The sequence below is a fragment of the Crinia signifera genome, chromosome 4 (genome assembly GCF_055691185.1).
Source record: "Crinia signifera chromosome 4, ASM5569118v1, whole genome shotgun sequence".
In the NCBI taxonomy this organism is placed as follows: Eukaryota; Metazoa; Chordata; class Amphibia; order Anura; family Myobatrachidae; genus Crinia; species Crinia signifera.
In genome coordinates, this window is record NC_139220.1 from 122,891,656 (window position 1) to 122,963,744 (window position 72,089).

Consider the following 72,089-nt stretch of genomic DNA (forward strand, 5'->3'; position numbering starts at 1 on the left):
GTATCACTGTCTCCTATTGTAAAGCGCAACACCTTGATAAAGTCCCCAGGACAGGGAAGAAACGCGTCGGTGGTGGAGCCCGCACCCGTGTCCATTTCAGCAGAGAGAGAGGGGGATTCCAGGCTATCGAAGGAACAGCATTGCGTACAGGAGGAGAGAGGAATACCGGTATCCAGAGCTCCTCACAGACTTTATTGCACGCTTGTTTGAACTGTATGTCTGCAGTTCCTCCGCTTCTGGTAATTACCCCCCTTCTTAGAATTGATGCTGGAAGAAGTTTTATTGGATTGGATTGTTTTTAACTGGTTGTCTCATTGTGTAATAAATAATTTGTGTCAGGTTACACTATGAAGTTATTTGTTTATATTCCCCACATGTGGAGTATATGCTGAACAAAGGCTTTCAGCAGAAGAAGCATAACAGAGAGCGCTGGATAAGTGTTTATGATTCCATTATTTTTGTTTGTATCCATGTTTCTACTTTAAATAATTGTATTCATTTAAACAATCTGCATACATCTGGCTTACAGTTAGTGCTTTTCCTTATAACATTATTATGTGTTCCACAGAATAATCAGGGCCTTTTTTGTACTCTTTTTCCACCTTAAGTTTACAATCGTTATCCTACTGTTTCATGGAACTGCTCCTCCTGCTTTTAAGTGCCGCTAGGTCATGGGTCCTCAAACTGCAGCCCTCCAGATGTTGTGAAACTACAAATCCCAGCAGGCCTTGCCACAGTTTTAACACTCCCTTATAGCAAAACTGTGGCAAGGCATGCTGGGATTTGTAGTTTCACAACATCTAGAGGGCCGCAGTTTGAGGACCCATGCGCTAGGTAATGAGTGCCCGAGTGAACAATTCAATTGTTGCTCTAATCAGTCATGCTCAAGTCTGCTATTGTAAGGGGTGTCTGCATTCATTCATATCATATCAGCATATCGTTGTCACAAAATACTCGATATTCATAATTTGCTATATAAAGAGGTTTGCAACAGAACAGTTTATGATCCCCACAACTGTTCAAAACTCAAAATCACGTGGGTGCATGCACTTACATCAAGTGCATGCATGCCTGGTGTTCTTCAGGAAACATTTTGTCAACACAAACAGAGCTGAGGAACTTTGTTGCAACTGTTATTTTTGTAAATATTTGTATGACCAATGTGTTATGAATAATGGCTGCCAGGAAGGATCTTCACTTTGAGAAAAGCAGGCTTTAGTTTACGAAAAAATCGCTCAGCAAGAGAAAATTTCCCTTGGTGCAAACACAAACTGGTGGAGAGGCAGTCTCATGTAAAAGAACATGATAGTTTACTGGGAGTCCCCCAATGGGATTACTATTAAACAGATCAGCAAAGTTTTCACTGGAACATCATGTTAATATGGCATGCACATTAGTTAGTAATACCAGTTTATTTTGTTTGTGAAACCTAGGAGAAGTTTGACATTGCTATCCAGTATATCATTGTGCGTTATAGCCACGCACATGGTCTTGATTACCTGGCCACTGTAAGCAATTAGATTCATAGGAGGAAATTTACTAAGATAGGAGTTTTACTTCACATGGGATGTTGCTATGGTCAACCAATTAAAATCTACTTCTTATTTATTTGGCATCTTATTGGTATCTTATTGTTTGCCCATAGCAACATCCCATCTGAAATACTGTAGAACTCCCATTTTAGCACATTTTCCTACAATGGGCGAGATGTATCAAATGGAAAATGCGGTAAAACCCCGGTTTTACCACATTTTCCGATGTATCAAAAATGATACTGCAGTGTAGGGTATCGCCACCTTTGGGTGGCGATACCCTATAGAAGCCTATGGGCTTCTTTTCGCCGACGCAAACCCGCCGCCTCGCCGACCCCCCCTCTCGCTTACCTTCCTGAAGGGTCCTCCTGGACTCTGGAAGGTAAACCCCTCCTCCCCCTAGTGACACAGCCGGACGTCCTTCTGGCTGCAGGGGGAGGAGGAGGCGCTGGGGACAGCTTGCTTAGCTGTCCCCGGCGTGAGGGATGCAGGAGCCGGCTGGGAGGTGACGGAGACCCCCCGCACACCACATTCCAGGTATCGCGGGTCACCGCATCGCGATGCCAGCCGCATATGTTAGTACATATGCGGCGGCATCGCGGTGGGGGGGCGCGAAGGGCGGCGATGTATTTTAATACATCCCGCCCAGCGTGAGGGCAACCAATAGGTGTTTTGGAGTTTTTATACAGGAGGAGTTCAAATGCCATGATGTTATACTTGACACCAGTGTCACCTTTTTTATTATTTTGCTGACATTATTTGTCTTCTTATCTATTATAGGAGTCAGTATTTTGCCCTTTTTTGCTATGAATCAATACTCTTCCCATAGGAACCCATGCCTGGGTGGGCTTCTTGCAGTGTTGCCAGAGGTCAGTACATCAATATGTTATTGCACTACTCATACAACATATGTATAGCAGACTGCAGTGTTAATTCCTTATAGTATAGTAGTAAGTAACATCATAGGTTCCACAAAAAATCCTGTCCTTGGTGACCTCACTTGCTATTGTATCATAATCACATTTCTTTGCTAGTACAGGTATAACATCGATTTTATGGCACCTGATGGCCCAGAACCTCTTTCAGTTTGACATATCAGGTGACTGGGAAACTTAGGGTATGGGAGGGTTTAGAGGTTATGGGATGGGGAGGGAGCGATGCTTTGGGAGGGGGAGAAGCAATGCAGGCAGGGTGACATATTTGGACACATCAGCTGCCTGGGAAACTTAGGGTATGGGAGGGTTTAGAAGCTGTGAGAGGTGGAGGGAGCCATTCTGCGGGTGGGGGGCAGTGGACCCTAACGAGACATGCCAAAACCAACATCGTGTGTGATCGCCCATGATCTGGACATGCTCATGTGACCACAAATATATTAGAGTTAGTAATAGATGGGAAAGGTTCCAAACAGCCCAACAGATCCGCACTGCGCTCATGACAACATGAGAGAAGAGCATCAGTCACTACAGTCAAAGCTGCAGGATTAGAGGGGTATGTAGCAGTCCGTAAACCATTGCTAATGACCATTAACAAAAAGAACAGACTACTATGGGCTAAAGCGCACAAGGACTGGTCACCTGAGCAATGTAAGAAGGTTCTTTTCACAGATAAGTCGAAGTTTGAGCTATTTGGGTCAAAGAGGCACAAATTTGTCCATCACATACCAGGCAAGCGTATGCTCCCAGCATGCATTGAGCCTACAGTGAAGCATGCTGGTCTGAGACTGTTTTGGAAATTTGGTGAAAATAGAAGGAATCATGGACTCAAAGCATTGTCATAGCATCTTACAGCGTCACGCCAATCCCTCTGACATGCGCCTTATCAGCCTTGAGCTCACCCTACAGCAATATAATGATCCCAAACATACCTAACATCTACAAAAATTATGTGAGTCCAAAGAATGCCAAAATGTTATCAAGAACATGGTTTGGTGACCCCAGAGTCCAGACTGAAACCCAAATGAACTGTTGTGGGGTCACCATGACAGACACATTCAAGAACTGGAAGTTATGAGTTAAAACCATCTGTGGGAGGTACGCAAAATGTGAGTAAGTCATCTATCCATTGTTTGAAAAAAACTGTCAATGATTTTGAATGTGATTACTCCACTACAATAAATATATAACAAAATAAATTCATTGCATGCATCTTTCATTGAAAAAAAAATCACAAATATGATGGTGTATTGAAATGAATGGCCGGTAATGTAGTTTCTATCATTGACATCATATCACAGGTTTAGGTTGCCGTCTCATTTGAGTACTGTAGATTAGTTGGAGAAGCTGACACAGATGCTGCTGGTGTGTTGCCAGCAGTGGTCTCAAGTGATATGTGTTCTAATAAAACATAGTGTAACTGAGACAGAAGCAACAATTGAAATTACATTGCTTGACAGACCCATCTGAGCCCTGTAATGTCACGGTTATTTGTATTGAATGTGATTCTCGTTGCTCAAGGGCATTTGCAATGTTTGCATTTGTTTGAAAGATTTCCTGTACTAAGCCCCTTTACTTTGGGCATTCATTTGCTAATTTTATGCATCCATGAAGTACGTGTTGATGTATTGTTGTGGTGAGTTCCAAGAAATGTATTGTGTGTTCTGGTTAAATGACATTTACCAAGTGCAGTAGGTGAAAACAAGGTAACATACTGTATATTTTTTTCTGTGGCAGATGTACAGTAGGCAAATAATTAGATGAGTAGATTCAGCACAGCAATGACTGGTGGTAAACTGAAGCAGGGAATAAAGGGGTATGTAGGATACGCACAATGGCAAACAATACAGATTGGCAACGCTCTGCAGCATGGTACAATGCAATCCAGAATATTATCCATAACAGACTCACAAGGGTTCATTTACTTAGATTGGCATTCTATTGAAGATGAGATGTTGCCCATAACGATCAATCAGAATTTACTTCTTATTTATTTTAGCACCTTCAAGAGGATAATTGATATAATCTGAGTTACTATGGGCAACGTCCCATCTTTAATAGAACTCCCATATTAGTAAATGTACCCAGAGTGTGTAAACCTGTCTGCATGATTCCAGCAGGATACATTGGGCCTGAGACAGAGATGTTTTTGCATAGCAGCTGCATATTTGGGCACATTTGCTGTGAAAACAATGTTAAGGGATGTGGGGGAAATCTGAAGGAAAAATACACCTCCTGCCATCATCTGACTCAGATCCGATGTTTGCATTTGAAGATGCAGGTTCGAATCAGCCATCTGAGTAACCCTATACTCATTCTGCACATGCATAGAATGGTTAAGTCCCACAAATGTTGGCAATGTCAATAAACCATCTCTGAATCAGCCCATTATTTGTACAGTATATGCCTTATACATTTTTCTTTTGTAAACTGTTTCCATTGTGTTCCTCCAATAGTTCCTCCAATAGTTCCTCTCACATTGATTGCTGACAAAGGATGGCAAATTTCATTTTATTAAACTTACAAGTATTATTTAATGCTACCTTACTCAGTACCAAATTTAGAAATACTGTAACTGGAAAGTCATCTAGCAGACTTAAGGCCAGATGTATCAAGATTCAAAAAAATTATAAAGTGCAGAGTGATAAACAACCAGCCAATCAGCTCCCACCTGTCATTTTTCAAACCCAGCCTGCAACATGGTAGTAAGGAGCTGATTGGCTGGCTGTTTATCACTCTCCTTTTTATCACTTTTTGAAGCTTGATACATCTGGCCCTTAGGGCTAAATTTACTACAGTATGTGTCAGATTATGGGTCAGATGTACCAAGCTTCTGAAAGAGATAAAGTGAAGAGTGGAAGACTACTAGCCAATCAGCTTCAAACTGTCAAACACAGTCTGTAGCATGGCATTAGGAGCTGATTGGCTGGTAGTTTATCACTTTTCGCTTTATCAATTTGTTAAGCTTAGTTCATCTGGTTGGCCCATATGTGTTGATTTTGTAAGCCACTAAACTTAGTAAGACCAAAACCAATGCAAAACCACATAGAAAGCACACTGTTAATCAGAATAGAATATAATAGAAAGTCAAAGCGCCATCGATATTTTAGAACTGGATTTATGAAGCAGCCATTTCAAAAACCACTATAAAAGTGCCGCCAAACCCGCTTTCTAAAATAGATTAGGCACAGACAGGTTTTTTTCTGAAACAGTAGGTAATTGAATTTATTTTGACAGGCAATATTGACAGGAATGTCATTTAATAAAGGATTATGCTGTCTATAAAAGGGGAAAAGTAAGTGCTACAATCTTGTTAAGGTGCCCATACACGGTGCGATGAACTCTGTGCTTTTAGTACCAGATTGCATAGCATCTAGTACAAAAAGAATACAATGTGCTACAGCACCGTAATATTTGTACTATATATGATGCAATCCAGTACTAAAAGCATGGGCTGCACAGACTTTCTGTGCTGTGCAATGTGCTGTGTACGGGAGCGCGCATCTCATCGCATTGCTGTCACACTGTGTATGGGCACCTTTAGGCACCCACATATCAGAGAGAAGATGCCACATACAGTAGCTTTGTTCAGATGCACAAATTATGCATAATGAATCATCTTTTATTAATGCTGGGTAGCTTCTACCACTAGAGCAATGACACCCAATGCTTTCATGTGATTTAACTCTGCTATCACTTATAGAAACACAAACTGGTGGAGAGGCAGTCTCATCTAAAAGAACATGATAGTTTACTGGGAGTCCCCCAATGGGATCACTATTAAACAGATCAGCAAAGATTTTATCACTGGAACATCATGTTAATATATGGCATGCACATTAGTTAGTAATACCAGTTTATTTTGTTTGTGAAACCTAGGAATATTTTGACATTACTATCCACTATATCATTGTGCGTCATAGATTACCTGGCCACTGTAAGCAATTAGATTCATAGGAAATTTACTAAGATAGGAGTTCAACCAATTAAAATCTTCTTATTTATTTGGCATCTTCTAGAAGATAATAGATATCTATTTGTTAAGTATCTTATTGTCACCTTTTTTATTATTTTGCTGACATCATTTGTCTTATCTATTATAGGAGTCAATATTTTGCCCTTTTTTGCTCTGAAGCAATACTCTTCCCATAGGAACCCATGCCTGGGTGGGCTTCTTGCAGTGTTGCCAGAGGTCAGTACATCAAATTGTCTAAACCTTATTACAATGTTATTGCACTACTCATACAACATACTGTATGTACATAGCAGAGTGCAGTGTTAATTCCTTATAGCATAAGTAACATCATAAGTTCCACAAACAATCCTGTCCTTGGTGACCTCATTCGCTATTGTATTATAATCACATTTCTTTGTTAGTACAGGTATAACATTGATTTTCTGGCCCCTGATGGTCCGGAACCTCTTTTAATCAGACATATCAGGTGAATGGGAAACTTAGGGTATGGGAGGGTTTAGAGGCTAAGGGATGGGGAGGGAGCCATGCTTTGGGTGAGTGAGCAGCAATGCAGGCAGGGTGACATATCCGGACACACATCATCTGCCTGGGAAAATTAGGGTATGGGAGGGTTTAGAGACTAAGGGAGGGGGAGGGAGCCATGCTGCAGGTGGGGGATCCACATTGCAGGCAGGAAGCCATACTTCAGGGGGACAGGGGACACATCTGGATACATCAGGTGTCTGGGGAACTTAGGGTATGGGATAGTTTAGAGGCTACAGGAGGGGAAGGGAGCAATGGGGGAATCGCACTGCAGGTGGGGAGCCACACTGCAGGGGAAATGGGACGCTGCGGTCTGACAGATGATCTGGGGGTGAAGACGTGCTGCGGGAGGTGAGACTGGTGCGTAGGAGGGAAAATGAACCATGGGGAGAACCAGGTGTGGACCCCCTGCACTCCAGGGGACACAACTGATAATTCGGCACAGCAAGTTATCCGGCACAGTGCTGGAACCCAGGGTGCCAGATTATCAGTGTTCTACCTATATTATCAATTTTGCAACATATTACAGAGGGGATCTGCACACTAGTATTAAAAAGCATGTCTTTCTATTTTTTTCACTGGTAACCATATCTGAAACTGTTATATTATTGTCTCTGAATCCTCTTTATCCTCCCCATCTAAATATAAATATCTAAATATGTGGTTGCTTTGTCTCAGTTGCAGGTATGTTGAGCAAGGTATGTGCCTTTACCTTTGTTTGACTTTTCTAAAAGTCCTGCACAGCATTATATGCACTAATTCTTCTTGAACTTGAACCATGTGTTCAAGATTGTCTCATAGGACATTATTCTGGTCCATTCACAAGGCCATGTGCGTTCGATGTTTAAGCTTTGCGCATTTCTGCACATCTGCTGCGTATGACGACAGTGAACACATTGTTCACTGGGTGCACGCACACATCCCTGTGAACAGAGGGTGAGGGGTGGCGGTTCGGGCCATTAGCATATGGGAACACCAAGCATTTCATGGGCATTCCCATGAGAATGCTGGGCATTCTCATGGTAATGGGCCGATGATGTGGGTGTGGGGGCGGCAGCTGATATCACTGGATGTCAGCTGCCCATCCACTTTCCTCTGAATGTGCGTTAAACATGAATCGATGGTCAGCGGCCATCGAATGATGTGCCGGTGTAAGGCTTCTTAGCACCCTAGGCAAAACTTCAACCTACTGCCCCCCCCCCCCCCACATTGCCACAAATAACCACTTTCCAACCGCTCATGGCATACTTGCCTAACATTCTAGAATGGCAGGGTGGTTCCCAAAATTCAGGTGGTATTCCCAGCCGCCTGGGATGGTGGGCAACCTCTGTTACTGTGATCATAGCTTTCTCATGCACCCTAGATAAGCTCCTTTACCTGAAACCTGTGACAGCTGCCCCTTTAATACTAATTCAGGTGCTGTGTTTGGGATTGTCTCACCTTTAAAAGCCATAAGGTACATGGCAGTTGAGCATTAACCCAGGAAAATAACACATGTTCATTTTAGCTATGATGTGTAAGCAGGTACCAGGTTCCCATGAAAACCAGTTGTTAGTGTAGGACTTGCAGTGAAATGGGGTCCCTTGGCGATGGGCTGCAAGCTTAAATGCATTGATCAATTCATGAACTAAAACCCCATTATTTATTGAATTGATTATTTGAATATTAAGGTGAGTTAGTTTGTTGTAGTGAGTGCTGGGCCCTCTGTGTTTGTATTTACTAGAGTGTGTGGTCACAGGCCACTGCACCCCATCCTGGGTAGTGGGTGCTGTTTGCACCTCATTCTTAGGAATGGTGAGTGTGTTGGTACTTCTGTATATATTTATATATATATGTACTCTGACGAAGGATTATTAAATCCGAAACTAGTAAGCACCAAAGCTGTGTGTGGTGTCAGCTCTTTGACTCTTTCGTACCAAGTCCCCACCGAGTGCCGCCAGCACCATCTCCTACACTGTATCTTCTTCCTTCGGAAGGCACCGGGGCCATTACTTTCATTGGAGTGCCGGATCTCCCTGTCTCTCTCTCTCTATATATATATATATATATATATATATGGAACAGACTCTTGTTTCGCACCACTTATTTAGTGATAACTGTGTTTGGGCTGCCGGACTTACAAGGACCCCTGTTGGATGGGGACAAGGAGAATGTGGATAGCAGTTGTAAGTTGGCACCCCTTATTTAGACCTTTAGTGATTGGGTCTTTATAGCCTTTTGACAGATTTCAGAACAATAAAAGTAAAGTCCAAAGTTCATACAAATTTATTTAAAATGTCTCTTGTTCCACATAACAGTGGTGATTGTTTCAGACCATAACAAGTTCAGTGGTATAATTCAAAACAGCAAATAAACGACCCCAACGTGTTTCGTCCCAACATAGGACTTCATCAGGGGTTCGCTATAAACATAAAAGATACATATATTCTTTTTTTTTTATTATACATAACAATTCATGCATTTATTACTTTAATAATAACATACTAAACAACTAAACATTAGTCTAATAATTTCTTTAAAAGTAAAGTCCTTTTACTATGTTATTATTAACCCCTTCCCGACATTTGACGTACATTTACGTCATGGTCGGGAAGTACTTCCCGACACATGGCGTAAATGTACGTCATGGCATTTAACTGTCACCGCGTCTATAGACGCGGTGACAGTTTCAACATGTCTGCTGTCCCTGACAGCAGACATGTCCGTGCATGCCCAGGGGGGGCTGCGATGCCGCCCCCCCGTCGGCGATCGCTGTGATTGGCTGTTCAGTGTGAACAGCCAATTACAGCGTTTTCCTGTGTCACCGGCGAATAACGTTCGCCGGTGACACGGGATCAGAGGTGATTGGTGCTGTAAAGTACAGCACCAATCACCGCGGGGTGTGAGGGTGACACTGGTGTCACCCCACCGCACCCCGCCCGCCCCCAAAGGCCGTGATTGGTTCGTCGGACCGACGGACCAATCACAGCCAAGGAGGGGGATTTAAACTAACGGTGACTGCACTGCAGACGCCATTCCGGTCTGGAATAGCGTGCAGTGCGGTCACCGTACCTCCCTGCCGCCATACTGACCAGAACCTTGCTCCATAGCTTGCTCCATACTTACCTGATCGCTGCTTCATCACTGCTTCCTGGATCCTGTTACTACTTGTGCCTTCCTGTGAAATTGTGCTGCTGCAGTGTACTAGCTAGATAGATAGAGAGATAGAGAGATAGATAGAGAGATAGAGAGATAGAGAGATAGAGAGATAGAGAGAGATAGAGAGAGATAGAGAGAGATAGAGAGAGATAGAGAGAGAGATAGTGTCAGAGAGTGCTGATCGCTGCTTCATCACTGCTTCCTGGATCCTGTTGCTACTTGTGCCTTCCTGTGAAATTGTGCTGCTGCAGTGTACTAGCTAGATAGAGAGATAGATAGAGAGATAGAGAGAGATAGAGAGAGAGAGATAGATAGAGAGGCCTAGTGACAGTGCTATATTTTGTGCTGCTGCAGTGTGATAGTTATAGAGAGATAGAGAGAGATAGAGAGAGATAGTGTCAGAGAGTGCTATATTTTGTGCTGCTGCAGTGTGATATAGTTATAGATAGAGAGAGATAGAGAGAGAGAGATAGATAGAGAGGCCTAGTGACAGAGTGCTATATTTTGTGCTGCTGCAGTGTGATAGTTATAGAGAGATAGAGAGAGAGAGATAGAGAGAGATAGTGACAGATTGTGCTATATATTTTTGATATAACTGACTGCTGCCCCCTCCTTTTGTGCTGATCAGTATAAATTAACTGATCAGCAACTTTTTGGGGGCGCAGGTTTTTTTTTATATATAGATATACCTGTCAGTGCTGCTGCTGCAGTGTCATAGAGTGATAGATAGTGAGAGATAGAGAGATAGAGAGAGATAGTGACAGAGAGTGATAGAGAGTGCTAAATTTTTTGTCTGCTGCCCCCGCCTTTTGTGCTGATCACTATATCTGAGGTGATCAGCAACTTTTTTGGGGGTACAGAGGTTTTTTTTTTTTTTATATATACCTGTCAGTTGCACCAAAGGTTGTGCACCTGCTGCACCTCACTGGTAATCAGTGTCGCATCACTGATCACCTTTTTTTTTTTTGTGTGTGTGCTGTGGGGTCTTTTTTTAATTTTTTTTTTACACACACTGTGATTTTGTGGGTGTCCTGTGGCCGCTGTGCGCTGATCAGTGACGTACATCACTGATCATCTTTTTCGGTACAGGGTTGATCTATATTTTTTTTTTTTGATCAAATTCCTGTTGCCTTTGAGCGCTGTTCAGTGACAGACGTTACTGACCAACATCTGTGCTCAATTTTTGGCGCAGGACCTTTTTTTTTTTTTAACCCCTTAAATTTTTTATTTTTAACCCCTTCATTTTTTTTTTTTTTATTGGTATAAAGTATTTTTTTTTTTTCTGCACCACATACACACTACACACTACATACCCCCCGGATTGAAATAAAGTTTGTACCCCCCCCTACACTATACACGTGTTGAAACATTTCACTACCAGTAACACAAAAATAAAAATGGCATCCCAAATGTCCTCCCAAATGTCCTCCCAAATGTCCTCCCAGTCATCCAGGAGAATGTATTCAGCGGAGGAGGCATATGCCCTGCTTGCTTCTGACTCTGACACAGCCAGTGATGCAAGCGGGGAATTTGAAGGATTCGCCTTAAGCTCCTCTTCCTCCTCTGGTGATGAGGGACCCCCTCAAAGACGCCCCCGTAGAGCAGCTGAGACCCCCCCCCCAATAATTGATCTCGTATGGACCCCACCACCAGACAATTTTGAGCCCCAGGTTCCTGAGTTTTTGGCCATGCCAGGAATCCAATTTGATTCCACAGGTCTCAGAGAAATTGACTTTTTCAAATTATTTTTCTCTGATGATTTTATAAATTTAATGGTGGACCAAACTAATTTATATGCCCAGCAGTTTATTGCTCAAAACCCCACGTCATCATTTGCTAGGTGGACCCCTGTAGATGCAGTAGAGATGATGACGTTTTGGGGTCTGGTGTTTCATATGGGCATAGTAAAAAAGCCAGAAATTAGGCAATATTGGAGTACAGATGTTCTGTACAGTACTCCATTTTACCGTATGGCCATGCCCCGGACTCGATTTGAGACAATTCTTAAATTTATACATTACACCGATAATGCACAGTGCCCACCCAGAGATGATCCCACCTTTGACCGGCTATTCAAAGTCAGGCCGGTCATTGATCATTTCAGTGCCAAATTTGAAGAGGTGTACATCCCTGAAAAATTTATTTGTATCGACGAGTCCCTTATACATTTTAAAGGAAGGGTTAAATTCCGCCAGTACCTTCCCAGTAAGAGGGCAAGGTATGGCATAAAAATGTACAAACTGTGTGAAAGCACCTCAGGGTACACCCACAGGTTTAGGGTTTATGAAGGGAAGGATTCAAGAATTGAACCGCCAGAATGCCCCCCCTCCCTCGTAGGTGTTAGTGGGAAAATTGTCTGGGATTTAGTGCACCCCTTCCTGGATAAAGGTTATCACCTCTATGTGGATAACTTTTACACCAGCATCCCCCTGTTTAAGGCCCTTGGTTCAAGAGGTACAGCAGCTTGCGGTACTGTGCGCAAGAACCAAAGAGGCCTCCCAAAAACGCACATTGCCCAAGTAATGAGAAGGGGTGAAAGCAGGGGAATATGCACCGAAAATATGTTGTTGGTCAAATATAAGGACAAGAGGGATGTCCTTATACTGACAACAATTCACGGAGACAGTACCACCTCCGTCCCTGTACGAGGTACCAGTACCCACACCTCCAAACCTAATTGTATCCTGGATTACAATAGGTACATGGGCGGAGTGGATCTTTCAGATCAGGTACTGAAGCCGTACAGTGCCCTGCGGAAAACAAAAATCTGGTACAAGAAGGTGGCCGTGTATATCATCCAGATGGCACTGTATAACGCTTACGTGCTATTCCGTTCTACCGGCCAGAGGGGGACATTTATGCACTTTCAAGAGGAAGTCATAAAGGGCCTAATATTTGGGAACCAGCAGGCAGAGGGCCCCAGTACTTCTAGTACTGGCCCCCGTATTGTACCAGGGCAGCATTTTCCTGATGAAATCCCCTCCACTGGAAAAAAGGGCAGGACACAAAAAAGGTGCAAAGTTTGCTATAAAAAGGGAATAAGAAAGCAAACTATTTTCCAGTGTGACACTTGCCCCGACAAACCCGGCCTATGTATAAAGGAGTGTTTTAAAATATACCACACATCTATGGAATATTAGGTTCATAATTTCACCGTGCTTCGGGGGTCTTGCTAATGCCACATAGCACCCACCATTCATTCCACCAGAATCTGAGCCGCAAAATCCAAAAATCACTCCTTCCCTTCTGAGTCCTGCCATGCACCCAACTGGTATTTTTTGGTCACATGTGAGGCATTGCCGTACTCGGGAGAAATTGGGGCACATATTTTGGGGTGCTTTGTCTCCTTCATTCCTTGTGAAAATGAAAAATTTTGAGCCAGAACTGCATTTTTGTGTAAAAAAATGTAATTTTTCATGTTCACTGCCCACTTGTATCAAAATTGGTGAAACCCCTGGGGGTTTGAAATGTACACTATACCCCTAGATGAATTCCCTGAGGGGTGTAGTTTGCAAAATGGGGTCACTTGTGGGCGGGTTCCACTGTATTGGTGCTTTGGGGGTCTTGCTAATGCGACATAGCACCCACCATCATTCCACCAGAATTTGTGCTGCAAAATCCAAATATCACTCCTTCCCTTCTGAGTCCTGCCACTTTTTGGTCACACATGAGGCATTGCCGTACTCGGGAGAAATTGGGGCACAGATTTTGGGGTGCTTTGTCTCCTTCATTCCTTCTGAAAATGAAAAATTTTGAGCCAGAACTGCATTTTTGTGTAAAAAAATGTAATTTTTCATTTTCACTGCCCACTTGTATCAAAATTGGTGAAACCCCTGGGGGTTTTAAATGTACACTATACCCCTAGATGAATTCCCTGAGGGGTGTAGTTTGCAAAATGGGGTGACTTGTGGGGGGGTTCCACTGTATTGGTGCAACATAGCACCCACCATTCATTCCACCAGAATATGTGCTGCAAAATCCAAAAATCACTCCTTCCCTTCTGAGTCCTGCCATGCACCCAACTGGTATTTTTTGGTCACATGTGAGGCATTGCCGTACTCGGGAGAAATTGGGGCACAGATTTTGGGGTGCTTTTTCTCCTTCATACCTTCTGAAAATGAAAAATTTTGAGCCAGAACTGCATTTTTGTGTAAAAAATGTAATTTTTCTTTTTCACTGCCCACTTGTATCAAAATTGGTGAAACCCCTGGGGGTTTGAAATGTACACTATACCCCTAGATGAATTCCCTGAGGGGTGTAGTTTGCAAAATGGGGTCACTTGTGGGGGGGTTCCACTGTATTGGTGCTTGGGGGGTCTTGCTAATGCGACATAGCACCCACCAAAATTCCACCAGAATCTGAGCTGCAAAATCCAAAAATCACTCCTTCCCTTTTGAGTCCTGCCATGCACCCAACTGGTATTTTTTGGTCACATGTGAGGCATTGCCGTACTCGGGAGAAATTGGGGCACAGATTTTGGGGTGCTTTTTCTCCTTCATACCTTCTGAAAATGAAAAATTTTGAGCCAGAACTGCATTTTTGTGTAAAAAATGTAATTTTTCATGTTCACTGCCCACTTGTATCAAAATTGGTGAAACCCCTGGGGGTTTGAAATGTACACTATACCCCTAGATGAATTCCCTGAGGGGTGTAGTTTTCAAAATGGGGTGACTTGTGGGGGGGTTCCACTGTATTGGTGCTTGGGGGGTCTTGCTAATGCGACATAGCACCCACCAAAATTCCACCAGAATCTGAGCCGCAAAATCCAAAAATCACTCCTTCCGTTCTGAGTCCTGCCATGCACCCAACTGGTATTTTTTGGTCACATGTGAGGCATTGCCGTACTCGGGAGAAATTGGGGCACATATTTTGGGGTGCTTTTTCTCCTTCATACCTTCTGAAAATGAAAAATTTTGAGCCAGAACTGCATTTTTGTGTAAAAAAATGTAATTTTTCATTTTCACTGCCCACTTGTATCAAAATTGGTGAAACCCCTGGGGGTTTGAAATGTACACTATACCCCTAGATGAATTCCCTGAGGGGTGTAGTTTTCAAAATGGGGTGACTTGTGGGGGGGTTCCACTGTATTGGTGCTTGGGGGGTCTTGCTAATGCGACATAGCACCCACCAAAATTCCACCAGAATCTGAGCTGCAAAATCCAAAAATCACTCCTTCCCTTTTGAGTCCTGCCATGCACCCAACTGGTATTTTTTGGTCACATGTGAGGCATTGCCGTACTCGGGAGAAATTGGGGCACAGATTTTGGGGTGCTTTTTCTCCTTCATACCTTCTGAAAATGAAAAATTTTGAGCCAGAACTGCATTTTTGTGTAAAAAATGTAATTTTTCATGTTCACTGCCCACTTGTATCAAAATTGGTGAAACCCCTGGGGGTTTGAAATGTACACTATACCCCTAGATGAATTCCCTGAGGGGTGTAGTTTTCAAAATGGGGTGACTTGTGGGGGGGTTCCACTGTATTGGTGCTTGGGGGGTCTTGCTAATGCGACATAGCACCCACCAAAATTCCACCAGAATCTGAGCCGCAAAATCCAAAAATCACTCCTTCCGTTCTGAGTCCTGCCATGCACCCAACTGGTATTTTTTGGTCACATGTGAGGCATTGCCGTACTCGGGAGAAATTGGGGCACATATTTTGGGGTGCTTTTTCTCCTTCATACCTTCTGAAAATGAAAAATTTTGAGCCAGAACTGCATTTTTGTGTAAAAAAATGTAATTTTTCATTTTCACTGCCCACTTGTATCAAAATTGGTGAAACCCCTGGGGGTTTGAAATGTACACTATACCCCTAGATGAATTCCCTGAGGGGTGTAGTTTTCAAAATGGGGTGACTTGTGGGGGGGTTCCACTGTATTGGTGCTTGGGGGGTCTTGCTAATGCGACATAGCACCCACCAAAATTCCACCAGAATCTGAGCCGCAAAATCCAAAAATCACTCCTTCCGTTCTGAGTCCTGCCATGCACCCAACTGGTATTTTTTGGTCACATGTGAGGCATTGCCGTACTCGGGAGAAATTGGGGCACATATTTTGGGGTGCTTTTTCTCCTTCATACCTTCTGAAAATGAAAAATTTTGAGCCAGAACTGCATTTTTGTGTAAAAAAATGTAATTTTTCATTTTCACTGCCCACTTGTATCAAAATTAGTGAAACCCCTGGGGGTTTGAAATGTACACTATACCCCTAGATGAATTCCCTGAGGGGTGTACTTTGCAAAATGGGGTGACTTGTGGGGGGGTTCCACTGTATTGGTGCAACATAGCACCCACCATTCATTCCACCAGAATCTGTGCTGCAAAATCCAAAAATCACTCCTTCCCTTCTGAGTCCTGCCATGCACCCAACTGGTATTTTTTGGTCACATGTGAGGCATTGCTGTACTCGGGAGAAATTGGGGCACAGATTTTGGGGTGCTTTTTCTCCTTCATACCTTCTGAAAATGAAAAATTTTGAGCCAGAACTGCATTTTTGTGTAAAAAAATGTAATTTTTCATTTTCACTGCCCACTTGTATCAAAATTGGTGAAACCCCTGGGGGTTTGAAATGTACACTATACCCCTAGATGAATTCCCTGAGGGGTGTAGTTTTCAAAATGGGGTGACTTGTGGGGGGGTTCCACTGTATTGGTGCTTGGGGGGTCTTGCTAATGCGACATAGCACCCACCAAAATTCCACCAGAATCTGAGCTGCAAAATCCAAAAATCACTCCTTCCCTTCTGAGTCCTGCCATGCACCCAACTGGTATTTTTTGGTCACATGTGAGGCATTGCCGTACTCGGGAGAAATTGGGGCACAGATTTTGGGGTGCTTTGTCTCCTTCATACCTTCTGAAAATGACAAATTTGGAGCCAGAACTGCATTTTTGTGTAAAAAAAATAATTTTTCATTTTCACTGCCCAGTTGTACCACAATTGGTGAAACCCCTGGGGGTTTGAAATGTACACTATACCCCTAGATGAATTCCCTGAGGGGTGTAGTTTGCAAAATGGGGTCACTTGTGGGGGGGTTCCTAACTTTTAGCATCTTATGGTGCCTTGAAACCTACATGGTGCCTAAAAAATAATCTCATAAAAAGGAGGCTCCAAAATCAAGTAGGTGCTCCTTCTATTATGAAGCCTGTGGTTTGGTCACCGTGCACACTAGGGCCACATATAGGATATTTATGAAAACAAAAGAATTGGGGGAATCAATTTTTAGTCACATTTCTCTAGTAAAATGTACTGTGTTCCTTATAAAAATGTATTAAAATTGCAAATCTGCAAAAAAAAAGAAATTTTGAAATTTCACCTACACTTTGTTTTAATTCCTGTGAAACACCTAAAGGGTTAACAAACTTCCAAAATGCTGTTTTGAATACTGTGAGGGGTGCAGTTTTTGAAATGGCATCATTTATGGGGGTGTCTCACATACAAGTCCCTCAAAGTTACATCAGAACTGAACTGGTCCCTAAAAAAATCAGTGTTTGAAATTTTCTTGAAAATTTGAGAATTTGCTATTCATATTGTAAGCCTCCTAGTGTCCCAAAAAATTAAAAGGAAGTTGAAATAATGATGTCAACATAAAGTAGACATATGGCCTATGTTAGTTATTCACTATTTTGAGTGGTAAGATTATTTGTCTCACAAGCAGAAAATTTAACATTTTGCAAATCGCTAAATTTTCCATTTTTTCACGATATTTTGGTATTTTTCACAAAAAAACACAGACTGTATCGACCCAAATTTACCACTAATTTGAAGTACAATGTGTCACGAGAAAACAATCTCAAAATCACTGGGATAAGTAAAAGCAAAAAAAAGTTATACCCACTTAAGTGAGACATGTCAGATTTGAAAAAAAGGGCTCTGTCAGGAACGCAAAAACTGGCTCTGTCAGGAAGGGGTTAAAGTAATAAATGTATGAATTGTTATGTATAATTTTAAAAAAAGAATATATGTATCTTTTATGTTTATAGCGAACCCCTGATGAAGTCCCATGTAGGAACGAAACGCGTTGGGTACGTTTATTTGCTGTTGTGAATTATACCACTGAACTTTTTATGGTCTGAAACAATCACCACTGTTATGTGGAACAAGAGACATTTTAAATACATTTGTATGAACTTTGGACTTTACTTTTATTGTTCTGAAATCTGTCAAAAGGCTATATAGACCCAATCACTAAAGGTCTTAATAAGGGGCGCCAACTTACAACTGCTATCCATATATATATATATATATATATATATATATATATATATATATATATATCAATGACCTTGTGCCATCACAACCTGACTTCTGACACTATGGCCCTTATTCCGGTTCACTCACAAAGGCAAATTCCTTCTCAAGTCGACAAAACCAGGTACACTTCAGGGGGTGCAGATGTATCTTGTGCAGAGAGAATTAGATTTGGGTGCGGTTTTACTTCGAAGTGAGAACTATATTGCAGTGTAAAAATAAAGCAGTCAGTATTTTCCCTGCACAGAAATAAAATAACTCACCTAAATCTAAATCTCTCCCTGTCCCGGTAACAGCATATATATTATTCCTATTGATATTTTCAATAGTTTTTTTTTCACCTTAGTAGTTATTAGGGATGTGCACCGGCCACTTTTCATGTTTTGGGTTTTCAGTTTTGAGTTCTGATTACCTTCAGGTTTTGGGTTTTGCCAAAACACCCCCTAAAAGTTTTGGGTTTTGGGTTCTGATTTTTTTTTCTTTAAAGCATAAAAACGGCAAAAAGCGCAAATAATGAATGGTGATGCAAGATGGAATTGTCATTGGGCCCTTCCACCCACCCATAGGTTGCGGAAACAGAACATGCACACTTTAACAAACCAAACATTTCAGCGACAGGGCCTACAAAACTGTGGCTGAAAAGATTGGTTTGTTTGGGCCCCCACACCAAAAAAAAACCAATTCATATCTCCCTGTATAAACTGGCTCTACAGAGACAAGATGTCATCGTCACTTGTCATCCTCCTCCTCTGATTCCTCACCCCTTCAGTGTGTACTTCCTCATTCTCACAGATTATCAATTCATCCCCGCTGGACTCCACAATCACAGGTCCTGTTATAATCTCTGGAGGCAATTCCTGGTCTTCATTGAATAATTGATAATTAATTTTTATAAAAATCATCTTCTCCACATTTTGCGGAAGCAACCTCCATCGCCGCTCACTGACCAGGTTCCCCGCTGCACTAAAAACTCTTTTGGAGTACACACTGGAGTTGGGACAACTCGGGTAATATAGAGCCCGTTTGTACAGGGCCTTCTAAACTGCTTTTTTTTGTCCTGCCAGTACACTTAATGATTGTTTGACATGTCTACTTAGATGCTGTCACCAAAGTAATCCTCCACCATTTTTTCAATGGTAAAAGCATCCAATGCAGCAACAGTAGACATGTCAGCAATTGTTGGCAGGTACTTTAGTCTGGACCAGATGTCCAAACTCCCTCCTGGCTGCCCTGCATCCCCGCCAGCGGGTTGTGTGGGAAATCGCAGCTGTTTTCTCTCAGGCACAGGTGTGGGAGAAAATGAAGGAGGAGCTGTGGCCGTGTCACAGTCCCCTTCAGACGACAATCTCCTGACCAGCAGGTCTTTGCACCTTTGTAGACTTGGCACGTGCTGGAAATTGCCCATGTGTAATGCCCGCACAATGTTACTGGTGTTGTCCGACACCACAAATCCCCAGGAGAGTCTAAGGGGGGTAAGCCACTGGGAGATGATTTCCCTCAGTTTCTCTAAGAGGATTTCAGTGTTGTTCCTCTTCCTGAATCTGGTGATACACAGAGTATCCTGCCTATGTACGGCGCTGCAGACACTTTGCGGCGCCTTATAAATAAACGTACTACTATTACTACTACTTGGAAGGAGCTGGCGTGCAGGAGATTCTTCTTCTGCTGCAGAAGGCGATGCATCTACCCAGTGGGCTGTCACAGTCATATAGTCCTTAGTTTTCCCTGATACACATGTCTGTAGTTAAGTGGACAGTGGGTACATCTGCATTTTTCAGGGCACTGAGGACACTTTTTCCGATGTCCCTGTACATCCCGGGTATCGCCTGCCTAGTGAAGTGGAATCTAGATGGGATTTGGTACCGGGGACACAATACCTCCATCAACCGTTTAAATCCCACTCCACAGATGGCGGACACTGGACGCACATCTAACACCAACATAGCTGTCAAGGCTGCAGTTGTCAACTTTGCCATAAGATGACTGCTGTCGTATTTCGTCCTCATGGCAAATGACTGTTGAATGGTCAATTGCTTAGTGAAAGACGTAGCGGTCTTACGACTTCCCTCTGGGATGATGACCGACTCCCAGCAGCAGCCACAGCAGCAGCGGCAGTAGTAGGCGTAGTGCTGCAGGATCCTCCAGAGGAATCCCGGATAGAAGAGGAGTCAGTCATGCTGGTGACATGGCCTGCATGACTCCCCCCAATCCAGATCAAGGAGGAAATTGACGAGGAGGGAGTTGGTGGTGTGCTTTTCAGGTGCTTGGCTCCAACAGGAGGACTAAGGGATTTAGGACTGCTAGCCACAGTTCCTTAACTAAACACTGATTTATGAACTGAGTCTTCAGGTGACGTATAAGGGAGGATGTCCCTAGGTAGGCAAGATCCTTACCCCTGCTTATTGGAGCTTTACATAAGCTACATATGGCAATACATTTGTTGTCCTGATTCAGATAAAAAAAACTCTAGACCGTAGAGGTGGATTTATTGGTCCTCTGCTCAGGCATGACGATGGCCTTTTTCATCCCATGGACAACAACTGTTCCCCCCCCCCCCCCCCCCAGGAGATATAATTTTTATACGGCAGTATATGCATCAGCAGAGAGATATTATTTATATACGGCAGTAGATGCACCAGCAGAGAGAGATTATTTATATGGCAGTATGTGAGCCAGCAGAGAGATATTATATAATATACGTCAGTATATGCACCAGCAGAGAGAGATAATTTTTATATGGCAGTATATGCACCAGCAGAGAGATATTATTTTTATATGGCAGTATATGCACCAGCAGAGAGATATTATTTTTATACGGCAGTATATGCACCAGCAGAGAGATATTATTTATAGGGCAGTATATGCACCAGCAGAGAGATATTATTTTATACGGCAGTATATGCACCAGAAGAGAGATATTATTTATACGGCAGTATATGCACCAGAAGAGAGATATTATTTTTATACAGCATTATATGCACCAGCAGAGAGATATTATTTACCGGTATACGGCAGTATGTGCACCAGCAGAGAGATATTATTTTTATACAGCAGTATATGCACCAGCAGAGAGATATTATATATATACTGCAGTATATGCACCAGCAGAGAGATATTCTTTATACAACAGTATATGCACCAGCAGATAGATATTATTTTTATATGGCAGTATATGCACCAGCAGTGAGATATTATTTATATGGCAGTAGATGCACCAGTACACTGGTATTAATATTTATATGTCAGTACAGTAGATGCACCAGCAGAGAATATGTTTGCTAGTTATATAAGGCTATAAATACACCAGCAGGGAGGTATTATACAGCAGATGCACCAGCAGGGAGGTATTATACAGCAGATGCACAAGAAGACTGGCATACTGTACAAGTGGTTAATAAGTTTAACAACAATGCACACTGCACAGTCATATACTATTACTGAAGTGGCCAGGTACTTGCTGGGCGTGCAGCCACTGGCAGTGCAGAGCACACACCAGAGAGCAGAGTAGACAGTGGCACTAGTAGGCACTGGCAGTCGCCCCAGCAGCAAAAAAAAAAGACAGCTCCCTAACCTAACTAACCTAACAAAGCTCTGCACAGTAAGCAAACTCCTATCCCTAACCCTCCTAACTCACGAGTGACGAATGGCGCCGGATTCTCTCGGTTATATAGAGGTCTGGATCTCGCTAGAATCCTGCACCAGGCAATGACGCGCCCGGATCCGAGTTAGGTGGGAAGCTCCGCGGCCTCTTGGATCCGTGCTCGGATTAGTGACGTTCGTGTGGGCTCGGATCTGGGAAATCCGATCCCGCACATCTCTAGCAGTTATGCAGTAACATAAGCACACTTAGGAGGTGAATTTACTAAGATGGGGATTCTATTTCATATGTGATGTTGCTATGGACAACCAATCAGAACGTACTTCTTTATTTATTTAGCACCTTCCACAAGAAAAAAGATATCTGATTGGTTGCCCATAGAAACATCCAATGTGGAATAGAACTCCCATCTTAGTAAATTCCCCCCTTAATGTCTATACTTTCTGGAATTAAGCTTCCCTATAGCACGGTCTTCTGAATCTGTTACTATCTTTGATGGTACAAATCATGATGTGCAACCTTTTAGATCCACTGGATCACTACCATCAAAATCCAGAAAATGTGTTGGAACACTTTAATACCTTAATCTCTTCATAGTATTTCTATGATGTTCTAATAGTGTTCCCACATATAGCAGGCCACAATATAAGGTCGGGTCACAATATAAAAATCAATGTAAAAAAAAATCTCCACAAGTCACCAACTTGAAATGTTAGCTATGAATCTATTAGTAGTGCATATACTCTATGTTTTTGTTACATCTATAAAATCCATTGATCTTTGGAAGGAGTCATGTTGGTGTGTATTAATGCTAGAGAAACCATTCAGTTGGCCTAGAGCAATATAGATTTTAAATTGGTATTCTTCTTACAAAGACATTTGAAATTTTCTTTCAGAAAATAACTTTTTTGTTTAAGAATCAATCATTGTTTTGTGAATGATTCCCTTACTTTCTAGAGATTTTGATCTAAACTTAGATAGAAATACAGTATAACCTCTTATGGTCTGAATTTAATCTTTGAAAATGAATGTATACTATGGTAAGAAGTATTGAACCTATATGTATCCTCTATGGAACCTATATGTATCCTCAACTGGATATTCAGGATAAGCCATATTGATAACTGTCATAAATGTTTTAAAAGCAAACAATATAAAATATAGCAAGGTAAAAAATATAGGGTACTTGTTTCCTAGCACGGCGCCACCGATTTTAATTGTATGAAATTGGGTCGCAAAAATCAGGTCGATCGCATCGCATGCAACCAAATCGCATGCGATGCGATCGACACGACCGACCCGATTTTTACATTGGACCCAATGTCCCCCCATTGTTAACTCCACGCCACGATCAACATCAACCCGAAGCGCGGCGAGCACAGCGAGCCCCGCGAGGAGATGCGCATTACTTCAGACGTATTACGCATCCGCTCACCACACTATATAAAATCAACTCCACGCCAACGTGGATAGTGTGGGTATGAAATGGTCGGAGGACGCATTCTGCCGCCCCTCGCGGGCTCGCTGCCCTCGCCATGCTTCGGGTTGACGTTGATCGTGGTGTGACGTTAACAATGGGGGGGCATTTGACATAATTCACCATCAGGGTGGGTTTACAATTAAAAATCGGGTCTGGGGGCCATTTAACATTGGGTCCAATGTAAAATCGGGTCTCAGGGACCCTTTTTTATGTAAAATCGGGTCGGTCGCATCGCATGCCATTATAATGGCATGCAATGCGACCGATTTTCAAAGTGCATTAAAAACATGTTTAAATCCCAAAAATCGGGTAGGTCGGGTCCCATTGCATACCTTAAGTTAAGGTATGCGATGGGACCCAACGGGCACCGTGCTAGGAAACAAGTACCAAATATAGTAATGAGCAAAAATACAATAAAGGTGTAAAATAATTAAAGGGAGAAAAGAGAAAAAATAAAAAATGTAGCTAAGGGGGTGGGGAGTAGGAGTCCTAAATGTAAGTAGCAGTAGTTCATTATACCATAGCACAAAAGTGTGATGACAAAAAGTAGGCTGAGTAGTAAGTAGACTGAGTAGTAAAGGAAGAAGCATCAACATCTCCACATAACAGTCAACATAAATATGGGGTCATACATGTATTTTTACAAAGCTGAGCTATGAAATAATTGGCAGAAATAATGATATACTTTATCATCAAATACTGAACGACAGAAGCCATGCCAGCTATAAGGACGCACCCTGAAACATACTTATGATATTTTATGTTGTAAACAACATTACATACTTTGCGCTACATATTTAGAACACATGTTTACATATCATATATTAAGGCAGAGGGGGGCATGATGCATGTGAGAGTATAGTGAATTATTTATTACTACAACATTTACACTTACTATATTTAAAGGGGGTGGGTTAGGAAAGAAGCCCAAGGAAACAGGCACAAGTTCTCACAGAGAACACTGACCCTGACCGATTGCTGGGCAGCACCTCGCTGTGCAGTGCTGTGTGCTGAGCGATCTAGCATCTCTCAGAATGCTCATCTACCCATATTGCTAGCTATGTGTTTAGGCCCATAACTCCTATATTGTGAATCACCTAACATTAGTTTAAAAAATATGTTATGTTAAAGTAAATTGCATGAAGTACACAAACAAACAAAATAACATAACTACTGTATAACCTTGCTTCCTTAAAACTGACTATGAGCAAGCTTAAAAATACATTTTCTAGGTTCTAATAGGCCACCTATGTCTTATTTGACCAGTCTGATCAATAGGGGGATGATCACTTTTTTGTGTTTTGTTTAAGTGGGTTACTGCCTTGGAATTTTGCAGATATTCCCTCTTACATGCAGCAATATCAAAATCACTGGCATCTTTCTAAATTTAGATGCTAATATACCTCAATACTTTTCTCAGAAAAATGTATTATATATTTTATGAGAATGGCACCTGGTCATAAAAGGCCTGTGATTCCATTTTTCTTTTGTCTGAGTGGCGCCTCTTCAATGAGTGCATGCTAAAATTGCCAACACACCGCATATCTTGTACCTTTATGGAGACATAAGGGCAGATTTCTTAAGCTCGGTGAAGTGATAAAGTGTCAGGTTTTTATCACTGGCCAGTCAGCTCCTAACTGTGAAGTTACAGGCTTGGTTTGAAAAATGGCAGGAAAGAGCTGATTGGTCGGTGATAAATTTATCACTTCACCAAGCTTCATATATCTACCCCATAGTACATAAATACCGTATATACTCGAGTATAAGCCGACCCGAATATAAGCCGAGGCACCTAATTTTACAACAAAAAACTGGAAAAACTTATTGATTCAAGTGGGACCATCACTCGAGTATAAGCCGAGGGGGGCTTTTTCAGCATAAAAACTGTTCTGAAAAAGTAGGCTTATACTCGAGTATATATGGGTAACTCTCAAGCTGAAGGTTGTAGTGAGTAGCCATCCAGGTTCTTCAGCCCCCTGAACTTACTAGATAGTTTACTAAACATTTTGTAATGTACTGTATAAAGCTAAGATGTACTGTAGGAAGCAATTATGCAGAGGATGGCATTGAAGCAGTCATGGAGGAATCTGAATCTACCCAACCTAGGGTAATTAGGTGTATGCGGAGGGGGGATGTGATTCAGAATGAGCTGATAAGGCCGAATTTCACAGGTATTTGGATGTGTTAAATTAAATAAATGTTAATGGTTCCCTTTAAAAACATTCAACGTTCAAGTACAAACATTTTAATTTTTACTGTCCCCAATGTTTAGGGGATTAAGGGCCATCCCCTGAGAAGTTCAGCCATACCTTTTGGATTCTTTCATGCATACATGCTGATAAGTATAGTGTGAAAATGTTTAAAATTTACCATTGTCAATGTATTTTACTTTTTTAGCCATTAAAATTAATATGCAATTTTAAAAGCAAAAATTGTATGTAGAGCAATTAAATTAACACACAATCCAGGTGACAGTAGCCAAACAAGGGTACTTGTGTATTTTGGCCGCGCCCATCGCATCGCATACCATAACGCAAACGATGGTATGCGATGCGACGCGATATCGTACGATAGTGCACGATGGCATACAATTTTGAAATTGTATGCCATTGTACATGGCATACGATGCCATACGATGCGATGTGATGCGATTAAACATTGTATAAGCACCCTAATGGGTGCTTATACAATGATAAGCACCCAAATAAGTGCTTACAATGTTAAATGCACCGCCACGCCACCCCCCCACTATAAACGTGAACCCGAAGCGTGGCAAGCGGCGGCGGTACGCGTCCTACGACCTTTTCATACCCCCACTATCCACGTCGGCGTGGAGTTGAGAATAGAATAGTGTGGCGAGCGCAGCGAGCCACGGAGCCCGAAGCGTGGCGAGCGCAGCGGATACCTGTGAAGCCCGCGAAGGGACGCGGATACCTGTGAAGGTATCCGCGTCCCCTCGTGGGGCTCGCTGCGCTCGCCACGCTTCGGGCTCGGTGGCTCGCTGCGCTCGCCACACTATTCTATTCTCAGCTCCACGCCGACGTGGATAGTGGGGGTATGAAAAGGTCGTAGGACGCGTACCGCCGCCCCGCGCGGGCTCGCTGCGCTCGCCACGCTTCGGGTTCACGTTTATAGTGGGGGGTGGCGTGGGGGTGCATTTAACATTGTAAGCACCCATTAGGGTGCTCAAAAGCACCCTTTAGGGTGCTTATACGATTTTTGATCGTATAGGGGGTCAAAATCGCGTTGCATCGCGTCGCATCGTATGCCATCAGGTGCATGGCATACGATGCAAGGCGATCCGTTCATCGTACGACGGACATCGGGGGCGCCGCCAAAATACACAAGTACCCAAACAAGTTTTACTCAGGAAAACATGTACACATATACATGTGAATAACTCGCACTTGGAGTGCGTCCAGTGTTCCCTCTAAGCTGTGCGCGCGTGCGCGCGCACACAACTAGACGAGCATGCGCACAGACATTACAACAGAGCGCACAAAGCAGCAGTGGTCCCTTTTTGCAGTTGTGGACTCAATTAATGTGTGTTTCACCCATTAACTACATTGTGTGCTGTGTTTTAAATGTTTAAATGTTTAATATCATTTTGAAGTAAAGTTAACACAAATGCTGAACGTCATTTTCCAGTTATATATAAGCGACGCACAAAAATTTAAATTTCCTTCCAGAGTTGCACAGCTAAAATCTTTTGCCGCACACAGCCTTCAGAAAATTAGAGGGAACATTGAGTGCGTCCTGTGGTAGAGTCTGCATTTTCCATATCCTCCTCACCTTCCTTCTCCTCCTCATCTGTGGGCTCCTCATCCTGGCCAGCATCACCCTCCTTCTCCTGCTAGTCTACCTCAGACATGACTGCATCCTACTGCTCCTCCTCACGATGTGTGGCAAACAGGTCATCTTGGGTGCTGGTATAGCTGGTTGCAGCAACAGCCTTCTCCTGCTGATCCTGGTGTGGGTGCGCCTCCTGCCTCCTCCCTAGCAATGCCCTCCCTTATTGCTTGGGTCTCTGGGTCTTTTGCATCTTACTCTCCTGTCCATCCTGCTCTCCTAACTACCTTTCAAAGGCCAAAATGGTGCCAGACCCCTTTATATAGGGTGTGTGATGCCTATTCTAGGGGACTTAGGTGGGCCAATAGGTGTTTGTTTTGTTTGGTTTAAAAATGTAGTGAATGAAATCACATTCTGGTTGGTCAGAAATTCACACATAACCAGGTCATAATATCACACCACATCGCACCATGTTTAATTTTTAGCTGGCAATTCGCATCCCATTAAATTGACGATTTAAAAAAAAAAAAATTGGTGATTTTGGAAAATGCGATAATGTGCAATTTCCAAAACTAAACTTACTAAAAATCTCACTCTATTAAATGTCACCCAAAATATCCACAAAAGGAATCCAAAAGACAAAGTTCTGCTCTTTATGTAATTTAACGCACTGCGGTAATAAACAACCATCTCTAATGGTGCACTATAAAATTCAGTGTTAACAATGATAATACTATATTGTTATTGTTATTATTATTATTATATTTAATATGAAGTAGCTAGCATATTACATAAAATAAGATTTAATCCTGAATGTTCTTATATTAGCTTTGAATCTGTCCCCTTGTCACATATGGTGTAATACATTTCCAGGGAGAAACATAAGAAGTTTAACTCCTGAAAGTGCACAACCTATATTGGTATGACATCCCTTAATGCTAGGAATGTACATTTAGCATCCTGGTTAAATATATTTCTATGTTATACACACTTGGGTTTTTGAACATGGGTTCAGTTGTATGGTGAGGGTTGCAGTTTATAGGGTTGTTTACCATAAATTTTAGATGCTGACATGAAATACATTTTATGAACACTCCAAAGTATGCTCTTGAGATCAAAGTGCCATTATGCATTGTTTTTACATCTTTGTGGGCACAAAACATCTGTTCCCATTAAGTTGCAGTGAGAGTAGCATGCATATACATGAAACATTTAGATTTCTTATTTGCTAACTCACAAACAAGCAACATTTGTATTTATGCACATCAGCTAAAGAAAGTGTTATTGTACATTTGAAACATTATGATTTCTAAATACGTAACGCAGAAATCACTTCATTGGCTTGCTTTACCTAGAGGAAAATACATTGGTTTCTCATTGTTCATTTATTATTTTATAATATGTATATGCATACATGATGTCATAGAACAGGACCATTTATTGAGAACCCAGGCGGTTGGACTCTATAAAATTGAGTACTGGCTTGATTTGAAGACATATAAATATATATTGCAAAGAGAGGTTCAGAGGGCGCTCTAAATAAATCAACAGTTTAAAAAAATATATTTAATAAAATATGAATCAGCAGATAAAATTCCAGTGAAACATTACAGTAGACTACTTTGTTCAAAGATGTCGGATGTCAATGGTCAACATATGAATGCATGAGGCCCAACGCGTTTCGTCATAATCATGACTTCATCAGGGGAAATACAAACAACAAACACTGTAAATTATAATAAGCCATAATAAATCATATATTCACAAAATATATAAAAATTATATACAATAATTTGTAAAAAGTGAGTACACCACTGATGACAAGTGAAAAATGGAGGCGGAGGTGAAGGAGAAGTACCAACTTTTACATTCCCATAGGGGATCAGAGATAATAGTTTAAAATGTGATCGGAAGAAAGAAGAAAATTGACGAGAGAAAAAAAAAGGTAAAAAATGGCATAACCGTCATAGTTAGCAGTGTGGCTGGTTTTTAGGACCTTTAAACAAGTATTTTCAGTCTGAGGTTATCAAACCTCAAAAAACAGTGGGGAAACTGAAACGGATTTATTTTGAACAATCTGATTTCTGGTTCTGAATCAAATAGGTCACATAGGATTTACATGGTGTGACAATACATACCACTAATGTTGAATCCTCATTTTATGAGCTTGATGAGCTCAGAAGTAATAGATATTGATCTGACCAGCATCCAGACCTAACAGATATAAATGTAGTGACCTACAGTAATTAGGATAAATGTCTAAATTTTTATTAAGTGGCTCAATATTATATATGAGATACAGAATAAATGTCTCAATTTCTATTCAGTGTACAGTGTATATGTTTAAAATAGTAGAAATTGGTGTTTGAAATGATTCCTAGTAACTTATTCAGCGCCACTTGAATAAGTTACTAGGAATGCATATCACCGGATGTGTGTCATCGGAAAACGCCACTTTGTTGCTAGTAACCACATACTAATGTGGTAAGCGCTCCATATGAATGGAGCGTACCCCGGCGGGCATGCGTCATCACACAACAAGTTAATTTAATACAACGTGTGGTGCCAACAGTTAGCTAATAATAGGAAAAATCAGAGCATAATGATTTAACTGGATAGTATAGTAAGTTAATAAAATTAATGGATACCACATTGTGGAAATATCCCCGCAATTTTAGATGTATCACACATTTATCTGTTTTAGCAGAATCAGCTTATTACCACAATACAATTGATGGAGACAGTGATCAGCCTATAGGGTATACCCACATCTTATATAAACACTCACATGTAAACAATATAGTGAAGCACAAAAAAAAACTAACTATACAAAAAATTCTTAGAAAAATATTTCCTATTAAAAAGGCCATCTAAGAGCTACTACCAATTGCTCACAATATTTAAAAACAAATTAGATGATCTTCTTAGATGGTGGATTAGTCATCGTATATTAGAGAAAAAAAATATTAGAAAAAATATATATATCTGGATGGTGCAAAATCTTCTTCCTGAAGAGTCACTTGATTAGTCCATAGTACTTCACAGGAACATGCTTAGTGGATTAACCTCATTAAGTCCCTTTGGGGAGACCATTTCAAGGTTATGAATCCACCTTGCTTCAGTTTTTAACAAGATAAGTCCACTGTCACCACCTCTTGGGAGTGGTGGGACCCAATCTATAATCATACCCCCTCAGGATAGATATTTGATGTTGCAGTTTAAAGAAGTGTGCTGCTACTGGTTTATCCATTAGACCCATTTCATATGCCAAGCGTATTGAGGACCTATGTTGAATCACTAGTTCCCTGTAAGTTCTGCATTGTCTTTCCAACATTAAACAACCCGCAAGGGCAGGTAAGAAAATAAACAATATGAACTAGTTGGCAGGTCAGTCTGTGCTTTAGGTAGATCTTTTTACCACGTTGAGGGTGGCAGAAGTATTTACCGGTCTGCATCGCTCGACAAGCTGCACAACTAAGGCATCTGTAACATCCTTTGGCTTGACTCAGCCAATTTGTCTTCTGTTCTTTATCAGGTCGCATGTCTGCAAGTAATAACAGATCCTTCAAAATACGTCCTCTGCTAATCCCCTTCGCTTTCCACAACTTTACTACAGCTAATAGATGGAACCGTGGACACAGGAGACAGGAGGGTGGCGTAGACCCAGGGTGGTGGCGCGGCGTAAGAACAGCGAGCGGCACTCCACGGATTTTCAAACAAAAGTGTTTTACCTGTGTCCAACGTTTCGGGGAATGGCTACCCCTTTATCAAGGTGTAGCCTAGCCACAATAGAGTGCTATGGTCTCCCTGCACTCTCTCTGTGCTTTTACACTGGTAGTCACTATCACTTATACAGCTCCCTCACAGGCAGAGGCACTTGTTTGTCTCAGTGTACCTCCATGTGTGTTTCCCTTCCACATTGTAAGTCTCTGCTCCTGTAGCTCACTGGATTTAGCTGTGTACTCTACTGTAGAATTTGAAGTGTGAGTCCTGACAGATTGCAGACTCTGCTTTAAAAGTGCATTAGCTGCAGCTCTCCAAATCTGCTGTAGCACAGCTCCATTCTCCACAGCACACTAATGCTGGCTCTGGCCTTGATCCTCAGCACCACAAGATCAGTACCTCAAGCACCCCTGGTCTGTTAAATGTGGCTCCCTGATAGCCGCCACCAGCTTATGCTCTGTAATACGCATTGGGCCTTGTGCATCTCTAACTCCATCAACTGACACTCCTTCAAACGGTCACTGACCTTACCACCTGACACTGGTCATGTGACCTTCTCCTGACCTTCTCCTGACCTCTTAAGCAGCTCCCAAGGCTGCTGGGAATTCACAGTGACAGGCATAATATATTGCTTAGCAGGGTATTACAATTGCAGTATGGCAGCCTGGGACAAATTGATCAGTATGCAAAAGCAGGGGGCAGGCGGGGGAGAGCGGGGTGCGGGCTTCAGTTCCCCTTGGCAACAAGCAATTAAGTCCCCCTTGGCAACAAGCTTTTTCAGTCCCCCTTGGCAAGGAGCAATTTTAGTCCCGCTTGGCAACGAGCTATTTCAGTCCCCCTTGGCAATGAGCTAGTTCAGTCCCCCTTGGCAAAGAGCTATTTTAGTCCCCCTTGGCAACAAGCAATTTTAGTCCCCCATGGCAACGAGCTTATTCCATCTTGATTGGCAACAAGCAATTTCAGTCCCCCTTGGCATTGAGCATGAAGTCCCTGGCATTGAGCATGAAGTTCCTAGCAATGAGCATGTAGGTAAGATAGTGGCACTTATGTGTCAAATGTGTAATGGGCATTACGGTTTGTTATATAGTATGTAATGGGCATTACGGTTTGTTATATATTATGTAATGGGCATCATGTGTGGCCTTATGTGTAATTGGCATTACGGCATGTGGCTTTATGTGTAAAGGGTATTACAAAGTTCGCTAAAATGTGCAATCTGCAGGTACACAATACAATCACAGTACAGGCGCACAAACATCCCGTCTCCAGCTTCCAGAAAGTTGAGGGGGAGGGGGGTGACACCATCAGTTACTACACCGGGTGACACCAACCCTAGTGATGCCACTGCTCTATTTGATAACAATATTCAACAACAGAGAACTTAATACAGAGCAATATGCAACCAAATTTGGACTAAGTTGGAAGACCAATTGGACTATTGAAAATAGGTCTCTGTGGAACAGTCTACCAGTGACAGAGTTACCTGAGTCCGTAAAGAATACCCATCCTAGCAGCAGACCGAAAATCACAGATCTTTTTCACTGTTTACATTTAGCACATAAGGAAGATCTTTGAGTGGCCACCAGAAAATATTGCATATAAGTGGGGGTGATTGAGGTTGGTGTGCTCTGCAGGTGGGGCTGATGTAACATGTATAGAGAGAGAGTTACATTTTGGTGAGTTATTTTATTTCTGCGCAGGGCTGCATTATACTGGCTGCATTATGCTTACACTGCAATTAAGATTTCAGTTTGAACACACCCGTCCCAAATCTAACTTTCTCTGCACATGTTACATCAGATCCCACCTGCACGGCACATGGTTTTGTTCACTAAAAAAGGAGTTTTCTTTTGCAAACCAACCTCAATCACCCCTTTAGGTCGCAATATTTTTTTGGCCAACCTGAATTATGCCCTAAATTGGAAGAATCATAAATTATGTATTTCAGTGGAAGTGAGAAAAGCACAGAAGGCACAGTATTTCTGAGATTTGATTTTGGCTTATACTGTACATTGCATAAGCAAAATTGCTCTCTTATACCCTACTGGTATGTGCCTTTAAGATGGTGACTGCCTCAAGAATGGTTTATATTCAGGAGAAGGACATATGGGATCTGGCTATTATACCATCTATTGATAGTCTAAATAACCTTTAACTCTGATTCCCTCCCTTGTAGATGGTGACCCATGTTAGCCTCCCTCTTTATCAGTGCTTACAGTATGAAGAAGAGTTGTTGCAATGCTTTCCACCCCTGATTTGTAGGTATTAATCAGTGGAAGTATGCTATATAGTGTATATTGTTTATTGTGATGTGTTTTTATTGTTTATTGTTTTGTTTTATTACCCTTTCCAACTTTTTCTGTGTGTGCCCCCCCCCCCCCCCACACACACACACACACACACAATATAACCCTATATTTATGCAAAGATGCTATTAGCCATGACAAGGGCGTAACTACCATAGGTGCAAGGGGTGCAGCTGCTATGGGGCCTAGAGCTGAAGAGGTCCCATCTTTGCTGTCTAAGTAATATGATTTACATACATTTATTACCAACAGTTGCTAAATAGGGGTCCCTTACAAACTTTTGCTATGGAGCCTTTGAATATCTAGGTACACCTCTGAGTCATGATGTTCAAAGCCCAGGAACATATCTTTACATCCTCATCTTACCCATGATGGGTGCACATATGATGAAGCATAACATCATGTGACTATTCAGCAACACACATATTAGCCACTTCTGTGTATGCATTAGGCATGCATTAAGTGGGTGCGTAATTATAATAGCAAACATTGGGGCAGATGTATTAAGCCTTAGCATACCCTCCAACTGTACCGAATTTGCCGGTACAGTACCGTTTTTTAACAGTCTGTACTGGCAAATTATAACTGTACCGATTGTACCGATTTTTATATATGTCAGCTGAGCCGGCGCCACTGTCTCACTCACTCTCTCAATGTGCGCTGCATTCTCCCTGGCACCCGGGTCCCGGCTCCCTCCGTGTGCTCATCCTCCTATGGTATGCCTCCTGTGGTGCGCCACTGGCACCCCGGCTCTCCCCAACCCGCTCCCAATAGTGCATTGCGCGGTCCAGTGCCGGGCGTCATGACGTCGCGTGCCGGCACCACGCACACTGCACACAGTGTCACTCTGGAAAGTTCAGCCCGCCTCCCTCAGTCTCTAGGCATGAATCTGCCTGAGGGAGAGGGGTGCGGTCGCAGGCCAGCCCCGGCACACAGCCATCACCCTGCCTGACTTACCTGCTCTGTAGCCGCCTCAAACTTCTCAGCTGCTCCAGTGCATCCATCATCACCCGGACACCTCACTGGCAGACTGTAGGATGCAGCATGGGGGAGCTGACCTCCCTGTTTCTCCTGTGCGCTCTCCTCCTGGCTAAAAGTGAGTAATGTGTTTCCTATGTATCCCATCAAACTTCATGCAGCGATCGAGCCTTACACACTGATGTGCCATTTATACTCATTCAGGTCCAGCGGGAGCAGCTGTGTGCTTGCTGTACTGGAGTGCAGGCTGCCTAGGCGGCAGTAGGCACTCACCCTCCACCTTTTACTCATATGCCCATCAGTCCCACCACCTCCATCCCCCCATAAATGACACCCCCCACCCCCCCCCCGCACAAATTCTGGAAGGGGCACATTTACCTGTGGCCTCGCCCCCATTTACATGTGACCACGCCCTTTTCTGTATTTGTACCGATTTCTGCCCTTGAAATGTTGGAGGGTATACCTTAACAAGAGATCAGATAAATGCAAGGGTGATAAGGAGAGATAAATATCCAGCCAATCACCTGCTAACTGCCATGTTACAGGCTGTGTTTGAAAAAAAGTCAGTAAGGAGCTGATTGGCTGGACGTTTATCTCTCCTTATAACACTTGCATTTATCTCTTATTAAGGCATAATACATCTGCCCCATTATTGTTATAAGTTGCAGATGCAGCTCTCAATCAGTGCAGGTCTTGACTGTTGCAAGGCAGTGCTGACTAATGGTCCTGGGATTGTTATGCAACCAGGACTCAGGGCAACCACAGAGTTTGTTAGTCACAGCAAGCATCAGGGACACTGCTTGTACGAGCAGCCATTCAGCTGTGGCTGTTTTGAAATTATAATGGATTGATCTCTTTGCATTAATGTGATTGGCCCATCCTTTTTGTTATAAGGCAGCCAATTGGTGCTTATTGACAGTAATAGTTTCTTTCTGGAGCTTAGTCATTTGGTCCCTGTTACTGACTGCTGTTATTATGGCAACTGATACATCTTTGTATTTATTCTCCATGGTGTGCCTGAAACCATGTTACGGTATTATTGCTAATTCACTATTAGCTGCTGTTTTGAATGGTGTTCAATTACCTTGCTGTAGATTCTATCTGTGCCTTGCATAAAACAATATACATTATAAGCGCTGAGATGAATTGTGTTTATTACCTTACCTGTGGAAACTACAAGTGGCTTATCCACATTTTCATACTACTCCATAGAACTATTCTGATCACTATTTGTGTAAATGTGTTTAGGAGAATCCTGTTATTACATACCCTCCAACATGACCCATTTCATTAGGTACAAAAATGCTCTTTTCCTGGACTTCCCTGCCCGTGGCAGTTACATAGATTGGACTCCAACACAGTTCAAAATTTGAAAAGGGGGTGGTCACACCAATTGCCAGTGAGTCCAGGACAGTGATGTTTGAGGTGGCAGTAGGTGTGGCTCCCCTTTTTGAATATTGGACAGTGGTGCAGTCCCACCTCTGTAACTATCACTGGCAGGGAAGTCCAGGAACAGAGCATTTTGTACCTAATGGAATGGGTCATGTTGGAGGGTATGTTATTACTAAAAGCATTATTCCTCTGCCATATTGTAATAATCCTGCATTACTTCTTAGTGATATTCTGCGATCTCCTGCCAATAATATTAGATTGAAGACCTGGTTGTATCCTAAGTAACAGTGTGTGTGTAGAAAACACTAAGGCAGGCATGTCCAAACTGTGGCCCTCCAGCTGTTGTGAAACTACACATCCCATCATGCCGTGCCAAAGTTTTAGCATTCCCTAATAACAAAACTGTGTCAAGGCATGATGGGACTTGTAGTTTCACAACAGTTGGAGGGCCATAGTTTGGACATGCCTGCACTAAGGTTATTTTATGCAGAAGACCCTTATGGTCATTGTGCTGAAGTTCCATAACAGTCATTCACCGGTTGGATGAGTGTTGCACTATGTGCATTTAGAGAGTCTTAAACATATCATATTGCAATAGATTGTGTTTGACTCTGTCTACTTTACCACCATAGCCAGGATTGCTGTCATCCATTAATGAAAAAGTCCTTAATTCATGATATTTATGCTAGTATTGTAGACCCATGCATTATATGGGGGTAACATTCTGTTATTAATATTAAAAAGATTTTCTTGGCAATTTAAATGCTTACATTTTCCCTGATTTTGGAGACTAATGTTTTTATTTATTGTATTTCTTGAAAAATAATATGACTTAATAAATTGGAATCATATTTTTTTGAATCCCTACACTGGTTTGGATTTCATTTTCATTTTCACTATAGCCAGACTTTAGGCAGACTTTACTTAGACCTCTGCACAGTTAGGCAGACTTTACATAGACCTCTACACAGTTAGATAGTAAAAGGTATTTTTCTACCCAAATTTCATTTGCTGTGGCATGTAATGGGGATGTTCCCTCTCACTGTTTTTCCCTTTTGCCTTGGAGCCACTAGCGATGATTCTGCAAAGCTCTGCTGTATTTAAAGGTACAATATAGCTATAATGAAATCTAAAGTAAAATTGTCCATACTGTATTTGTTGATAACATGGGGATTTTTTCATGATCCACAACAATCTTCTCAGAGATCGTGTCTATTATTCATCAATTTGGCTGCTTACACTTCACAGATGATCAACAGAATTGATGGGTTATTAGAGAGTTATCCTCTTTTATCATTTAGGCAGGATATCTTTTATAAAAAAATAATATTTTTGTAAATATGTCCTATTATAATTAATACAGTTGTTACCTTTTTGTATATTTCATAGTTATCACACATATCTACAAAAAAAATGTACAAAAAAAAAGACCTTGAGCGCTAAAAGTTTTTGTTCCTGCTGCTGCTTATCCGTCAAAAAAATAGTTCAACTGTAAACTATAAAAAAGGCAAAAAATGTAAAAAAAAAATTAAGGACTTCTCACAGCGCTAGATTTTTTTGAATTTAAGGTGAACTAGATGTTGCATATGTCTCAATTTCAATCCCTCTTTCACTCAGATGTCCAAACATAAACAACAGAAGTCTCTCTTTCTTAAAAAATATATCCTAGTTTTATTGCATACAAAATATTATTTTCTAAAAAAACTCCAATAAAAAACACAGAAAAATATAAAAATATAATAAACAACAAAAACTCCAATATAAACTTTTATATTTCTATATTTTTTCTGTGTTTCTTATTGGAGGTTTTTTTTTTTAAATAATATTTTGAATGCAATAAAACTAGGATATATTTATTTTAAGAAAGAGAGACTTCCGTTGTTTATGTTTGGACATCAGAGGGAAAGAGGGATTGAAATTGAGATATACAGTATGCAACATCTAGTTCACTTTAAATCCAAAAAATCTAGCGCTGTGAGAAGTCCTGAAATTCTTTGAAATTTATCACACATATCTGTTGACTAAATATCTAATAAAACAAAAAAACAAGACTAGCTTTATATAATGTACATCAACTTGAACATGCTAGTGGCTTGGGGCTCCCTAACTTAGAAACCTTAACACCTGATTATTTTTCTGCTATATAGTTGTCTGGTAATATGGGAAAGGTTATACTATGGTATTGAAATAGAAATGTTTTATCCGTATTCTTCAAGGGTTTCATTACACATACCTGTACATACCTTCTCAATTTTGTCTCATTATGCATAAAGATTAATAAGGTCTTAAAAGTGATTTTCCTTGTTTTAATCTCATCTTTTTGGAGAAATCCACTTTTTGTTCCTGGCTTAAACAATAAATACTTATTTTATTGGAGGGAATGTTGTTTAATTATCCATTCAAGTTGTATTTGAACCGGGGGGGATTCTTCTGATCTTTGAGTTATTAAAGGATAGATATAGACTGCCTTGTATTACTTTTATATCTATTTACAGGTTTGTCATTTTATATATTAAACCAACCTGTATAGCTATTATCAGATCCAGCTTTACACAAAAATAATAAAATTATAACCTGTATAGCAGACAACTTATTTATAAAAACTAGTAGATCCTGGCACTGTATCTGTTGTACATGTACAGGTCTCCAACACATGGTGTCATTTTCCTGGTGAAAACCTTACTGTGCATGTGCAAATTGCCACATAAAAGGGTCATTACACGGTTTTCCTGATGATTTCCCAGTGCTGAGGCAGCAGAATGAAAATGTACAGTAAGTATAGAAGAAATTAGTGCAGGGTGTGCAGTGTGTGCCACAAACACTGTACCCAATATAGATAAACCATTGCCTAGCACAGCAGGTTCAAGCTGACTGTCCTCACCTGGCTCTCCTTCCTATGCATTGCCAGATACTTCCTTTTGCTGATGATGCCCTCCTCTCCTCTCACCATTTGACATTATGTCCCCATCTGCTTACTCTCCCATTGTCATGCCCTAATTTCTGAGCACTTCCAAGACTCAGAGCACCCTCCCCCGAAGAGAGGCAGAGAAAGGGGCTCTTTTTATTTGCTGCATTATTGGCCACAGTAAGCTCCACCCCAGTTACATGCAGTGTCTGACTATCAACAGTGAGGCTGTGCAATTTCAGGGAGTTCTACAAACTTGGCAAATTTTGGCTATAAAAAAGTAATAATACAAATATGATTGTTATAGTTTATAATAAATATCTTCTTCATAATATTATTTTCATTTGCATAATTAAAACTCAGGATGTACAGTAAGTCAAGTATTAGCGTATTAGTGCAGGCAGAGGTGGAATCCAATAAGTAATTTGTAGTGGAGGAAGTAGAGAGATTAACTACCAGCCAGTCAGCTCCTACAGAACGCTCTCATTTAGCGGGGGTCTGGTAATCGGATCACCAACTGCCAGCCACCGCCAGCCATCGGTTACCGCCTCCTCCATGTCTCGGTCCACCGGCCCCGTCATCTCCCCGCACCCTCCCCCCCAACCCTGCCTGTCTCCCTGAAGTGGAGAGGGGCAGGGTTCCTGTCCCCCGCAGCCCAAAAATTGGGACACGCATGCGTGTGAGACAATCGCATGTCCCAGTCAGATGGAGCGCCTCTCTGCCAGTTATTGCCAGCAGGGACATTCTGATGATCCCTGGTGCTATCTGAGAGGCGCTGCATATGTACCTGTCATTTTTCAAACCCAGCCTGCAACATGGAAGGTAGGCACTGATTGGCTGGTGCTTTATCACTTTCCATTGTATCACATTTAAAGCTTGATATATCTGGCCCTAAGAGAGCAGGAGATTAAGTAGAAGGTACCAGAAGGGTGGAGCTGGAATCCACAGAAAGCCAAGGTCATACTGTACACTGGAAAAGACATTAAACTCACATTTCATTGCAACCATTACTCACCCACTGCCCAACATATTAGCAGTACAGTAAGTTTTGGATAGTCTTTTTGGCCATTGGGTGGCCTCAGGCCCCCCAGAGATAGGGGAAAATGCCAGATTTCTGAAGGGGGTTTCCAATGTTTGATTTTAAAGCAATTGTCACTAGCCCATGAAGGGTGCATAAATACTGTAGCATGTATAAAGCTAAAATGTGTGCAGTTTATGCAATACAATACATTAAACATATGCAGGCCCAGTTATCATGGTAATCCCCTAGCCAATTTCTTTTTCTGGTGCGCTGATGGAGCACTCAGATCCACACACACACACAGCAGATTTGGTAGGAAAATTTGCTACGAACTAGACATGTATAGCAGCCCCATTCTGCCTTTATACTGCATTATGTGGCTGGAGAAGAGGGGCTTCCAGGCAACTTAACCCTCCCTCTGAATTTATATATAAGGGTTAAGATTTCTGAGTAGATTAACTAGTTAGCATCCCCTACCTCTGTTGGCAATGGTGGAAAGTGCTATAATAACCAACTAAATATAATGCTTCTGCTCCCAGCAATGGGGTTGTTATCAATACATTGTTACCAGAATTGGATGGGCAGAATCATTCAGATAGTACTATGACAATCTTCATCCTCTGATTGAAAATATGCCATAGACGATGAGCACATCTAGATTAAACATAAATGTAATTATTCCAAAACACAAACATCTTACAATTCTTCACTCATATAATTGAGAGAATATAATATAAGGACAGAGGGATTCTTAAACAACTGAAGCATTTAATTGAATCCTATGAAATACGTTTATAGCATTATAGTGTTTAGATGCATAGATTAGATGTGTCATTTAATGATATTGGGGTCAATTGTAATCTGTATCGTTTTTGTGTTTCTGCCACCCCTTGTTCTTTGATAAATGTTCCTTATGGTCTGAAGAACAATTCTTTATTTATGAATCCCTGTGTGCAATGTAGCATCAGTTTCTTTAACTCACAAAATACAGAAAACAGTAATTCATATTTTATTGCATTACTAAAGCAGCCTGGAACATATTTTTTAATAAATTACTTTTTATGCTACAACTCAAGCATTAAGCTGCCACTTTTGTGATTAATGAATTACACTGCAGGAAAAAAATAGAGCTTGCTTAAGGAAGTGAATGTGGCATTTAGAGCTCTTGAAATCAGCATTGTTAGTTATTTTCTGGAATAAAAGAAGAAATAAAAAAATATAGGTTAACACCATCAAATCCCTATGATATGGCCAAAGTTCATAGTTTTATGCGGCACTGCTTACATCACAGATTACATTTCTCCTTTCTCTCCCTGCCCAGGGGAATTTTTATTCTTTATAGGCACATATAACAGTTTCTTTTTGCATCATATTGACATAGATACATCTTTATTGTATTCTAACTAGTAGGGGAAACTAGAAATATAAAATTAAATAAATATTTACATATATAATCACATGAAATATTCTAAGATGTGTATTCTACCTCACATGTGATGTTGCTATGGGCAACCAATCAGAATCTACTTCTTATTTATTTAGCACCCTCCAGGTTGGCCATAGCAACATCACATGTGAAGTAGAATACACATCTTAGTAAATTTCCCCCCCATGAGTTTTACAATTCTATTGCAAACCAAAAACATTTAAAACAAGGATAAGTCTGGTATATGATTTAGGACATTATTCTTGGAAACCCCCCCTTAAATACAGCACTCACACAGATAAGGAGAAAGTGCCTTATAATCACATATTTTTGAAAGGTAACATCACACAATCGCCAATGGAATTCTAACAACATCCCATTATAACTAAATTAAAAACAGTCTCATTTAAAGTCCCAAAAACTCATCAGAGGCAGGTAATAAAGTTTAATATTGTTCCTACCAGAATCTCATGTAAACAGATCCAGTAGACACAGGGGTCAGTTCACAGCTGACTTTTTTCAGTGGTTGTTCTGGGCACCATGCATGGAAAATAATGAAATAAAAGCATATATGTAGTGCAGTCTACAAAACAGTACACAATAGATGTAAGAATCCGCAAGTGTCTTTCTTATACTAGTAAAGTAAAAGGGTGTTGTTTGCTGGTCCTTCACCATGATGCTCAGATCTTAATTGACCAGATGAATGGAAATAACATAATGGGTAACTTCTCATAGAAATGTGGATTCTCCTCACATTCACACAAAACAATACAGTAGGTATCTTTGAATCTGACAATCCTTATAGGTGTAACTGCACTCCCAGTGAGAAAGGTCGTAGGAAACGTATGAAAGGTTCTTGATTTTCCACCATTCGCACCTATAAGGATTGTCAGACACAAAGATACCTAGATGTGTATTGTTTTGTGTGAATGAATGTGAGTTATTAATATAAAAAAGACACTTGGGGACTCTTACATCTATTGTGTACTTTATTGTAGAACGTACTACATATCTGCTTTTATTTTATTATGTTGCATGCATGGTGCCATGAACAACCATCAAAAAGAGTCACCTGTGAACTGACCCCTGCGAACATCTCAATGACAGGGAAGTAAAGTCAAATGTTAGCGCTTAGTTTTGTATATCACTAACCTTTTCTCTCTTGTATTGTTGTTGAAAGTTAGATGAATACTTCAAGTGTTATATACAGATACTAGCTGCTTTCTAGCACCTGTAGTATTTTTGCTTTGCCGCCCATATAGATCCTGTAGACTATTTTAGGGATCTGCTCACTTGGCCAATGCGCTTCACCATGGTGGGGTCCCAGCAACTCTAACCTGTCATCTGCAGCTTACAGGTATACACAAGAAGACTATCCAATACCTTCAGAACACCTGCCATCCAGACTATGCTATAATAACCAGCTCTTGCTGCCTCTCACTTTTCACATATGCCAAATCTACAGCATCAGAGAGCTTGCAGCAATACAGGATTTGGAGAGACTAACACACTTCAACCAGACCCTGTTTCAAATTAAACTGCATTGAAACATGACTAGTGGTGTGTTTGTTGAAAAGTGGCAGCAAGGATGTAACGGACACAGAAATACAAACCTTCCAAACAATGGACATTCACTTCTCCACAGAGAGAGTATATAGTTTAAGGCAGTGGTTCTCAAACTGAGTCCTCAGTACCCCACACAGTTCAGATTTTCCAGGTCACCCGGCTGGTGCACAGGTGTATTCATTACTCAATGGCACATTTTGAAAGATCCACAAGTGGAGCTAATTATTTCACTTGCAATTATGTGAGGAGACATGGAAAACATGCACAGTGTGGGGTCCTGAGGATCAAGTTTGAGAACCTATGATCTAAGGTTGAGGAAGTGATTCTTCTTTTTATGTTTGCTGATTTTATGCTCAAACAGAGAAGAAGAAGGGACACAGAAGAAAAAACGGTACTTGTGTATTTTGGCGGCGCCCCCGATGTCCGTCGTACGACGGACAGATCGCATCGCATGCCATGCACCCGATGGCATACGATGCGATGCGACGCGATTTTGACCCCCTATATGACCAAAAATCGTATAAGCACCCTAAAGGGTGCTTTTGAGCACCCAAATGGGTGCTTACAATGTTAAATGCACCCCCACGCCACCCCCCCCACTATAAACGTGAACCCGAAGCGTGGCGAGCGCAGCGAGCCCGCGAGGGGCGGCGGTACGCGTCCTACGAGCTTTTCATACCCCCACTATCCACGTCGGCGTGGAGTTGAGAATAGAATAGTGTGGCGAGCGCAGCGAGCCACCGAGCCCGAAGCGTGGCGAGTGCAGCGAGCCCCGCGAGGGGACGCGGATACCTTCACAGGTAAACGCGTCCCTTCGCGGGCTTCACAGGTATCCGCGTCCCCACGCGGGGCTCGCTGCGCTCGCCACGCTTCGGGCTCGGTGGCTCGCTGCGCTCGCCACACTATTCTATTCTCAACTCCACGCCGACGTGGATAGTGGGGGTATGAAAAGGTCGTAGGACGCGTACGCGGGTTCACGTTTATAGTGGGGGGGTGGCGTGGGGGTGCATTTAACATTGTAAGCACCCAATTGGGTGCTTAACATTGTATAAGCACCCATTAGGGTGCTTATACAATGTTTAATCGCATCGCATCGCATCGTATGGCATTGTATGCCATGTACAATGGCATACAATTTCAAAATTGTATGCCATCGTGCACTATCGTACGATATCGCGTCGCATCGCATACCATCGTATACGTTATGGTATGCGATGCGATGGGCGCCGCCAAAATACACAAGTACCGAAAAAACTTAAAAGTTTTGGTGTCAGAGCAATTAAATAGTAAAGAAAAGCCAGTATAATATACAGTAGCACGTACAAGTAGCACCAAAAAGAACATTGCAACAATAAAAACATAGGGCATCAAAATAAGCTGTTCAAAGATTATATGTAAACAGGTGGAATGGAAAGCAACATCAAGAGAGTAACGGGGGGAAATCATGGGGATGTTTGTATGGGAAAGTGATGGGGGTGAGGAAACTAAACTAAATGCATCGGTACTTGTTTCCTAGAACGGCCACACTGATTTTGATCAGGTCGGAAAAATCGCGTCGGTCGCATCGCATGTGACCAAATGGCATGCTATGCGAACGACGCGGTGGACCCAATTTTTACATTGAATCAAATGTGAATAGGGTCTGGGACCCTATTTTACATTGGATTCAATGTAAAATTGTCCCCAGACCCCAAATGGCCCCATTGTGAACGGCACCCCACGATTGACGCCAACCCAAGCGTGGCGAGCGTAGCGAGCCCGCGAGGGGCGGCGGTACGCGTCCTCCGACCTTTTCATACCCCTACTATCCACGTCAGCGTGGAGTTGAGAATATAAAGTGTGGCGAGCGCAGCGAGGGGACGCGCATTACTTCACAGGTATACGCGACCCCTCACGGGGCTCACTGCGCTCGCCACACTTTATATTCTCAACTCCACGCCGACGTGGATAGTAGGGGTATGAAAAGGTCGGAGGACGCGTACCGCAGACCCTCACGGGCTCGCTACGCTCGCCACGCTTCAGGTTGGCGTCAATCGTGGGGTGCCGCTCACAATGGGGGGGGGCTTTAATTTATAGGCATGACGGGGGCATATACAATGAGAAATGGGCCATATTGGCCCATTTCCCATTGTTAGCTATGTAAAATGTGCTTAATCGCGTCCATCACATCTTGTGCCATTATAATGGCACAAGACCGATGCGATGAACGCGATTACAATGTTAAAAATATTTTAACATTGAACCCTATGGCAAAATCGGGTCCATTGCGTCGGTCAAGTCGCGTGCCATATTAATGCACGCGACCGACGCGATGGACCCGATTTTGCCTTTGCCGGCAAAATGGACCTGATTTCAAAGGAAATCGGGTCCATCGCGTTAATCGTGTACCTTAAGTTAAGGTACACGATTACTCCCAATTGTGGCCGTGGTAGGAAACAAGTACCAATGCATCATTTGGCACCTTAGAGAACAGTTTCAGTGGTCATGTATTAAGCTAATTATAGGCCCATATGTATAAATTTGCCATATTTTGTTGATTAAGATGGGAATAGTGGGTAGGTCCTGATGCTTCCAATGGACTATTATAGGCTGTCTTGCCTGTGTGGATGATGTAATAAAAAAGGGTACTTATGTAATATCTGGGCTTCCGGTTTTCTTATGAGACCGTGTCCCCTCGCGGGGCTCGCTGCGCTCGCCACGCTTCGGGCACGGTGGCTCGCTGCGCTCGCCACACTATATAAAATCAACTACATGCGTAGTTGGATAGTAGGGGTATGAAAAAATGGGGTGCATTTAACATGGGAGTCCAGATAATACATAAGTACCTAAAAAAGTTTCTGGGTATGTTTCAGGGCATTAGGGATCTATCGAAAGAGTAGAACCTATATGGATTTTTTTTTTGGGGGGGGGGGGGTGAGAGGAGGTGCTTTTGATCAATTAAATAAAGTTATTCTGAAACAGTTGAAGTGTTTATCTTGATCTTGTGAATACTTTTTAAGTATTATAGTACTCAGATGCATAGATTAGGGTCATGTGTTTGTAATCTGCAGGTGTTTTTTTTCTTTTCTTGGTTCCATTCGTTGTTTGTGAATTCTAGTGCGGAAAAAAGTATCTGTATTCTAACCCTTAAAAAAGGAAATTGTAACTGTGTATGAATTCATCAATCCACAAGCAATCTGCCAAGGTGTCAGTCACTCTGTAGCTACTGTCTTAGAAAAACACTTTCCTGTTAACATGACAACCTCTAGTAAAGCAATCAAATATATTGTGGACACAAAACATTGTCATTTGATTGCTCCTAGATAAATCAAAATCTTGATTTGTGCCAATATGTTATAATGAAATAACTCAAATAAGTAGAGAACCATCTTTATTCCAAATCCATATGTCATAGGAGTTTGTGAAGATAACTGCACTTGTTTTGTTCCTGCCATGCACATCTTATGCACCCAGGATTTACAAATCATATACTGTATGTCAAAGAAAAGCTACTTATCAAAAGTCTGTTTTTGTGTCAGCCAAGGATAAGATATGAGGATTACAATAAATTCTGCTAAGATAACATACAATATGTATTTTACTAGAGATAAACAAATCTCCCATGGATTGACAAGTCATTTGGGTTATTGGATTTCTTCTACTATTTTTATCAATTCAGTATATGAAACTTCTTTTTCTTAATTGAAATATGAATATATTTTAGTTATTGAAGTACTTTTGTTCTATCTACTATTTTTTACATTTTTATTTAACTATGGGTTTTTGTTGGGAAAAGACATATTAAAGTATAACTTTTTTTAAGCAATTTCACATCTAAAAAGAATTCCAAATTGGCATACATGTATTTAATGTGACTGGGCTTACAAAAAAGCTGGCCATACACCTAAAGACTTGGAGCCAAATGTAATAAAAATCAGAAAGTGAGAGATTTTGGAAGAGTTTAATTTTTTTTTTAAAGTGGCAATCAATTAAAAGTGTAAATCAGGCATGTCCAACGTTGGCCCTCCAGATGTTTTGAAACTATACATCCCAGCATGCTTTGCCACAGTTTTGCTATTAGAGAATGCTAAAACTATTGCAAAGCATGCTGGGATGTGTAGTTTCAAAACATCTGTAGGGCCAATGTTGGACATGCCTGGTGTAAATGATTGCCGCTTCCATAACAATATGGGAAAACTCCCCCAAATCTCTCACTTCATGATTCTCACACCCTATTACATTTGGCCTTTATTGTGCAATCTGTCTGGTAGGAACACAAATCTGGAAATATATAGGTGCTATTGACAATTGATAATTTGTTCCCAAACACCAAAAAACAGGTAAAAATGATCAATTAGACATATTGGTTAAATCCATTTGATTTGTTCAATGTATCTGAATTTCCAGAGCAAATGGTAAATTGTCATTTGTTAGAGTACGTTACCAGATTTTTGTTCCAACCATATTGGAAAAAAAATATTTAAATATATGGCCAGCTTTAGCATACAGTTCCTGAAATTGGAAACATTCCGTAAATCCTCTTTTAACAAATGTGTGTTAGTTGCAGTTGTAAACCAATGAAACCAAACACAGGTTATCATGCATAACTTTGTGCAGGCCTCGAACTCTTACATTGATTGGACATCCCAATTACCCAAAACTTGCAAACAGTGCCAAAACTAAACTGTCTAATGGTGTGAAAAATCCCCTCAAATATGTTAACATGATATATTTGATGACTGAAACATTGAATCCTAATGGGCTGTATGACAGCTTCATCCTTCATTGGAAACAGCTGGCCTAAGCATAATATATTCCTTATCAGCATCACCCAAATGCATATTTAAATCAGCTCTCTAAGCTACGTAATGCATAATGAAATTTCATTATATCATACAGTATACAGTAAACAGAAATTAGAAATAAAAAAAATTGAGGACTCATGGCTTGTTCAAATGTAAAGTTGATTAGTTATTAAAATAATTGTAACAACATTTGAAAAAGTAAATAATTATACAGTGTTTAGTACATTGCAGTTTTTGTAAACAATACATAAAACATTGCAGAGAAGTACATACTAAAAAAAAGAGAAGAAAACAGTACATAAAAATGTTCTCTCTCTCTCCCTCTCCCTCTCCCGCTCCCTCTCTCTCTCCCCTCCCCATACATTTATTATTATTAGAGATAAGCAGGTTCATGTAATTTAAACCTATCACATAGAGCCATTGCAGTATTATTCATACAGTATTTTGCCTGATTCATTGACATTCATTGGTGTTTACAGTTGTGATTGTGCACAATGAGAAGATGCACATTCTTTAAAAACTCAGCAGTCCTTAAGAGTACAGAGAAATCCAGGCACATCTACTGTGTAAACATTCTCAGCGTACATGAACATCCTTCAATATTGGCACTCAATAAAGTGAATGGCCATGCAGTACAACATTCTTACAGAGATGGCAGAGATCCAATGCTTAAGTACTTATTTGGAGGCAAAGAATCAAATGCAAATTGAATGGAAGTTTCAAAATAAAATCAAACATTAGTAAATATACCCCCCAAGGTGTGCTAAATGTTGGGGTTGAAACTACCAACCAAAGATATCAAAAGACACATACCTGGAATTTAGGGTATAACAAGAAGCGCGTTCAGTCACAAGTGACTAATCTGAAGTAATGCACCAATTGTTCCTAAATATGTTCAGTGTGCTGGCATACACCTATATTTGAGTGCACACTGACTAGTGGTGTAGTATGCTATATGGCAAACAGTATCTCTTTCATAGATCTACAGTAAAATGATAGACAATTATTAGGTTGACTTTAAATGGTCAACATGCGAAATTCAACATGGTCAAAAAAGTCAAAGGTTAAAAGATCGACAGATAAAAGGTAGACAATGCTTATGGTTAACAGGTAAACAATGCTTAAAGTCAACAGATAAAAGGTGCACAAGTTTAGAAGGTTAAAAAGGTAGACAGTAGAAAAGATTGACAAAGGTACAAGGTACAAAAAGGCCAATAGTGTCAAATGATCGGCACAAGTATGGGCGACACACATTTGTTTTTTTTTTGTTTTTACTTTTTCGTTATTTACCATCCATGCTTTGTAATAGTAACTTCCTCTGTGTGCCCTGGTAATGGCATGTGGTACATTTGCCAGTGCTTGTCAAGTAAAGTGATTCTGTGAGGTTGTGCTTTACCACTAATTTGGCTTATACAGTATATGATGAAACATAAAAGCCGCAAAAATTTTTTTTGTGCTGACCCTTTTCATGTTGATCTTTTCTACCAAACATTTCTACTGCCATGTTTTCCATGTTGATTTTTTGACCCTGATGACCTTTTGCATGTTGATCAATATGGGGCGAACTATTGATTGTCTATTTTTTTACTAGCTCTATTGAACTACACACATAATAGCCAACCTGTCAGAAAGACAATGGGGGGTATTCAATGTTGGGTCATGGCTGTCGGTCTGGCCTGACAGCCGTGACCCTGCCCCGTTTTCAGTCTGCTCGACTGAGAATTTGCAGGTGGGATTCAAAGTCATACCTGCTGCGGGATGAGAAGGTCATGAGCTGCAGCAGGGAGCTCGTCAATTCCTGGCCATTCTCGTCAGAAGGAGCCCAACTGCTTGTGAAGTTGGGCTCGTTCTGCCGAGATCTCCTGTTCAATGCTGTCGGGGAAGACAGCATTGAATAGGGCCCCGCAGCCATCTCCCCCATCGGGAGATGGCTGGGGGAGATTGAAAATCTCCCCCAGCAAATCTACAACAGTATTTATTTATATTAACATAAATGAGATTAAAATCTAAACAAAGATATTCTTGGTAGTAATACAAAAGAGAGTGTAAATAACATAATAATGAAGGATTTTAGAAGAATAACAATACATATTACTTAAAGGACCTCATTCACTAGTCCAATTTGGCTACTTTTCTCAAAATTCCGACATTTGGGACAAGAAATCAGGTGAAAAGTTGCCAAATTGGATGTGCTTGACATCCGATCCAAAGTGCAGACCCGTGGGCATCAGAGTCAGAGGTAGCACCTGCTGCGAGTCAGACCGCTGACTTGGACCCCCTCCCAGCAGTGGGGAACAAGGTTGCATGTTATGCCTTACATGTCAAAGCACTGCATGCAATGTATTGAATGTGTGCTTGCTGTCTAGGAGGATCCGAGGCAGCTCAAGGGGGAACGAAAGGCTCTGCACTGCTACCAGAAGTCTTAGGAGTCTATGGCCATCTTACGTGTAATTTTGACTTAAGTTTTGAAGAAGTTACTTAGGAGATTTTCCTATTTTCAAGTATTTGAAAAGCAGGAGGGCTCAGTAATTTTCAGGAACGTTTGTTGTGGCTAACAATGTTGCAAATTGAAGTTGATGGAGTTAAAACATTACACTATTTCTTTGTTATTTTTACTGTTTTACTACTTGATACTATGTCTCTTCACATTTTATTTCCTTCATTTTAACTCAATGCTTAGCAATCGTATTTTGTGACATCTCAGTAATTACATTTTTTTTTCTCACTGCACCTATTTATAACCAGAAAGCCTAAGGCACTTCCTAAACCTATCAGGCTATCAATCTCAGAAACAAATGATCCAGTAGCTCAGGCTTCCACATTATATACAGCAGCAAGTGTATTTTTGCCATTTTGCACTTACCAAATTCTTAAGGATTTAAAATGAAAGAAGGATCAAATTATCTGGCAACAGGCATTTAGCAGATTTGTCGTATTTCTAAGCAGGGGCAGCATCATATTTTAAGTATGTAGTTATACATTTATATATAGATATAGGGGTTCCCCAACCTGCGCACAAAGATGAAAGGAGCAGCACCTCTGAAGGATCCTCTGTTAGGAAGAATCCGGAAATAGGTATGAAAAGAAAAGGTTTCAGAGGGCGCTATATAATGATATATTTATTTTGACAATATGCAATGTCAAATTTAGAAAACATAAAAATACTTTAAAACATGACATAAAAGACACATATATGTGTATTACAAGAGTAAACAGTTTTGGTTATACGTAGACACTTCAATTTTTTCACATGAACACTCCTTTGACAGATTGTTAGTCGCTGTTAGTACTGTTCTTTGACTGTTTGTTGGTAGGAGTTTAGTTGGTTAGGATGTAGAGACCAACGCGTTTCGTCAGTATGACTTCCTCAGGTGCGAAAGCAAACCGATACTCGAATATTGAATAGGATGTTTACTAAACCAGTATTCCAGAATCTCACAAATCAGGAGTAAACAGCCGTGAAATAGAGTACTTCTATGAAGATAGTTAGCTCAAAATGAGCTCAAAATATATGGCCTTTAGTCCAGCCAACAACCATATATAACTGATGTGTCTCAGTTGTACACATCAGCTTTGGGATCCAACTGAGACACGTCAGTTATATTTGGAAGAAAACACGATTTTGTTAATTTTCTCAATGATTAGTGCAAATGGATCATGTTATGTTTAAAAACACATATACAATATAAAACAGTTGTACGTGTGGATGAATATTGAGTTTATTCAAAGTATAATATTGTTATTTGCATACATTTCCTAATTAAATAATGATCAGGTGCATGTACGTAATACAACACGTGTTTACAAATTAGAGTATAAATCAGTCATGGTCAAACTATGGCACTCGAGCTGTTGTGAAACTACAAGTCCCATCATGTCTTGCCACAGTTTTGCTATTAGGGTAGGCTACAACTATGGCAAAGCATGCTGGGATTTGTAGTTTCACAACAGCTTGAGGGCCACAGTTTGACCATGCCTGGTCTAAATGAAAATACTAAAACTATTTATGATACAGGTACAGTGCATCAAGTACATTTATAGCTGAGAGTAGAATTTTATCAAGGTATACTGTATTCTGTTCATTTTGTATAACTGACATATGTATGTTAACAGTTTCATGAGATGTGTTTCTGCGTCATCTTGATCCTCCATGGTCTTCAAGATTCAATTAACAGGAATTCCTTAATATTTTTGGCAGTACATTTCGAAATGGAAATATTTAGATACATTTTTTTAACCTTCTACTGTTTAACAGACTCTGTTATCCTTATTTGTAAGCATTCAGTGAGCAGTTTAGAGCAACTGTGGTTGCAAACTGAGCGTGGTCAGAATGTTTGTTTAGCTTTGGAATTGCCTACACTTTTTCCATTGGCTGTTTAACAAACCTTGGACCACCATATTTATTGACTTTTATTAATTTAAGGCGCCATTCCACAACTGGGTGTTATATGGTTGTTGGGGTCCCTTATCCCTCTGGGGACATTGTGGTAAAGGCTGCCAAACCTTTTTGACAAATAAGGTTGATCTATTTGTACATAGAGCGCGAGTTGGAATATTGGGTTCATATATATATATATATATATATATATATATATATATATATATATATATATAACAGATATCGATCAGGCGGCACTCTCGGAGTTTGATGAAAAATAAGTGAGGTTTATTTCTCCAACATGTTTCGGGCTATTGCCCGTCCTGAGGACGGGCAATAGCTTGAAACATGTTGGAGAAATAAACCTCACTTATTTTTCATCAAACTCCGAGAGTGCCGCCTGATCGATATCTGTTACATACCGGGTCCTACGGGTCCAGAGAGGAAGGCACCGGGTAATTAATACAGGCTATGGTCTGTGGAGTGCCGGGCGACATCGCTTTTATATATATATATATATATATAGAAGCACAGTGGTGTGGCACTCTTAGCCAGTGGTCAATAAATCACGAAGAAGGCCAGTTGATAACAACGTTTCAATTTATGTAATTTTCATCAGGTTACCTGATGAAAATTACATAAATTGAAACGTTGTTATCAACTGGCCTTCTTCGTGATTTATTGACCACTGGCTAAGAGTGCCACACCACTGTGCTTCTACAAATTTCTCTCTGTGAAGGCACCAGCCGCAGTTATTTGGTTATAGGGAGTGCCGATCCTCTGCCGACTATATATATATATATATATATATATATATATATATATATATATACAGATGCTGGCAAATAAGGCGTCACTCAGGGGTTCAGTGATGAAAAAACTCAAAATCAACATTTTATTCTGTCCGAGATGTTTTGAGCGCACAGGCTCGTCCTCAGGGAACCTGGGAAGCGCGTGCGGCAGGGACACGGGGGTAGCCCCGTTGTAAGGGGACGCATGCTTGTCTCATGCGTGCGCTTCCCCTTCCGAAGGAAGGCTGGTGGGGGATGGCGGCTGGGGAATCCAATGCCACCCCCTGCCTGAATGAGGGACGCTCCATCCGTACAATCTCCAGTGAAGCACTCAAAGCAGTTCTTTCGATATCTTTATTTTCATAACGGATCTAAGATAGTCCTAATAAAGGACTCCAAGTGGAGGAGGCACCTCCCCAAAATTTCCATTGCTTATTGGAAATCTGTATTAAATTGAAGACACAAAACTGTTCCCCTGATGAAGTCTTTTTAAGATGAAACGCTTTGGGACGTTTCTGTACATCTTTATTTGTGTCTGGAACAACTTTATGAAAATAAAGATATCGAAAGAACTGCTTTGAGTGCTTCACTGGAGATTGGACCACCATATTTATGGACTTTTATTAATTTAAGGCGCCATTCCACAACTGGGTGATATATATATATATATATATATATATATATATATATATATATAAACAAATGAACGGCGGCACCCGGAGGCTTGAAAGAAAAGCAATAGCAACAGTAGTTTGCAGATCGAACGTTTTCGATGTTTAATACATCTTCATCAGTATAAAGTAACACAAAAACACACATACCTATATCAGGAATACCACACCATGGCCCTTATTCTGGTTGGTGCGGATATTCCCGCATTCTTACGGAGCGGTCCGCACGCCACGGTGTTCTGCCGCGTGCGGCCATCGTCCGTAGAAACGCCCACGGGTCCTCCGCATTCGGACGGACTCACTCTTTAAGAACAGGGCGTGTTTACGGACGACATACAAACCATGCGTGTGCGGGAGAAACACTCCGATTCTGCACGGTATTACAGAGTATTACAGAGTATGCTCGGGAATATCGCATCCGAACGGGAGCCAAGCGGTGCTACCGCACGTAAGCGGAGTATTTACGCCAAACAACCCACTATTATGTATCTTCTGCAATACATCACATGACCCACTTATTCAATTACCTATCCTCATAAAAAACTTCTTATTTGGAATTGGAATCAATTAGATGCCAATATATCCTTACAAGCATGCCTAACACATGCATTGCACACATTAACCCTTACAGCAATTGAAGTGCAATGGTTTCAATTAAAGCACTGACAAGCGTCCTATTAGTGAGTAATGAGTAAAGGAGTCGATTCTATTGGGTTCAGGTGTTAATGCTTGTAGTCATTAGGCGTACGTTCGCCTACCGCATGAACGAGTGGTGTCCGCAAAGCAATAGTACACTTGTGGACACCGCACATTTCTTCCCTTTTTGATCGCGTGCATTCGGAGTGGTATCCGAATGTACGCCCCCCAACATAAGTGTACTCCCCCGTGTCCGCCCATGTTTCCGCCCCGTTTTGCCCACTTTGAAACTACGCCCATGTGTCATTCCGCATGACGCCCATAATACGCCCATATTTCCCGACTGATTGCGGGGAACAGTTTTGGACGGGATTTGGCCGAACAGGTACGGAGTCAAGGCGTGGCACATGCGCGTTGCGTTCTCCACGCATGCGCAGACGCCGTAAAGACGCGATCCGAAAGTATGCGGTAAAGTACGCGTCAATCAGAATAAGGGCCCATGTGAGGTTGCCCGGCGGCTCCAGTCCCGAATGACGCACCCACTGATGACGCCATCATCCTGCTCCCATTGCCCGGACAACCATCTAAGCAATAACACACGTGTCAAAAGTTTACAGTGCAGACAAAATGAGACAATGGTTAAAAACATGACTGTTAACATGCACAGTGTATGGTATACGCATATTCATCATTCACATGAATCAAAAAATCTAAATCTGTTACGGTAACTAAGTATAGTAACAAGCATGTGCCGTAAGCTGAAATGCGCTAATGTAGGGTTTGCTGAATGTCGGGAGGTGGGAGAGTGTATTGATCAGAGAAATACTGGACAATGAGTGAGAAATGCATGTTGATATCAGAGGAAACAATGTAATCCTGCAGATTCGTTAAGCCCTCTTGGGGCAAGGGTACCTAGACTATTGATCCATCTTGCCTCCTTCTGTAGTAGGTGTAGTGATCTATCTTCACCCCATTTGTTAGCGGGTTCGTGATCAATAATCATGTAACGAAATTGTGAGATGCCATTGCCACGGGCTGATTACTGTGCCCGCACAGCATGGCAGCTCGCAAAGTGGATTTATGCCCAGCAATTCTTTCCCGCAGTGTGCGGTCAGTCTTGCCGACATAACCTTTTCCACACGGGCAAGTTATCAAGTAGATTATAAATCTGGTGGTACATGTAACCCGGTGTCTAATGGGGATGCGTCGGCCAGTCTGGGGATGGGGAAAATCACTACCAGTAATGAGTGACCTACACACTGCACAATTGAGACATGGTAGCATCCAGTGCGTCTCTGTAAGAAAGTCGCCTCTACAGACTGTGCGGTCCTAAGTCCACTAATGTCCGTCTTCATAACCCAGTCCCTCAGGTTTTTGCCACTGCTGTAGCAGGGCATCAGTCTATTGTCACTGAGTTGTAATTCGGTGTCGGTATTTACAATGGGCCATAGATCCTTTGAGATCTCACAAATAGTGCTACTGGCAGTATTATAATGATTGACCCATGGGAAACGACTGTCGAGATTATTGGCCTTTTTAGTTGGGCATAAGGTGTCCTCACGGGTGCATCTAAGTGCCTTGGCTTTCGCCAACTGTAGTTGTTTTTCATCTTAACCCCTCATCAAGAAGTTGTGTATCATGCGATCGATATGTACAATGGCAATCGACCTTTCAGAGCAAATCCTTATCGCCCTGAGGAATTGGGAATAAGGTAATGAAATTTTCAATTTGGGCAGGTGGAAGCTCATGACATGTAGTGATGTATTACGATCCGTGGGTTTACGGAATAGTTCAGTGCACATTCTACCCCCACAAATGCTGACCTTAACATCAGTTTCCTGACTGATGTTGTACGTAAACTGGACCGGATGGTTGGTGTCATTATGGCACAATCACAGCAGCCCCTGTCAATTAGTTTTTTCAGAAGTGCTGCTTTTATCCGGCTCCCATCTCCCCTGTCATATGTCCCTGCATTCCAGCTCCCCTCTCCCCTGGTGTATTCCCAGGTGAGTAAAAAAAAAAATTCCGGAGGGGGTTCGGTCAGCTGTGGTGGCTGTGGGGGAGGGGGTGTCAGGGGCCGTCAGGCCAGGAGAGGGGCATGCAGAGGTGGCTGTGACAGTGTCTCTCTGTTCACAACCACCACTACATGTCACTACCACAATGAAAGTACAGAAAAAATTAACAGTAATTAATTTTGATTTAGAATTTTATTTGCCTCGGACGTGTTTTAAATTCATACGATCGCATGTAAAATGACACGATCTTTACAGAAGGAGAAATTTTCGCTTTTATAGAACGTATATATACATATTTATATTAATAAAAGAGCATATGATACAGTCAATGGATTTGATAGAAAGGCATACATACTGTACAATTCAAATATGTAATGATATTCTGTGATCCACACAGAAAAGTGCAGTTGAATAAGAAGTGATGATCACCAATCACGGTAAAACATACAAAGTCTAAGAAAAAATTATATTGAGTGCTCTTTCTCTAAGGTATCATAAACATTAACTGTAGATGTACAGTAAAGGAGAAAATAAAGGGTTTACTGTACAGTCACAAATAATGCAATGGGTCTTGCATCAAAACACAGCTTCCTGTAAATAAATAACATCCTTTTCCTGTAATGCTACTAAACCAGCTCCACAGATTAACATTGGTAGTCGCTTCAGTGTTCCCTTTCATTTATTTATTTACAGTATAATAATAATAATAATATACACATTTATATATACATACATACATAACAGCAGTGTAGACTCCTGGGCATAGCAATGTATTGGGGCCCCTACCTATCTTACAGCAGTAGGGGTGGGGGGTGCTATGAGCGGAAGCTTTGATGTCCCGCGGGTGGTAGGGTGTATTATATCAACTGCTCAGCATGTAGGGCCTGGATAAGTAATTTACACTAATTACCCCTTTACTGCACTGATGGTTGGAGATGAGGTGGGAGAAGGGGGCATTGGGCTTAATGAAGGGGCCCTGATACATAACTTCCAGGGTGGTAGAGGATGTTTAATACGCAGAGGAGGGTATATAGTGGAGTGGGCTTATTATTCTTAATTTTCTGGTGGGAGGACAGCTTGCTTGACTGCAGATATCTCCAGTTCCTGGAACTAGATTTCTTAGCTTTTAATGGAATTAAAAACTAGAGAATCCCACCTACCAAATGGTATTGGGGACTTGGGGATCAGAATTCAGGAGGCAGAGCAATCTGCAAACGAGTATATAAAACTACATACCAGATGTGTGGAGCTGGAGCAGTAACCAGCTGCTGGAAGGCTGATTTCTCTGCTTTTGGGCACAGTAGAGACAAACTACTAATGTTCCTCAAAGGGGGAGAGTCCCAGCTTTTGTAATATACCCTTAGAAAAACTCTACGTCTACGGGAAGAGCAATTAACAGGCTTGGATGGGGACCACTGCTTTGAAGTCAGATATCTCTGGTTCCCCATGGACGATTTTTAAAATTCTTGTACCCATGGAAAGAGGGGACCCATTGCCTTCCCGAGGTCCAAGTGAGATCAGCCATTGGATAGCACACCAACACTTTTAAACCATAGGAATTCTCTTTCAAGATATTTCAAGATATTTTTTTTCTTATAAAACGTATTGCCTTTTAGCAGGATGCAGTCGAACAGGATGATGTTTAGCAGGATGCAGTTTGTTGTGTCTACACATTGTGGTTTAGGAGGATGCAGCAGGCTTGTGTATACATCCTCATGAGTAAACATCCTGCTAAACAGCTGCTGTTCCACTGCATCCTGCTAAAACGCAATGTGTAGATGAAGCCATAGATTTAAATGTACAGTCCTCTAATAGGGACCTGTCAAAACGCAATATGTAGATGCAGCCTTATATTTGTTTAATACAAAAAAGCTACATACTGTAATACTTCCTGTGTGGGACCTACCAATGCAACTTTACAAGAGTTGCAGGATTCCTTCCTAACTACAAAATCAATTGATAAACTCTGTGTATCTTTAATCTCAATTGTATAATTAACTTGTTATAACTGTCAATACTATTTCTTTGTAGAATGAGAGACAATCAATTTCTAACTCCTTTCCACAGCCCGGTTATCCTTCACCTGAAAAATCCTCTTTTCATAGTGAAAGTAAGCTTGCATTTCTTTCTTATAAGAAGTACTAACCTTCAATACTTAGTGTACATTCAATCTTCATTTCTATTTGAAACCACTCTAATGCCTGCATTAGTTATATTCAGTTTTATATAAGATGCCTTTTTTATTATGAAGTTACTGTATCTAATGCTGAGCAGAAATAGCAGGAAATATGGTAACAGGAAAGGACTTAGAATGGGGAAACTGGAAATGAAAGATTTAAAATCCAAATCTCTATAGACATAGTAACATAAAGTAGTGAGACAAAGAGTTCAAAATAAAGATAGTAGAAGTAGGGGTGCCAAGATAGGGGAGCTAGTTACAGATTACCTAAACTGGTCAGTGAGGGGAAATCATGCTTATATGCACCAAGGATGTGACCCATGCTTCCATCTAGTAGTGGGCACTGGCCAATGTCTGATTTAGAAAATACAGGAAAGGCCAGTAACATGAGAATATAAACAGACAAAAAGTAAGATTATTACCAAGCAATAATAAGCACCAAAGGGATTAGGAGGAGTAAGTTCACTGTGCAGGATTGCATGGAGAAAGCCATCGCCCAGACAGAAAGATAAAGTGCCCCTTGCTAAATTGCGAGAGATTTGCCAAAGCCATATGCAATTTCTAAACCATAGGATTTTTTTCCGTCTGTGCAATTGTGAGTAGGTCTGAGCTTCCATTCATCTGGAAGTGACAGAGGGTGGAAGTGGTCATCGCTGGCATCCCCGATGCTTCTCCAAAATGCATGGGCAGAGCCGGCGGTAGCCGCTCAGCAGAGCCTACAAAGCAGGGAGGCGCTGTGCTGGAGAGGCACTCTCCCTGCTCTGCATCCCTGCTGGTGTTTGTTACTGCTGGCAGCTGCTGCTTGCACCGGTCACACTGTGTGATACAGGCAGCAGTGCCCACATCATGGTCTGTGTTATCATCATGGTAGTTATGGCCCTTTCCTCTTCTCCTTGCGGCTGGTCCTGGCAGTCAGCAGTGCCCTTCCCCTCTTCCCTGCCTGTAAGTAAAGGCAGAGCAGTCTGCAGCTCTACCCACCTTTCCCCTATCCCATCCTCCCCCTCTTTCATAGCAGCAGCCCGGGAGCCTAGCCAATCCTGATGTTCTGCTGCTGAGCATGGTGCACATGAGCCAGCAGGCATGAGGAGCAGCCCTACAGCTAGCCACACCAGCACAGTGTCACTGTCAGGTATGTGATGTGTGCTAGGGAGTGGGTGTGTGTTATGTAAATCTGTGCTGGGGTGGTGACATGTAAATGTGTGCTGGGGAGGGGGGCGACATGTAAATGTGTGCTGGGGATGGGGTGACATAAATGTATGCTGAGAAGGGACATGTAAATGTGTGCTGTGGAGGGAGGTTGACATGTTAATTTGTACTTGGGGGAAGTGCAATATTAATGTGTGCTGGGGAGGTAGGGAGGGACACAAAAATGTTTCCTGGGTGGCTTGAAATTACATGTTTATGTGTATTGGGATGAGTGTGCATGGTATCTATTCATGCTGGTCTTGAGGGAAGACCAGCATTCCCATAAATGCCGTGTCACCCCCAGTGGTGACATTGGTGGGTCTGGCATGCCTACAATTGTGATATCAATGGGCCTGGCCGACCACCTCATGCTGCTCCCTGTACCCCAGCACCCTCCCCTGATCCTAGAATGATCACTAAAAATGTGTGCTGCATACTGGGTTTTCTGCTTCAGAGGTAATAGTGTAGTGTGTGCGTGGAGAGGGTCATCGCAGGGTCATCGCAGTAGAGTAGTGTGTGTGGGGTGTGGGGTACAGGGTAGGGGCAGTAGTATATGCAGGGATACAGGTACAGTGTTGCAGCAGTACAGTCATGTGTGCATGATAGCGAAAGCTGAGTAATGTGCGCGGTAGTAGCAGTAGTGTATGCAGGAAGTGGGGTGCCAGGGTCGCAGCAGTATAGTAGTGTGTGCAGGGAGCAGGGTGCAGAGTAGTGGCAGTAGTGTGCGCAGGGATGGGGAGCAGGGTCACAGTAGTAGAGTAGTGTGTGTGGGGTGCAGGGTCACAGCAGTAAAGTAGTGTGTGTGTGGGGAGTGGGGTGCAGGTTAGTGGCAGTAGTATGCGCAGGGATGGGGTGCAGGGTCACAGCAGTTAAGTAGTGTGTGCAGGGAGTGGGTTGCAAGGTAGCAGTGGTAGTGTAGTGTGTGCGGGGTACAGGGTAGTGTATGCGGGGATGGGGTGCAGGGCAGAGATGGTTGTGTAGTGTGTGCAGGGAGTGGGGTGGATGGTAGCAATCATGTAGTTTGTGGCATGGTGGTGCAGGTTATTATCAGTGGTAGTTTAGTGTGGGTGGGGAGGAGGTGGAGGGTAGCACCAATGTAGTGTGCGCTGGTTGTAGGAGGGCGCCAGACACCCTAGCACCATCCCTGTGAATCGGCATGCCTGTGTTTTTTCAGACACACCCTGAAAACTGCAAATTCCTACCCCCAAAAGTTGGCTTCCTGTCAGTCAAGCTCCAGCCACATTGTGTTTCTGATCCATATGCATTTTCAGTATCTATAGTCCCTCGCACATGCGCACTGCACATTAACAGTGCACATTCAATAATCACTTGATTAGTGATCCATTTTGAATTAGCCCCTTGGAAGTTTGGATATAAGTGCATTCAATATGGTAGTGCTATTGGGCCAATAATTTATGTTTAAGGGTGTGTGTTTATGTGATATGGAAGGTTGTTAGTTGGATGCTAGGTAGGGATCAGCCTCTCCTCAGCCATTTGTCTTCTTTTTGTTGTTTGTCAAACCTTTTTTTGGTGAAACAAGATCAGTGCAGTGGTTGTTGTGGTTTCATTTATTGATGCACTTGATTTTAGTACATTAATAACACATGTCTTACCCAAATGAGGTCAGTGGTAACAGCTGTCTGGGCAGAACTGTTGATGTTTCATTGGCTACGGTTTGGAAACCTGTCATTTGCTGTTGGTAAGGGCAACTTGACCTAGAAGTTGTTCCAACCCTGACACCTAAATCACCCCCCCACCTAGGGGGCCAGGCTACTATTTTTAGGAATTTGTACTCTGTCCACGGTATCCTAAGGATGCTCAAGGCTGAAGGGTGCCTTCTTAGAGCGACCCTTGGGGTTCCAAATGACTATGCACTAGCACTACCATTTGCAGAGGGCTGCATCAAACACCATGCAAGCCACATGCATGGGCCTTGGTGTAGCCAGGTGTCACTCCCAGGGCCTGTGCCCTGTACAGTGGCACTGCACACTTAACCCTATGGTTAGTGTGCTGAGTAAACTGCATTTAGTTTCAGTCTGATAGGTGCCGGTAGGGCATGTAATCTAATATCTTTAATACTGTAGGATAAACTCAAGTACAGAAAATATATTGAAAAATTATAACACTAGCAAAGAACCAGAATCTTCTTAGTATGTGTACAAAGTGGCAGCTTTTGCAAATAGCTACTCTGCGAGTCTGACCTCAATATTTAACCAGTGCATGGTGGTGTATGACTCATGGCATTTGAGAATTAGGTTATTGGATGCCAGGTACAATACCGTCCTCAAAAACACATAACTAGAACAAGTCAAAAACAAGACCAAATATACTTTCAGGAGATCAGGTAGGCCACAACTAGAGATTAATATCAGATATTATCCAGGAGAAAACTGTTAAATCAGAAGTAGTGCTGTAGATAGTATAATGCCCCTGCTTCTTCCTGTACTATCCTAACCAAAAACAATTCATCTTAATAGAAGAGGCTAATGAAGAATATTTACATTCTGGCATCTCAAATAAATAATGTTTATGGATTTTATTTTCAATAATTACAATATTGGGTACTAATGCATATTTACATATTGTAGTTGAGCAATGGAAGATAAACATCGCTACAAGATAATAAATACAATGTACTGCTTGATTATTCAAAAGAAATCTGCTTTATTTGTTAAAAATTATATAATTTAAGAATCGATTCAGCATCCTGAAGAAGCCGCAAGGTGAAACTAGTTGATGATCTGGAACAGGTTTGGATCCTACTGGAACTGTGCAGGTTACCACGCAGCCCACCTGGGAAGTCTGCCGGCAGACCCTCAAGCCACCCACAGCACCCTGGTAAGCTACTAACATTTGGGTAAATTCCCATCTTTATCCAGGAAATACCAGATTAAACTGACTTAAAAACGGGAAAGGCAATCCCCAAAAAGACTTTATTACCCATCACCTATGAAGGAGAAGCAACATTCGACTGCTTAATATATGTTTTCTGTTTGTTTGTCTTGTTTTGTCCAACCCACCCCAGTGTGTATACCGGTATTAGTCTATTGTTTTAATTAAGCATACCCTACTAATCCTTATTGAAAATGCCCCCCACTACGGATTCTTAAATTATATAATTTTTACCAAATAAAGCAGATTTCTTTTGAATAATCAATCAGTACATTGTATTTATTGGCACATGTGTAGTTTTGCGCAGAGTACACCCCATCGATCAGACACATAATCACTCCTAAGGTACTTGTAGTATACCTGTACTCAGCAGCAACGACACACATTGGGTTCTAGCACAGACCTCTACCCCCTCCCCCCCTTTTAACCGCTACAAGATAGCTTCACAGAATAAAAATGCACTACAAGAGGATCTTCATAAGCCCTCTGAGGCAATTTATAGAATATTTCCAAACGATTGATGCATTTTTAAATTTTTAAAGCACGAATGAGAAATAAAGTCCCAGTCCTCTTCAATAAGAGTTCTAAATAGGTGTCTCTTTCACATTGTGGGGCAGATGTAACATGTGCAGAGAGAGCTAGATTTGGGTTCTGTGCAGGAAAAATACTGACTGCTTTATTTTTACACTGCAATATAGATCTCCCCACCCAAATCCAATTCTCTCTGCACATGTTACATCTGCCCCACCTGCAGTGCGCATGGTTTTGTCCATTTGAGAAGGAATTTACCTTTGCGAGTGAACCAGAATAAGGGCCTTAATTTGTGATGGAAGTTTCCCCTTCTTTATCTACAGAAACAGTACTTGATACCACCATGAAATACACCCCCCACTTTGTTAGAAAAGGAAAGAAAGTGCAAAACCAATACCCTAGAAAAAGATAGTTTACCAGGAGGACACAGAGGGCAAAATGTAATAGGGGTCAACATTTTAGACATGTGTAATTTTTGGTAAAAAATGGCCGAAATCGCACGTTTTCCAAAAAATCGCACATTTTGAAGTGGTGATTTTTAGTCACACTTCAATTCGCATCCAGATGTTTTCCCATTATAAAGTATACAAATCACACATTTAATAGGGTAAACAATTAATAGGGTAAACATTACCAAAAATCACCCAAAAATTTGACTAGCTTCTGACTGGGAAATTTGACAAAACCATGCACAGATCATTGTGATATGTGCATGGTTCTGTCCAAATAAAGGGTTAAATCCAAAAAAACGGCGTGGGATCCCCCCTCCTGAGCATAACCAGCCCCGGGCTCAAAGAGCCGGTCCTGGTTTCATAGGATTTTTTAAAAACCAGCACCAGGCTCAAGGGCCGGTCCTGGTTCCCAAAAATATGGGGGACAAAATGACTAGGGGTCCCCCATATTTCAAGAAACAGCACCAGGCCCAACCAGCCAGCAGGGTAATGCCACAGCCGGGTGGAGACTTTTTATACAAGTACCCTCGGCCAAAGCATTCATCCCTCTGATCGGTCAGCATGGGCAGGAGTCCTGGGGAAGTGGGGACCCCCCCAAAGAAGCATCACTTTCTCCCATATCTGTCCTTTCTGACTTGTTGCCCATACAGTATGTCATTCTCCCATATATCTGTCCTCCCAGTACTGTTCTATAGCTGCTCCATCTCTCTCTTGTCTTTGTTACCCTTCTCTTAACTTTCCCTCTTATTTCTATCACCCCCTTTTGGCTCCTCGTCTCTTTGCCACATCTGGGCACAGAGAAAAAAGGCCTCCTTTCAACTCTGTACAAATGATAAATGTACACTTTACATTATATAATGGATACTGAAGCAGTTGCCGATAGCAACCAATACATTTCAGTTGGTAAAGCTATTAAATTTAAATTATGATGTACACAATCACTATATTCCTTTCCAGCCGCAATCATTAAAATATCTTTGGGATTTAACATTATTCAGTAACACATTCCATCATTTTATTTATCCATTCACCCCATATGAATTTAGGTTGCTATATATATATATATATACTGTATACTTAATACTGTATATAGATATATATATTTTTATTATTTGTTTTTTTATAGCAACTTAATGAATATGGGGTGAATGGATAAATAAAATGCTGGAATGTGTTACTGAATGTGTTACTGAAGGTGGTGTGTCATTTTAGTTATATACAGTAGATCGGCATTACTTTTTAATGCTTTTCAATTAAAGATATTTAGTTGTTTGATTTTCTAGTTGACTATATTAAAATAGCTTGAAATCCTAATGGCAATGCTATTGTTCTAATCCATTTAGCTTGATCAATTCAGGTTTTGGTATTTCTTTTTTCGAGTCATTTGTCTGACAGCCTATTAATTGTATTAATTTCTGCTTCTAACCAATTAGTAGGGGATGTTTTATTTCTGTGTTATTTTTTATTACAGCAGTGACATTTGCTGAATGAAAAGGTCACATGACCAGAGTAGTCAGGGATCTAATTACTGGATTCTGTCAGTATGTCATTTATTTTTTACAATATAAAGATGCATTTTAGCATAATGTACAGTATGGTTTTTGGTTTAATTTCATTGTAATTATATTTCTGTGACCTGTTTGAAAATGCAATGTACAGATTTTTGTTGGCCAGATTTATTAATCTAATTATCTACAGATATATATATATGTTATATAATACCAAGAGGTATTCCTGTATAAAGCCACAATTTAAATATTTTCATTGTTGAAGTTATGCTATTTTAATACCTTCAACAGTTTAATAGGTTTTTTTAAGTAAAAAGTATAAATCTCCCTTGTTTTGCTCCTCTCTGTTTTTATGATGGGTATGTCGTTTTTAGTACTATTACTCACAGGAATGGAATCACCTCAATGTGCTTCATCATCCAATTACCTAGTTGGATGATGAAACGCGTTGAGGTGTTTCCATCGCTGACGTTGACGCTGATGCTGTTGCTGTATCCTGATCTGTCTGTTCCCGGTCAAGCCGTTGCCATTTGCCATTTGCCGCTGCCATTTGCCGCATCCTGCCATTTGGCTTAATACCTTTGGCCGTCTGGGTGACTGTTATATTTATGATTGCTGTTATGCTGACACTTGCATCTTTAAACCAACATATATGTGAGCTTTATTACATTTAGAAAGGGTGCTTACAGTAGATCTTACCTTAAATACAGGTAAGAGAGTGTGAAGATGACCCCCAGCTAGGCGGGTGCCTGGCATCGATGACCGGAAGCTCCGTATTCCCTTAATTCCGGCCTGCAGGGGATGTTGCTTGGCCACCAACTAACCATAGCTCCAAACAAAAAATGGAACATCATAACTGCGCTCAAATAGAAAATATAGTTACGTATCACCGTGAGGTCGATCAAAAGTGGAAGTAGGTCACTACGTTCATTATTAAATTATCCTCCGATGTGTTATACATAAAAAGGAAAAAAAACACATATAGTGTGATATCGCTTAAAACAATTAGTAAAGTCTTAGGGTATCTCTTCGGGCACAACACTTCTTCCCGGAATTCTTGGGATGTTAAACTTTATCGGCTCACCACTTGTGATTAATTCATAAGCAGATGCTTACAATATCTTACAATTTATGGTTGGTATAGAAACATATAAAGCTATCTTTTAAAAATATGCTCACGTGTTCTTACTTCTTATACACTGTGTATCCTCCTATCATGGTTTATTTTTCCAATAAATGGACCGGCACCAAGCAGATTGATTAAAAAACTTTTCTTCAATTTATTTTGCTCATAAAATATGAAATAAAAATGTAATAAAACAGAAGGGGAACCTCTCCACAGATGGAATAAGTGGACAAAAATTATGGAGAGTGACTAGGGCGCCAGGACAACTCACCATGGATTGTTCCACTGTGTGGGGAGAGATTCCTTCGTAACCGGAAGTTACGTGTATGGTGCATCCGTTAAATAAGCACCCACCTATATACATGGCAGTGCTTTCCACCGCATAATCAATGATGGGGAAACATGCGTTTTCGCAGCCATACTAATACACATAACTCAACACTGATTCATTGACAATCACTCACTTGTAGATCACAAAAAATTACACATAGAATGATACACGAGAGAAGAAAAAATCACAATGAGATGAATGAATATGAACTTAATAATAATAAAAATATTACAGGTACATAAAACATAGATATAATAAGAAGAGACATGTATGATATTCTCAAATTGCAGAGAATACATATGTAACAAGACATGGTGCACTTATAGAAAATAAATTGATTATAAACCAATGATTGAGATATGAATAAAGTTACTACTTCTTCGAAAATTCACAATAAATTTAATAATGAGGGATAATTGAAATAAGGAACATTAGAGTACCAATATATGAACACAGAATAGAGAACACACTCACACTCTTTAAAAATAAGAAAGGGAAAATAAGAGTAAAAAACAAGGAAAAGAGGATAGTGCTAGCAATTAAAGTTCTAAAAACAAATTATATCTATTATGATAGGACAATAAAAGCGTTGGAGGGGAAGAAAATAGTATAGCCATCATGCTGTAACACAAATATAAAATACACAAAAAATATTATACAGAGAGGAAGGAAAGTAAATAAAGTAAAAGTGATATCATGGCAATATAGCAAAGGATTATCAGAGCTAATGTGTCACAAAAGTTACAGCCAATCAATAGACAGGGCAGGGGATTTAAAGCCCGTCCAGAGGGTAGTCAGGTTGATGCCCAGATGAAGCTTAGGTGAAACGGTCGTTGGCGTGTTCAATGACCGCTGCTATTGTTAATGTAGTGTGACAGTATTCAAAATTCAGTGCAGTTATCCCATGCAATGTGTATTATGCAGATAGATTGAATAGCTAACTTAGGAGGTTATTCTGGTTGGTGCGTAAATTTCCGAATTTTTTCGGAGCGGGCCGCACGCCACGCTGTGCGGACATTGTAAGAAGAAACGCCCACAGGTCCTCCGCATTCGGACGGACTTACACTTTAAGAAGAGGGCGTGTTTACGGACTACATCCAAACCTTGCATGTGCGGTGGACACACAAAGATTCTGCACGGTCTTACAGCGTCAGAACGGACGTGAAGCTGCACATACGCACCGATGCGGTGTATTTCCGCAAAACATACTACTATCATCGGAACTCATACATCACACACATGACACACTTATGCAATTAGGCTACCTCATTAAAAATGGCTTGTTTTTATTGGTCATCAATTATTTTTCGAATTGATAATTAAACACATTACTACCACTTTAGATTAACCCTTACATCATGCAAAGTTCAAAACATTCTTTCTTGCCCCTTTACGCCCATGTGTTATGTATGCATATTAGATCATCAATTATTCTTCAAATGCAAACACACACATACACACCAACACACTACAGTATGTACATCTTTACATTACCCTTCACTTTCAAGCACTTGTATGCAATAAACCCATCTATATACTGTATATACCTTTTGCAACTTACATAAATATACAACACTATTTATACCTATACTGTAAAATGATACAAAAACACACAGACCACTTCTAACTTTCATATAAACATTTATTGAACTACTGTACAAAATAAATTTAAAACAATTTATAGCAGCAGGTCACACAGGTCCTGCACATCCGCTGCCAGGAGGAGCAGGTGCTGGCGCATCCTTTGGAGGGCCCCTCGCACACCCTCGCCTTCTTCCCTCTGGTCATCTGTGGGCATGTTAAAGGGGGTTCAACATTAAAGTATGCTATTCAGGTTGACATTGCACATTGTGATACCTACATTCAATCCTAACTACCTACAGCATGATAAATCATACATATCCACAATTAAATAGCCAATAGTGTTTCAAATTCGAAAAAATACTATGATGGTGACACACACACACAGTGGCTTACACTACACAATATGTTACTTATAACATTGCCAATGTATGTTTCAAAAGCACAACAACACTTGAGCCTCAGTCACACTTGTCCTGCCTTACCACTCACCAATATACTAGAAAGCTACATCCACTAGAACTTTTCACATTTTTCCATACATATAAACCTGCATGTCACTGCTCAATGCTAAACTGCAGGATAGATAGATAGATAGATAGATAGATAGATAGATAGATAGATAGATAGATAGATAGATAGATAGATAGATTACATACATATCACATGAAAAGGCTGGGCTAGTCCCTCTACCCCTTACTCCATGAATCATTGTCACATTGCCAGATAGGTGAAGGTGCAGCACTAATCCACTCCCATGCACCAAACATTTTCTAAGTAAAATCCATCCTACATAATTGGTTTCAAAAATACATGGCAACAACACGGGCCCACTGGCTAGAGGGGGGCCCAGGGGCACTGCCCACTTGTGACTCCATTATAAATCAGGCCTGGCCATACTCCATTTATGTATTATTTTTTCTTGTATAGAAAGACCCTTCATAAATAATCAATAATCACCTACATGAGCCTCCAGTTTCTACGTTTGCAGCAGGGCCCTCTAACCCCAAAGTGTGTCTGTTGCTAACCACTTGGTTTTATTGATTTATTTTAAAAATCTGAGAGTGCCGCACCAATGTCTGATATATATTCTCTTATTCAAGTTGGATGCAGTGGCAACGGAGTTTATTGCAACAGGATTAATTAGTGCCGGGTCTGCAGCAATATATATAAATATATATATATATATATATATTTTAGCACACACTTTTTTTATTGTTTCACAGTTTGTGGAACAAACCCAGGCTGTCTGTAAATTGCATCATGTAATGACAGCATGGGGTTAAAGTCATATAAATCCCAAAGCAATGGATAATAAGTGAGTTGTGCAGTTTACGTACTGTGTCCGTAAACGTATAACCTCCCTGTATACCGAACTACGGACGAACCAATGCGTAGCGCCACGTAGTGAACCTTTGCAGATGCATTCAAAAACCTCTCACCTTGAACGATTATATTTAAGTCCAGAGCATAAGATTGTTTAAATATATGTTTTTAATCCATATACTGTATGTTCCTTTTCCCATTACAACAGAAACAATACATGAAAAATAATGTAGTAGCGGTCCATTTTAGGTAAATATAAGAATTACAATTAGAACCAAAAATAATTATGTAATAAAATAAAATCTATTACCGGGGAGATGAAGTGTATTTGTTTATCTATAAAATCTGAGTCTACTTTGGGTATCTTCCAAACATTTGTACACCCTTTCTTTTGGTAAATACACATGTGCTGTACAATTAATTAATTAATTTGACAAATACTGGATCCAAATTATAGGTTTTCTCCCATTTTATTCTTCCTAAAATATGTATTATTATTAATCATAATAATTATTATAATTATTATGATTAATAATATTATTTTTATTTTTATTTTACATCTATACAGTAGGACTCAAGGCACATTACAGACATCTAAAACAGTGTGCATAATATAGATTTAAGCAATACACCAATAGAAAAGCCACAGACACATAAAGAAAACCTTGAATGCACAGGAAGCATAATGAAGGATTGGCAGTGTCCTAACGCTCAGAGTAGGGTCCTAACCAAACCATCAGATCCATGTATTTGTCATCCCATAGAAGCAGCGTCATCCTCAGAATCAGGCCCTACTGTACTTCACACATATGTGTGTGTATATTTAATTAGTTATTTATTTACAGTTTCTTATATAACGCAGCATATTCTGTTGCCCTTAACAATTGGAGATATATATATCTATAGGTAATAACTCATAGATGTGTTATTGCCAGGGCTGCCAAGAGAAATCCTGGGCCCGGTACAAGAATTTCCCGGGCCCCCCCTGGAGGGATGTTCACAGTGGAAATTTTAAAGTGGGAGTATGGAAAAATGAAGGCCTTTATTCTGCACGCGCCAACGGTGCACGCTCCATAAAAAGGTGTGGCCACTCGAATGGGGGCATGTCCTTTAGTGTAGTGTACCACCCAATAAATATATATACAACAATAGTAGGATCCTTTATACTATCTAGTACTAGTGATCCTTACACATTATGCCACACGGAATGAGCCAAAATTCATATTATGCCACACATAAAGAGCCAATGACAGCAGGGACCTAGGGACACAGAGGGAGAGGGACAGCAAAGGAAGAGAGAGGGATATAGGGACAGAGATGGGGACAGAGAGGGACAGCAGAGGCAGAGAAAGGGACAGAAGGGAGAGTGAGAGGGGTGGCAGGGACAGAGAGACGGATGGCAGGGACAGAGAGAGGGATGGCAGGGGGAGAGAGAGGGATGGCAGGGGCAAAGAGAGTGACAGAAGGGACAAGTAGCGTTACAGCAAGGACAGAGAGTGACAGTAAGGAAAGAGAGTGACAGCAGGGACAAAGAAAGTGATGAAAGAGAAAGTGACAACAGGGAAATATAGGCAGCAGGGTAAGTTTACCTTACCTTAGGCTGTGATCAACGATGGCCTTGTAGAGGAGAAAGCTGGGTTCGGCAGTGATAGTTTGGAGGAGGAGGCTCTGGTCAGCAGCAACGTTGTGGAGCAGGCTGTGATCAGTGGCGGTGTGGAGAAGGCTGTGGTTGGCTTTTGCGGCAGTGCAAAGAAGCCTGTGGTCGGGACAATGAGAGTGACAGCGAGATCAGGGAGAGTGACAGCATGGTCAGGGAGAGTGACAGCAGGGACAATAAAAGTGACAACAAGGAAAGAGGGACAGGGAGAGTGACAGCAGGGACAATAAGAAAGACATCAGCAACAAAGGGACAAGGTCAGAGAGAGGGACAGCAAGGACATAGAGGACAGCGGGGACACAAAGAGGGACAGATGGGACACATAGAGGGACAGATGGGACACAGAGAGGGAGCGTGGGGACACGGAGAGGGACAGCAGGGACACAGAAAGGGACAGCTACAGCAGGGACAGAGTGACAGCAGGGAAGGAGAGTGACAGCAGAGACACGGACAGGAGGGATATAGAGACAGAGAGTGAACACTGGGACAGGGTGGAGAGCCAGGCCACCCCACCCCACATGGATGCACAGCAGAGATCAGTGCAGCACCGGGAGGAGGATTGTCTTAAGTGGCGGGGATCTATCTGTGCGAAGCAAGAGGGAGGAGACCTGGGAACAAAGCGGGAGAAGGACCCTCTGTGCAGTGGGCCACTGGCTTTGCAGCTGACAGGTGTATAGAGGGGAATGGAGGTCCACCCTGGTGGGTGGGGAGAGGAGTGTGCAGGGCCGGCCTCTGTAGCTGATGGGTATGGAGTGTGGGGTAGAAGGGCTCCATGAGCTCCCCCACCTCCCCCGTAGTGCATCTGGTCCAGGAGCTAGCTGCTGCAGCTGCAGACACAGAGACCAGCGAGAGGATGAGATCATTCAGGCCCGGGCCCAGGTAAACTGTAACCACCCCCCCCCCATACCACCACCTCTCAACAGCTCTGATATTTTTTTTTTATATCAGGGACCAATCATTGTGCTGCACATGGCTCCTCTGATAACACTTTTCTTAGGTTCTTTTATATTCTAATATGCTGCACATGGCTCCTCTGATATCACTTCTTTTATTTGTGCAATGAGAAAACAGTTGAACTTAATGCATAATACTTCTATTTCAGAGTACCATGAATAATAGATTAAACAAGATATAAGTACAAATATTGTTTACAGAATTAAAAGAAAGAACAACAATTATTAATATATAGAAAGCTACAGTGGGAGTGAAAGAGAAACAACAATGGATTTAATTCTGTATGATCAATTAATTGTTCACCTTGCCTTCAATGTATAAAAGTTGTCACTTCTATGTATTGTGGATACAATGTACATTCAATGCAACAAGTGTAATTGTATGTCTCACAATATCCCTCATTGTATATTAAGAATAAAACACCTTAGTCTTTCAGGAAATATAGAATAACAAAGGTAATAATTGTGCTAAAATTAAATAAATAAACTACCGCTAAGATTGGCACACTTTACATTTCCTATTTGGAGTCCACATGGATGGAAGTATCTAACAGTAAGAAAAATGAT